The 70,335-nt window shown below is 56.5% G+C and overlaps 2 protein-coding genes and 1 long non-coding RNA gene across 3 annotated transcripts; 1 reads left to right on the top strand and 2 right to left on the bottom strand.

Annotated features, from left to right (window-relative positions):
* Positions 1–6,884: 6,884 nt before the first annotated feature.
* Positions 6,885–11,203, bottom strand: LOC146751488 (uncharacterized). Its single transcript, XR_014941507.1, has 2 exons — positions 11,145–11,203; positions 6,885–7,027 (listed from the first exon to the last, which is right to left on the bottom strand). It is a non-coding gene; the product is annotated as an uncharacterized LOC146751488 (long non-coding RNA).
* Positions 11,204–12,191: 988 nt separating this feature from the next.
* On the bottom strand, positions 12,192–27,911 carry LOC146751487 (small nuclear ribonucleoprotein Sm D2). Its single transcript, XM_085534547.1, has 3 exons — positions 27,836–27,911; positions 20,704–20,883; positions 12,192–12,394 (listed from the first exon to the last, which is right to left on the bottom strand). Coding segments are annotated over exons 1-3 (357 nt in total). The 5' UTR covers positions 27,838–27,911; the 3' UTR covers positions 12,192–12,219.
* Positions 27,912–39,532: 11,621 nt separating this feature from the next.
* On the top strand, positions 39,533–68,982 carry LOC107307757 (hypoxia-inducible factor 3-alpha-like). The gene is made up of 8 exons (XM_085534559.1): positions 39,533–39,673; positions 43,878–44,014; positions 45,193–45,277; positions 52,303–52,412; positions 55,025–55,203; positions 60,702–60,808; positions 63,577–63,724; positions 68,784–68,982. Exons 1-8 carry the CDS (start codon positions 39,541–39,543, stop codon positions 68,980–68,982), a joined length of 1,098 nt encoding a protein of 365 aa, XP_085390685.1. The 5' UTR covers positions 39,533–39,540.
* Positions 68,983–70,335: the final 1,353 nt, after the last annotated feature.

Below are 70,335 nucleotides of genomic sequence, written 5' to 3'. Positions count from 1 at the left end.
GGGGGGACATGGGGGGGTATAGGGGGTTATTAGGGTCAATTTGGGGTGGGGGTCTTGATGCCCCCCCCTCATACCGGCGGCTCCGGGTCCTTTCTGAGGGGGGGGGGGCGGCGCTGCCCTTGGTCGGCCTCATCTGTTCCATTATGGGGGGGGGGCTTATATCAGTGGCCCCCCCCCATATCCTATAGCCCCCCCCCCTCCCCTTTATTGTAATGGGGGGGGGGGGCACAATGGGGTTTTGTAAGGGGTCTTATGGGGGGGTCTAAAGGGGGGGGTCACTATGGACTTATAAAGGGGGGGGGTCTTTAGGTGGGACCCCCCCCCCACTACCATGGACCCTCTACATTGGGGTCCTTATGGGGGGGGGTTATGGGGGGGTCTAAGGGGGGGTAATAAAGGGGTCTAATGGGGGGGGGGTTATAAGGGGGGGTCGTAAGGGGGGGTCATAAGGGGGTCTTTGGGGGGGGGCATATGGGGGTCTAATGGGGGGGGTCATAAGGGGGTCTTTGGGGGGGGGCATATGGGGGTCCTGGGGGGGTTATAAGGGGGTCTAATGGGGGGGGGTTATAAGGGGGGATAATAAGGGGGTCTAAGGGGGGGGCATAAGGGGGTCTTTCGGGGGGGTCATATGGGGGTCCTGGGGGGGTCATAAGGGGGTTATGGGGGGGTCTAAGGGGGTCTTAAGGGGGTAATGAGGGGGTCTTTGGGGGGGTCATATGGGGGTCCTGGGGGGGTTATAAGGGGGTTATAGGGGGGTCTTGGGGGGGTCATAAGGGGGTAATGAGGGGGTCCTGGGGGGGTCATATGGGGGTCTAATGGGGGGGGGTCATATGGGGGTCCTGGGGGGGTTATAAGGGGGTTATAGGGGGGTCCTGGGGGGGTCATTAGGGGGTAATGAGGGGGTCCTGGGGGGGTAATAAGGGGGTCTAAGGGGGGGGGGGTCATGAGGGGGTCTTTGGGGGGGTCATATGGGGGTCCTGGGGGGGTTATAAGGGGGTCCAAGGGGGGGTAATAAGGGGGTCTAATGGGGGGGGGGCTATAAGGGGGGGTCGTAAGGGGGGGTAATAAGGGGGTCTTTGGGGGGGGGCATATGGGGGTCCTTATGGGGGGGGGGTTATGGGGGGGTCCAAGGGGGGGTCATAAGGGGGTCTAATGGGAGGTAATAAGGGGGGGTAATAAGGGGGTCTTTGGGGGGGGGTCATAAGGGGGTCTAATGGGGGTAATAAGGGGGTCTAAGGGGGGGGGTCATAAGGGGGTCTTTGGGGGGGGGGGGTCATAAGGGGGTCCAAGGGGGGGTATTAAGGGGGTCTTTGGGGTGGGTCATGTGGGGGTCCTGGGGGGGTTATAAGGGGGTCCAATGGGGGTTATGGGGGGGTCTTTGGGGGGGGTATTAAGGGGGTCCAATGGGGGTCCAAGGGGGGGTCATAAGGGGGTCTTTGGGGGGGGTCATAAGGGGGTTATAGGGGGGTCTTGGGGGGATCTTGAGGGGGTCCTGGGGGGGTCATAAATGGATCCAAGGGGGGGTCACAAGGGGGGTCCTGGGGGGTCATAAGGGGGTTCTAATGGGGTCCTTGGGGGGGGGGGGGGGGCATGAGGGGGTATAGGGGGGGGGTTATGGGGGTTCTTGGGGGGGGGGGGGGTCCTGGGGGGTCATAATGGGATTCTAATGGGGTCCTGGGGGGGGTCATGAGGGGGTATAGGGGGGGTTATGGGGGTTTTTGGGGTGGGGGGGGTCCTGGGGGGTCATAATGGGGTTTTAATGGGGTCCTGGGGGGGTCATGAGAGGGTATAGGGGGGGTTATGGGGGTTCTTGGGGTGGGGGGGGGTCCTGGGGGGTCATAAGGGGGTTCTAATGGGGTCCTGGGGGGGTCGTGAGGGGGTATAGGGGGGGTTATGGGGGTGGGGGGGGGTCCTGGGGGGTCATAAAGGGGTTTTAATGGGGTCCTGGGGGGGTCGTGAGGGGGTATAAGGGGGGTTATGGGGTTTCTTGGCGTGGGGGGGGGAATCCTGGGGGGTCATAATGGGGTTTTAATGGGGTCCTGGGGGGGTCGTGAGGGGGTATAGGGGGGGCTATGGGGGTTCTTGGGGGGGGGGGTCCTAAGGGGGTTTTAATGGGGTCCTGGGGGGTCGTGAGGGGGTATTTGGGGTGGGAGCAATAGGGGGGGGTGAATAAAGGGGTCACTGCGCCTTTAAATCTGGAAGCCGCACCTTTCCCGCGCTTCCTCGAGGGAATGGCGCGAAAACCCGGCGCGCGCGCGCGAACGTAGGGCGGGAAAAAGAGGGGGCGTGGTTAACTTTGGCCACGCCCACAAATGGAAAAGACGGGAGGATTTAAAGGGGAACGAACCCATTTTTATTAGGGGGGGGTCCCTTATAACCCCGGGTCTCCCATAGGATAAAAGGGGGGTTGGATGGGGGGGTCCATGTATTTCAATGGGGGGGATCCCATGTATTTAAATGGGGGGGGTCCATGTATTTAAATGGGGGGGGGATTCCCAGTATGAGCTCCTATGGGACTGGGGGGGGGGGTCCCTTTAAACCCTATATCTCCCATAGGATATAATGGGGTCTGGTGGGGGGTCCTCTCTCCCATAGGATAACATGGGGTCTGGTGGGGGTCTCCATGTATTTAAATGGGAGGGGGTCTCAAAGAGGGGCTCCTATGGGGTCCCAATATGAGACTGGGGGGGGGTCCCATATAACCCTGGGTTTCCCATAGGATATAATGGGGTCTGGTGGGGGGGGGGGTCCCAAAGAGGGGGGGTCCCATATAACCCTGGGTCTCCCATAGGATATAATGGGGTGTGGTGGGGGGGTCTCCATATATTTAAATGGGGGGGGTCCATGTATTTAAATGGGGGGGGGTCTCAAAGAGGGGCTCCTATGGGGTCCCAATATGAGACTGGGGGGGGGTCCCATATAACCCTATCTCTCCCATAGGATATAATGGGGTCTGGTGGGGGGTCTCCATGTATTTAAATGGGGGGGGTCCATATATTTAAATGGGGGGGGTCCATGTATTTAAATGGGGGGGGGTCTCAAAGAGGGGCTCCTATGGGGTCCCAATATGAGACTGGGGGGGGGTCCCATATAACCCTATCTCTCCCATAGGATATAATGGGGTCTGGTGGGGGGTCTCCATGTATTTAAATGGGGGGGGTCCATATATTTAAATGGGGGGGGGTCCCATTGTACAGGGCTCCCAATATGGGACTTGGGGGGGGGGGGGGGGTCCCTTTAAACCCTATATCACCCATAGGATATAATGGGGTCTGGTGGGGGGTCCTCTCTCCCATAGGATATAATGGGGTCGGATGGGAGAGTCCATTTACTTCAATGGAGGGGGGGGGTCTCCCCTTTATTTGCCCGCGATGAGGGGGTTCCTTAGGACCACGATGACCGAATCCCCCCTTAGGAACATCAAGAGGGGGGGGGTCCCATATAACCCTGGGTCTCCCATAGGATATAATGGGGTCTGGTGGGGGTCCATATATTTAAATAGGAGGGGGGGGGGGTCTCCATGTATTTAAATGGGGGGGGGTCTCAAAGAGGGGCTCCTATGGGGTCCCAATATGAGACTGGGGGGGGGTCCCATATAACCTGGGTCTCCCATAGGATATAATGGGGTCTGGTGGGGGTCTCTATGTATTTAAATGGGGGGGGGTCCCAAAGAGGGGGGGTCCCTTATAACCTGGGTCTCCCATAGGATATAATGGGGTCTGATGGGGGTCTCCATGTATTTAAATGGGGGGGGGTCCATATATTGAAATGGGGGGTGGTCCATGTATTTAAATGGGGGGGGGTTCCCAGTATGAGCTCCTATGGGACTGGGGGGAGGTCCCTTTAAACCCTATCTCTCCCATAGGATATAATGGGGTCTGGTGGGGGGGGTCCATATATTTAAATGGGGGGGGGTCCATGTATTTAAATGGGGGGGGGTCCCATGTATGAGCTCCTATGGGACTGGGGGGGGGGGGGTCCCATATAACCCTGGGTCTCCCATAGGATATAATGGGGTCTGGTGGGGGTGTCCATGTATTTAAATGGGGGGGGGGTCTCAAAGAGGGGCTCCTATGGGGTCCCAATATGAGACTGGGGGGGGGTCCCATATAACCTGGGTCTCCCATAGGATATAATGGGGTCTGATGGGGGTCTCCATGTATTTAAATGGGGGGGGGGGTCTCCATGTATTTAAATGGGGGGGGTCCATGTATTTAAATGGGGGGGGTCCCATTGTACAGGGCTCCCAATATGAGACTGGGGGGGGGGGGGGTCCCATATAACCCTATATCTCCCATAGGATATAATGGGGTCTGGTGGGGGTCCATATGTTTAAATGGGGGGGGGGTCCATATATTTAAATGGGGGGGGTCCCATATATTTAAATGGGGGGGGGTCTCAAAGAGAATCCTATTGGCTCCCAATGAGACTTGGGGGGGGGGTCCCATATAACCTGGGTCTCCCATAGGATATAATGGGGTCTGGTGGGGGTCCATATATTTAAATAGGGGGGGGGGGTCTCCATGTATTTAAATGGGGGGGGGTCTCAAAGAGGGGCTCCTATGGGGTCCCAATATGAGACTGGGGGGGGTCCCATATAACCCTGTGTCTCCCATAGGATATAATGGGGTCTGGTGGGGGTCCATATATTTAAATAGGGGGGGGGGGTCTCCATGTATTTAAATGGGGGGGGGTCTCAAAGAGGGGCTCCTATGGGGTCCCAATATGAGACTGGGGGGGGTCCCATATAACCCTGTGTCTCCCATAGGATATAATGGGGTCTGGTGGGGGGGGGGGGTCCCAAAGAGGGGGGGTCCCTTATAACCCTGGGTCTCCCATAGAATATAATGGGGTTGGATGGGAGGGCGTCCATATATTTAAATGGGGGGTGGTCCCATTGTACAGGGCTCCCAATATGAGACTGGGGGGGGTCCCATATAACCCTATATCTCCCATAGGATATAATGGGGTCTGGTGGTGGGGGGGGGGGGGTCCATATATTTAAATGGGGTGGGGTCCATGTATTTAAATGGGGGGGGGGGTCCATATGTTTAATGGGGGGGGTCTCAAAGAGAATCCTATGGGCCTATGGGCTCCCACTATGAGACTGGGGGGGGTCCCTTTAAACCCTATCTCTCCCATAGAATATAATGGGGTTGGATGGGAGAGTCCATGTATTTCAATGGGGGGGGTCTCCCCTTTATTTGCCCGCGATGAGGGGGTTCCTTAGGACCACGATGACCGAATCCCCCCTCAGGAACATCAAGAGGGGGGGGGTCCCATATAACCCTGGGTCTCCCATAGGATATAATGGGGTCTGGTGGGGGTCCATATATTTAAATGGGGGGGGGTCTCCACATGTTTAATGGGGGGGGGTCTCAAAGAGGGGCTCCTATGGGGTCCCAATATGAGACTGGGGGGGGGTCCCATATAACCTGGGTCTCCCATAGGATATAATGGGGTCTGGTGGGGGTCCATATATTTAAATGGGGGGGGGTCCCAAAGAGGGGGGGTCCCATATAACCCTGGGTCTCCCATAGGATATAATGGGGTCTGGTGGGGGTCCATATATTTAAATGGGGGGGGGTCCCAAAGAGGGGGGGTCCCATATAACCCTGGGTCTCCCATAGGATAAAATGGGGAGGGGGGTCCTATTGACTCCCAGTATGAGACTGGGGGGGGTCCCATATAACCCTATCTCTCCCATAGGATATAATGGGGTCTGGTGGGGGGTGGGTCCCTTTAAACCCTGGCTCTCCCATAGGATATAATGGGGTTGGATGGGAGAGTCCATGTACTTCAATGGAGGGGGGGGGTCTCCCCTTTATTTGCCCGCGATGAGGGGGTTCCTTAGGACCACGATGACCGAATCCCCCCTCAGGAACATCAAGAGGGGGGGGGTCCCATATAACCCTGGGTCTCCCATAGGATATAATGGGGTCTGGTGGGGGGGGTCTCCATATATTTAAATGGGGGGGGGTCTCAAAGAGGGGCTCCTATGGGGTCCCAATATGAGACTGGGGGGGGGGGGTCCCATATAACCTGGGTCTCCCATAGGATATAATGGGGTCTGGTGGGGGTCCATGTATTTAAATGGGGGGGGGGGGTCCACATGTTTAATGGGGGGGGTCTCAAAGAGGGGCTCCTATGGGGTCCCAATATGAGACTGGGGGGGGGGGTCCCATATAACCCTATCTCTCCCATAGGATATAATGGGGTCTGGTGGGGGGGGGGGTCCCAAAGAGGGGGGGTCCCTTATAACTCTGGGTCTCCCATAGGATATAATGGGGTCTGGTGGGGGTCCATATATCTAAATGGGGGGGGGGTCTCAGAGGGGCTTCTATTGACTCCCACTATGAGACTGGGGGTGGGTCCCTTATAACCCTGGGTCTCCCATAGGATATAATGGGGTCTGGTGGGGGTCCATATATTTAAATGGGGGGGTCTCCATTTATTTAAATGGGGGGGGGTCCCATGTATTTAAATGGGGGGGGGGGTCCATATGTTTAATGGGGGGGGGTCTCAAAGAGAATCCTATGGGCTCCCAATGAGTCCCTTATAACCCTGGGTCTCCCATAGGATAAAAGGGGGGGGGGGTCCTATTGACTCCCAGTATGAGACTGGGGGGGGTCCCATATAACCCTATATCTCCCATAGGATATAATGGGGTCTGGTGGGGGTCCATATGTTTAAATGGGGGGGGTCCATGTATTTAAATGGGGGGGGTCCATGTATTTAAATGGGGGGGGGGGTCCATGTATTTAAATGGGGGGGGGTTCCCAGTATGAGCTCCTATGGGACTGGGGGGGGGGGGTCCCTTTAAACCCTATCTCTCCCATAGGATATAATGGGGTCTGGTGGGGGGTCCTCTCTCCCATAGGATATAATGGGGTTGGATGGGAGAGTCCATTTACTTCAATGGGGGGGGGGGTCTCCCCTTTATTTGCCGGCGATGAGGGGGTTCCTTAGGACCACGATGACCGAATCCCCCCTTAGGAACATCAAGGGGGGGGGGTCCCATATAACCCTGGGTCTCCCATAGGATATAATGGGGTCTGATGGGGGTCCATATATTTAAATGGGGGGGGGGTCTCCATGTATTTAAATGGGGGGGGGTCTCAAAGAGGGGCTCCTATGGGGTCCCAATATGAGACTGGGGGGGGGGGTCCCATATAACTTGGGTCTCCCATAGGATATAATGGGGTCTGGTGGGGGTCCATATATTTAAATGGGGGGGGGTCCCAAAGAGGGGGGGTCCCTTATAACCCTGGGTCTCCCATAGGATATAATGGGGTCTGGTGGGGGTCTCCATATATTTAAATGGGGGGGGGGTCCATGTATTTAAATGGGGGGGTCTCCATGTATTTAAATGGGGGGGGGGTCCCATTGTACAGGGCTCCCAATATGAGACTGGGGGGGGTCCCATATAACCCTATATCTCCCATAGGATATAATGGGGTCTGGTGGGGGGGGTCCATGTATTTAAATGGGGGGGTCCATATATTTAAATGGGGGGGGGTCACATTGTACAGGGCTCCCAATATGGGACTTGGGGGGGGGGGTCCCTTTAAACCCTGGGTCTCCCATAGGATATAATGGGGTCTGGTGGGGGTCTCCATGTATTTAAATGGGGGGTGGGGGTCCATATATTTAAATGGGGGGGGGTCCATGTATTTAAATGGGGGGGGGGCTCCATGTATTTAAATGGGGGGGGGTCTCAGAGGGGCTCCTATGGGGTCCCAATATGAGACTTGGGGGGGGGGGGGGTCCCATATATCCCTATATCTCCCATAGGATATAATGGGGTCTGGTGGGGGGTCCTCTCTCCCATAGGATATAATGGGGTTGGATGGGAGAGTCCATGTATTTCAATGGAGGGGGGGGGTCTCCCCTTTATTTGCCGGCGATGAGGGGGTTCCTTAGGACCACGATGACCGAATCCCCCCTTAGGAACATCAAGAGGGGGGGGGTCCCATAGAACCCTGGGTCTCCCATAGGATATCATGGGGTCTGGTGGGGGTCCATATATTTAAATGGGGGGGGGGGGTCTCCATGTATTTAAATGGGGGGGGGGTCTCAAAGAGGGGCTCCTATGGGGTCCCAATATGAGACTGGGGGGGGGGTCCCATATAACCCTATATCTCCCATAGGATATAATGGGGTCTGGTGGGGGTCCATATATTTAAATGGGGGGGGGTCCATATATTTAAATGGGGGGTCTCCATGTATTTAAATGGGGGGGGGGTCTCAAAGAGGGGCTCCTATGGGGTCCCAATATGAGACTGGGGGGGGGTCCCATATAACCCTAGGTCTCCCATAGGATATAATGGGGTCTGGTGGGGGGGGGGGGGTCCCAAAGAGGGGGGGTCCCTTATAACTCTGGGTCTCCCATAGGATATAATGGGGTCTGGTGGGGGGGGTCTCCATATATTTAAATGGGGGGGGGGTCTCAAAGAGAATCCTATGGGCTCCCAATGAGACTTGGGGGGGGGGTCCCATATAACCCTATATCTCCCATAGGATATAATGGGGTTGGATGGGGGGTCTCCATGTATTTAAATGGGGGGGGGTCTCAAAGAGGGGCTCCTATGGGGTCCCAATATGAGACTGGGGGGGGGGTCCCTTATAACCCTGGGTCTCCCATAGGATATAATGGGGTCTGGTGGGGGTCCATATATTTAAATGGGGAGGGGGGTCCATATATTTAAATGGGGGGGTCCCATGTATTTAAATGGGGGGGGGTTCCCATGTATGAGCTCCTATGGGACTGGGGGGGGGGGGGTGTTCCTTTAAACCCTATATCTCCCATAGAATATAATGGGGTTGGATGGGGGTCTCCATGTATTTAAGTGGGGGGGGGTCCATATATTTAAATGGGGGGGGGTCCCATTGTACAGGGCTCCCAATATGAGACTTGGGGGGGGGGGGGGTCCCTTTAAACCCTGGCTCTCCCATAGGATAACATGGGGTTGGATGGGAGAGTCCATTTACTTCAATGGAGGGGGGGGGTCTCCCCTTTATTTGCCCGCGATGAGGGGGTTCCTTAGGACCACGATGACCGAATCCCCCCTTAGGAACATCAAGAGGGGGGGGGTCCCATATAACCCTGGGTCTCCCATAGGATATAATGGGGTCTGGTGGGGGTCCATATATTTAAATGGGGGGGGGGGGTCTCCATGTATTTAAATGGGGGGGGGGTCCCATGTATGAGCTCCTATGGGACTGGGGGGGGGGGGGTCCCTTATAACCCTGGGTCTCCCATAGGATATAATGGGGTCTGGTGGGGGTCCATATATTTAAATGGGGGGGGGGGGTCTCCATGTATTTAAATGGGGGGGGGATTCCCAGTATGAGCTCCAATGGGACTGGGGGGGGGGGGGGTCCCTTATAACCCTGGGTCTCCCATAGGATAAAAGGGGGGTTGGATGGGGGGGGATCTATGTATTTAAATGGGGGGGGGTCTCAAAGAGGGGCTCCTATGGTGTCCCAATATGAGACTGGGGGGGGGGGTCCCATATAACCCTATATCTCCCATAGGATATAATGGGGTCTGGTGGGGGTCCATATATTTAAATGGGGGGGGGGTCTCCATGTATTTAAATGGGGGGGGGGGTCCCATGTATGAGCTCCTATGGGACTGGGGGGGGGTCCCATATAACCCTATCTCTCCCATAGGATATAATGGGGTCTGGTGGGGGTCTCCATGTATTTAAATGGGGTGGGGGTCTCAAAGAGGGGCTACTATGGGGTCCCAATATGAGACTGGGGGGGGGGTCCCTTTAAACCCTATATCTCCCATAGGATATAATGGGGTCTGGTGGGGGTCTCCATATATTTAAATGGGGGGGGTCCATGTATTTAAATGGGGGGGGTCCATGTATTTAAATGGGGGGGGGTCCACATGTTTAATGGGGGGGGGTCTCAAAGAGAATCCTATGGGCCTATGGGCTCCCAATGAGACTTGGGGGGGGGGTCCCATATAACCATGGCTCTCCCATAGGATATAATGGGGTCTGGTGGGGGGTCTCCATGTATTTAAGTGGGGGGGGGTCCATATATTTAAATGGGGGGGGTCCCATATATTTAAATGGGTGGGGGGGTCTCAAAGACAATCCTATGGGCTCCCAATGAGACTTGGGGGGGGGGTCCCATATAACCCTATATCTCCCATAGGATATAATGGGGTTGGATGGGGGTCTCCATATATTTAAATGGGGGGGGTCCATGTATTTAAATGGGGGGGGGGTCCATATATTTAAATGGGGGGGGGGGGGTCCCAGTATGAGCTCCTATGGGACTGGGGGGGGGGGGGTCCCATATAACCCTATATCTCCCATAGGATATAATGGGGTCTGGTGGGGGGGTCCATGTATTTAAATGGGGGGGGGGGTCCATATATTTAAATGGGGGGGGGTCCATGTATTTAAATGGGGGGGGGTCCCATTGTACAGGGCTCCCAATATGAGACTGAGGGGGGGTCCCATATAACCCTATATCTCCCATAGGATATAATGGGGTCTGATGGGGGTGGGGTCCCTTTAAATCCTGGCTCTCCCATAGGATATAATGGGGTTGGATGGGAGAGTCCATTTACTTCAATGGAGGGGGGGGGGTCTCCCCTTTATTTGCCCGCGATGAGGGGGTTCCTTAGGACCACGATGACCGAATCCCCCCTTAGGAACATCAAGAGGGGGGGGGTCCCATAGAACCCTGGGTCTCCCATAGGATATAATGGGGTCTGGTGGGGGTCCATATATTTAAATGGGGGGGGGGGGTCTCCATGTATTTAAATGGGGGGGGGGTCCCATGTATGAGCTCCTATGGGACTGGGGGGGGGTCCCATATAACCCTATCTCTCCCATAGGATATAATGGGGTCTGGTGGGGGTCTCCATGTATTTAAATGGGGGGGGGGTCTCAAAGAGGGGCTCCTATGGGGTCCCAATATGAGACTGGGGGGGGGGTCCCATATAACCCTATATCTCCTATAGGATATAATGGGGTCTGGTGGGGGTCCATATATTTAAATGGGGGGGGGGGTCTCAAAGAGGGGGGGTCCCATATAACCCTGGGTCTCCCATAGGATAAAAGGGGGGGGGGGTCCTATTGACTCCCAGTATGAGACTGGGGGGGGTCCCATATAACCTGGGTCTCCCATAGGATATAATGGGGTCTGGTGGGGGTCTCCATGTATTTAAATGGGGGGGGGGGGTGTCCATGTATTTAAATGGGGGGGGTCCCATATATTTAAATGGGGGGGGTCCATGTATTTAAATGGGGGGGGGTCTCCATGTATTTAAATGGGGGGGGGTCCATGTATTTAAATGGGGGGGGGTCCATGTATTTAAATGGGGGGGTCCCATATATTTAAATGGGGGGGGTCCATGTATTTAAATGGGGGGGGGTCCATGTATTTAAATGGGGGGGTCCACATGTTTAATGGGGGGGGGTCTCAAAGAGAATCCTATGGGCCTATGGGCTCCCAATGAGACTTGGGGGGGGGGTCCCATATAACCATGGCTCTCCCATAGGATATAATGGGGTTGGATGGGAGAGTCCATGTATTTCAATGGAGGGGGGGGGTCTCCCCTTTATTTGCCCGCGATGAGGGGGTTCCTTAGGACCACGATGACCGAATCCCCCCTTAGGAACATCAAGAGGGGGGGTCCCATATAACCCTGGGTCTCCCATAGGATATAATGGGGTCTGGTGGGGGGGTCCTCTCTCCCATAGGATATAATGGGGTTGGATGGGGGGGTCTCCATGTATTTAAATGGGGGGGGGTCTCAAAGAGGGGCTCCTATGGGGTCCCAATATGAGACTGGGGGGGGTCCCTTTAAACCCTATATCTCCCATAGGATATAATGGGGTTGGATGGGGGTGTCCATGTATTTAAATGGGGGGGGGTCCCATGTATTTAAATGGGGGGGGGGTTCCCATGTATGAGCTCCTATGGGACTGGGGGGGGGGGTCCCATATAACCCTGGGTCTCCCATAGGATATAATGGGGTCTGGTGGGGGTCTCCATGTATTTAAATGGGGGGGGGGGTTCCATATATTTAAATGGGGGGGGTCCATGTATTTAAATGGGGGGGGTCCCATTGTACAGGGCTCCCAATATGAGACTTGGGGGGGGTCCCTTTAAACCCTGGCTCTCCCATAGGATAACATGGGGTCTGATGGGAGAGTCCATTTACTTCAATGGGGGGGGGTCTCCCCTTTATTTGCCGGCGATGAGGGGGTTCCTTAGGACCACGATGACCGAATCCCCCCTCAGGAACATCTTGGAAATGTAACGATCCTTATTGACGGGTTTGGATTTTTTTTTCCCTTTGCCGCTTTTAGGAACTTCCGTCCACATCTCCTTGACGTTCTCCAACACCATGTTACAGTGCCTGCAAATAACATGGGGAGGGGGCTTCAATATGGGGGGCTATGGGGGGGTTATGGGGGTCTATGGGGTCAGAAGGGGCTTCAATGGGGGGTATGGGGGGGTCTATGGGGTGGGAAGGGGCTTTAATGGGGGGCTATGGGGGTCTATGGGGTCAGAAGGGGCTTCAATGGGGGGCTATGGGGGGGTTATGGGGGTGTATGGGGTCAGAAGGGGCTTTAATGGGGGTTATGGGGGGGTTATGGGGTTATGGGGTCAGAAGGGGCTTTAATGGGGGTTATGGGGGGGTTATGGGGGTCTATGGGGTCAGAAGGGGCTTCAATGGGGGGTATAATGGGGTTATGGGGGGTTATGGGGTCAGAAGGGGCTTTAATGGGGGTTATGGGGGGGTTATGGGGGTCTATGGGGTCAGAAGGGGCTTTAATGGGGGTTATGGGGGGGTTATGGGGGTCTATGGGGTCAGAAGGGGCTTCAATGGGGGGCTATGGGGGGGTTATGGGGGTCTATGGGGTCAGAAGGGGCTTCAATAGGGGCTGTAGGGGCTTATGAGGGGCTTCAATGGGGGTTATGGGGTGGGAAGGGGCTTCAATGGGGGGTTATGGGGGGAAATGGGGGGGTTGAATGGGGGTTATGGGGTGGGAAGGGGCTTCAATGGGGGTTATAGGGGATTCAATGGGGTTATGGGGTCAGAAGGGGTTTCAATAGGGTTTAAATGGGGGGTTGAATGGGGGTTATGGGGTGGGAAGGGGCTTCAATGGGGGGTTATAGGGGGGGTTATGGGGGTTATGGGGGTCTATGGGGTCAGAAGGGGCTTTAATGGGGGTTATGGGGGGGTTGAATGGGGTTATGGGGTTTAATGGGGATTATGGGGTGGGAAGGGGCTTTAATGGGGGTTATGGGGTGGTATAATGGGGTTATGGGGTCAGAAGGGGCTTCAATAGGGGCTATGGGGGCGTATGAGGGGCTTCAATGGGGGTTATGGGGTGGTATAATGGGGTTATGGGGTCAGAACACCATGTTACAGTGCCTGCAAGGAATATGGGGAGGGGGCTTCAATATGGGGAGGGGGCTTCAATATGGGGGTTATAGGGGGGGTTATGGGGTCAGAAGGGGCTTAAATAGGGGCTATAGGGTCAGAAGGGGCTTCAATGGGGGTTATGGGAGGGTTATGGGGTGGGAAGGGGCTTCAATGGGGGTTATGGGGGGTCTATGGGGTGGTATAATGGGGTTATGGGGGATCTATGGGGGGTCTATGGGGTGGGAAGGGGTTTCTAATGGGGGTTATGGGGTGGGAAGGGGCTTCAATGGGGTTATGGGGGGGTTATGGGGAGGGGGCTTCAATATGGGGGTTATGGGGGATTCAATGGGGTTATGGGGGTCTATGGGGTGGGAAGGGGCTTCAATGGGGGTTATAGGGTTGGAAGGGGGCTTAAATGGGGGGTATGGGGGAGTTGAACGGGGTTATGGGGGGGCTATGGAGTGGTACAATGGGGTTATGGGGTGGGAAGGGGCTTTAATGGGGTTATGGGGTCAGAACACCATGTTACAGTGCCTGGAAGTAATATGGGGAGGGGGCTTCAATATGGGGGTTATAGGGGGGTTATGGGGTTATGGGGTCAGAAGGGGCTTTAATGGGGGTTATAGGGTGGGAAGGGGCTTCAATGGGGGGTTATTGGGGGGTTATGGGGTGGTACAATGGGGTTATGGGGTGGGAAGGGGCTTAAATAGGGGCTATAGGGGGGTTGAATGGGGGTTATGGGGGGTTTAATGGGGGTTATGGGGTGGTATAATGGGGTTATGGGGTGGTACAATGGGGTTATGGGGTGGGAAGGGGCTTCAATGGGGGGTTATAGGGGGGTTGAATGGGGGTTATGGGGGGGTTATGGGGTGGGAAGGGGCTTCAATGGGGCTTATAGGGTGGGAAGGGGCTTAAATAGGGGCTATAGGGGGTTGAATGGGGGGCTATAGGGTGGGAAGGGGCTTCAATGGGGTTATGGGGTCAGAACACCATGTTACAGTGCCTGCAATGAATATGGGGAGGGGGCTTCAATATGGGGGTTATAGGGGGGGTTATGGGGTCAGAAGGGGCTTTAATGGGGTTATAGGGGGTTTAATGGGGGGTTTAATGGGGGTTATGGGGTGGTACAATGGGGTTATGGGGTCAGAACACCATGTTACAGTGTCTGCAAGGAATATGGGGAGGGGGCTTCAATATGGGGGTTATAGGGGATTCAATGGGGTTATGGGGTGGGAAGGGGCTTCAATGGGGGTTATGGGGGGGATATGGGGTCAGAACACCATGTTACAGTGCCTGCAAATAACATGGGGAGGGGGCTTCAATGGGGGGCTATGGGGGATTCAATGGGGTTATGGGGGGTCTATGGGGTGGGAAGGGGTTTCTAATGGGGGTTATGGGGTGGGAAGGGGCTTAAATAGGGGCTATAGGGGGGTTAAAAGGGGCTTCAATGGGTGTTATGGGGTCGGAAGGGTCTTCAATAGTGTTTAAATGTGGGGTTTAATGTGTATATGGGGTTTAATAGGGTGTATGAGGAGTATATGGGGTTTAATGGGATGGATATGGGGGCTAAAGGCGGTTGGGGGTAGTTAATGGGGTGTATATGGGGGTATATAGGGTTATAGGGGGGGTATAGGGGGGTATATAGGGGGGTATATGGGGGTATATAGGGGGGTATAGGGGGGTATAGGGGGGTATAGGGGGGTATATAGGGGGGTATATGGGGTTAATGGGGTGGATAGGGGGATATATGGGGTTATAGGAGGGGTATATGGGGGTTAATGGGGGGTGTATGGGGTTTAATAGGGTGTATGAGGAGTATATGGGGGTATATGGGGTTTAATGGGATGGATATAGGGGGCTAATGGGGGTTGGGGGTGGTTATTGGGGTGTATAAGGTGTTATAGGGGGGGTATATGGGGGTATATGGGGGTATATAGGGTTATAGGGGGGGTATAGGGGGGTATATGGGGTTAATGGGGTGGATAGGGGGATATATGGGGTTATAGGAGGGGTATATGGGGGTTAATGGGATGGATATAGGGGGCTAATAGGGTTGGGGGTGGTTAATGGGGTGTATATGGGGGGTTTAATGGGGTTTTACCCCCCCCACATCCCAGACCTGTCGAAGGCTTTGACCCGTCCCTTGAATGGGGGTTATAGGGTGGGAAGGGTCTTCAATGGTGCTTATGGGGTTGGAAGGGGCTTATAGGGTCGGATGGGGCTTTAGTGGGGTTATGGGGTGGGAAGGGGCTTCAATGGGGTTTATGGGGTCGGAAGGGGCTTAAATAGGGGCTATAGGGTGGGAAGGGGATTCAATGGGGTTTATAGGGTTGGAAGGGGCTTCAATGGGGGGGGTTATGGGGGTTATGGGGGGGCTATGGGGTCAGAAGGGGCTTCAATGGGGGGTATGGGGGGGTTATAGGGTGAGAAGGGGCTTCAATGGGGGATATGGGGGGGGTTATAGGGTGAGAAGGGGCTTCAATGGGGGTTATGGGGGGGGTTATAGGGTGAGAAGGGGCTTCAATGGGGGTTATGGGGTGGTATAATGGGGGTTATGGGGGGGTTGAATGGGGTTATGGGGTGGGAAGGGGTTTCAATGGGGGGTTATAGGGGGGCTAATTGGGGGTTATAGGGTGGGAAGGGGCTTCAATGGGGATATGGGGGGTTTCAATGGGGATATGGGGGGTTTCAATGGGGATATGGGGGGTTTCAATGGGGTTATGGGGTCAGAAGGGACTTCAATGGTGATTATAGGGTAGGAAGGGGCTTCAATAGGGGTTATGGGGACAGAAGGGGCTTCAATGGGGGTTATGGGGGGGTTATGGGGGGGGATATGGGGGGTTGAATGGGGGTTATAGGGTCGGAAGGGTCTTCAATAGTGTTCAATAGTGTTTAATAGGGTTTAATAGGGTTTAATGGGGTTTTACCCCCCCCATATCCCAGACCTGTCGAAGGCTTTGACCTGTCCCTTGAATGGGGGTTATAGGGTGGGAAGGGGCTTCAATGGGGGGTTATAGGGTTGGAAGGGACTTCAATGGGGCTTATAGGGTGGGAAGGGGCTTCAATGGGGGTTATAGGGTGGGAAGGGGCTTCAGTGAGGGGTATGGGGGGGTAATGGGGGGCTGAATGGGGGTTATGGGGTTGGAAGGGGCTTCAATGGGGGTTATGGGGGGGTTATGGGGTAGGAAGGGGTTTAAATAGGGGCTATAGGGGGGTTGAATGGGGGTTATGGGGGTTGAATGGGGTTTAAAGGGGGTTATGGGGTGGGAAGGGGCTTCAATGGGGGTTATGGGGTGATATAATGGGGTTATGGTGTGGTACAATGGGGTTATGGGGTTGGAAGGGACTTCAATGGGGGATATGGGGGGTTTCAATGGGGTTGTGGGATTTGAAGGGGCTTCAATGGGGGATATGGGGGGTTATAGGGTGGGAAGGGTCTTCAATGGTGCTTATGGGGTTGGAAGGGGCTTATAGGGTCGGAAGGGGCTTCAGTGGGGTTATGGGGTGGGAAGGGGCTTCAATGGGGTTTATGGGGTCGGAAGGGGCTTAAATAGGGGCTATAGGGTGGGAAGGGGATTCAATGGGGTTTATAGGGTGGGAAGGGGCTTCAATGGGGGGCTATGGGGGGGGTTATGGGGGTTATGGGGGGGCTATGGGGTCAGAAGGGGCTTCAATGGGGGTTATGGGGGGGGTTATAGGGTGAGAAGGGGCTTCAATGGGGGTTATGGGGTGGTACAATGGGGTTATGGGGTGGGTAGGGTCTTCAATAGTGTTCAATAGTGTTTAATGGGGTTTTACCCCCCCCATATCCCAGACCTGTCGAAGGCTTTGACCCGTCCCTTGAATGGGGGTTATAGGGTAGGAAGGGGCTTCAATGGGGGTTATGGGGTGGTTCAATGGGGTTATGGGGGGGTTATGGGGTTATGGGGTGGGAAGGGGCTTCAATGGGGGTTATGCGGGGGCTAGGGGGGTTGAATGGGGGTTATAGGGTAGGAAGGGGCTTCAATGTGGTTATGGGGGAGTTATGGGGTGGGAAGGGGCTTCAATAGGGTTTATAGAGTGGGAAGGGGCTTCAATGGGGGTTATGGGGTGGGAAGGGGCTTCAATGGGGTTTATAGGGTGGGAAGGGGCTTCAATGGGGGTTATGGGGGGGTTATAGGGTGAGAAGGGGCTTCAATGGGGGTTATGGGGTGGTATAATGGGGGTTATGGGGGGGTTGAATGGGGTTATGGGGTGGGAAGGGGTTTCAATGGGGGGTTATAGGGGGGCTAATTGGGGGTTATAGGGTGGGAAGGGGCTTCAATGGGGATATGGGGGGTTTCAATGGGGATATGGGGGGTTTCAATGGGGTTATGGGGTCAGAAGGGACTTCAATGGTGATTATAGGGTAGGAAGGGGCTTCAATAGGGGTTATGGGGACAGAAGGGGCTTCAATGGGGGTTATGGGGGGGTTATGGGGGGGGATATGGGGGGTTGAATGGGGGTTATAGGGTCGGAAGGGTCTTCAATAGTGTTCAATAGTGTTTAATAGGGTTTAATAGGGTTTAATGGGGTTTTACCCCCCCCATATCCCAGACCTGTCGAAGGCTTTGACCCGTCCCTTGAATGGGGGTTATAGGGTGGGAAGGGGCTTCAATGGGGTTTATAGGATTTATAGGGTGGGAAGGGTCTTCAATAGGGTTTGAATGGGGGGGTTGAATGGGGGTTATGGGGTGGGAAGGGGCTTCAATGGGGGTTATAGGGTGGTTAATGGGGGTTATGGGGGTCTATGGGGTCAGAAGGGGCTTAAATAGGGGTTATGGGGTGGTATAATGGGGTTATAGGGTGGGAAGGGGCTTCAATGGGGGTTTATAGGGGGGGTTATGGGGTGGGAAGGGGCTCAAATGGAGGATATGGGGGGGTTGAATGGGGTTTATGGGGGGGTTATGGGGGTTATGGGGTTGGAAGGGGCTTCAATGGGGGTTATAGGGTGGGAATTCAATGGGGTTATGGGGGGGTTATGGGGTCGGAAAGGGCTTCAATGGGGGTTATGGGGGGGAAGGAGTTTCAATGGGGGTTATGGGGTGGTTATGGGGTTGGAAGGGGCTTCAATGGGGCTTATAGGGTTGGAAGGGGCTTAAATAGGGGCTATAGGGGGGTTGAATGGGGGTTATGGGGGATTCAATGGGGTTATGAGGAGGTTATGGGGTTGAATGGGCTTCAATGGGGGCTATGGGGTGGGAAGGGGCTTTAATGGGGGATATGGGGGCTTTCAATGGGGTTATTGGGGGGGTTATGGGGTGGGAAGGGGCTTCAATGGGGTTATGGGGGGGTTGAATGGGGGTTATGGGGTGGGAAGGGGCTTCAATTGGGGTTATAGGGTCGGAAGGGGCTTCAATGGGGGTTATGGGGGTTGAATGGGGGTTATGGGGTGGGAAGGGGCTTCAATGGGGGTTATGGGGTGATATAATGGGGTTATGGGGTGGTATAATGGGGTTATGGGGGGGTTATGGGGTTGGAAGGGGCTTAAATAGGGGTTATGGGGTGGTATAATGGGGTTATGGGGTGGGAAGGGGTTTCAATAGGGTTTAAATGGGGGGTTGAATGGGGGTTATGGGGTGGGAAGGGGCTTCAATGGGGTTATGGGAGGGATATGGGGGGTTGAATGGGGTTTATGGGGTGGTATAATGGGGTTATGGGGTTGGAAGGGGCTTCAATGGGGTTTATGGGGTGGTATAATGGGGTTATAGGGTGGGAAGGGGCTTAAATGGGGGTTTATAGGGTGGGAAGGGGCTTCAATGGGGTTATGGGGCTTCCATGGGGGTTATGGGGTAGGAAGGGTCTTCAATAGGGTTTAATGGTGTTTAATAGGGTTTAATGGGGTTTTAACCCCCCCATATCCCAGACCTGTCGAAGGCTTTGACCCGTCCCTTGAATGGGGGTTATGGGGTGGTACAATGGGGTTATGGGGTGGGAAGGGGCTTCAATAGGGTTTGAATGGGGGTTGAATAGGGGTTATGGGGGGCTGAATGGGGGTTATGGGGGGGTTGAATGGGGTTTAAAGGGGGTTATGGGGTGGGAAGGGGCTTCAATGGGGTTTATAGGGTGGGAATTCAATGGGGTTATGGGGGGGTTATGGGGTGGGAAGGGGCTTCAATGGGGGTTATGGGGTGGTATAATGGGGTTATGGGGTGGGAAGGGGCTTCAATGGGGGTTATGGGGTGGTATAATGGGGTTATGGGGTGGTATAATGGGGTTATGGGGTGGGAAGGGGCTTCAATGGGGGCTATAGGGGGGTTAAAAGGGGCTTCAATGGGGTTTATGGGGTGGGAAGGGGCTTCAATGGGGACTATGGGGGGTTGAATGGGGTTATGGGGTTGAATGGGGGTTATGGGGGGGGCTGAATGGGGTTATGGGGTGGGAAGGGGCTTCAATGGGGGTTATGGGGGGGGTCAGAGTTTTCAATAGGGGTTATGGGGGATTCAATGGGGTTATGGGGGACTTATGGGAGAGTACAATGGGGTTATGGGGTGGGAAGGGGCTTCAATAGGGTTTAATGGGGTTTAATGGGGTTTTAACCCCCCCCTATATCCAGACCTGTCGAAGGCTTTGACCCGTCCCTTGAATGGAGGTTATGGGGTGGGAAGGGGCTTCAATGGGGTTTATAGGATTTATAGGGTGGGAAGGGTCTTCAATAGGGTTTGAATGGGGGGGTTGAATGGGGGTTATGGGGTGGGAAGGGGCTTCAATGGGGATTATAGGGGGGCTGAATGGGGTTATGGGGTAGTATAATGGGGTTATGGGGTCGGAAGGGGCTTCAATGGGGGTTATGGAGGGTTATGGGGTGGGAAGGGTCTTCAATAGGGGTTATAGGGTTGGAAGGGGCTTCAATGGGGGTTATAGGGGGTTATGGGGGGGCTAGGGGGGTTGAATGGGGGTTATGGGGTGGGAAGGGGCTTCAATGGGGGTTATATGGTGGGAAGGGGCTTAAATAGGGGCTATAGGGGGGTTGAATGGGGTTATGGGGGATTCAATGGGGTTATGAGGAGGTTATGGGGTTGAATGGGCTTCAATGGGGGCTTTGGGGTGGGAAGGGGCTTCAATGGGGGGTATGGGGGGGTTGAATGGAAGTTATGGGGTTGGAAGGGGCTTATAGGGTTCGGAAGGGGCTTCAATGGAAGTTATAGGGGGGTTATGGGGTGGTATAATGGGGATATGGGGTTGGAAGGGGCTTCAATAGGGTTTAATGGGGTTTAATAGGGTTTAATGGGGTTTAATGGGGTTTAATGGGGTTTACCCCCCCCCACATCCCAGACCTGTCGAAGGCTTTGACCCGTCCCAGCAGCTTCTTGTTGTTCCTGCAGTTGATCAGAACCTGCGTGTTGTTCTTCACCGACTGCGTCAGCACCGACAGCGGCCCCGTGTTAAACTCCTCCTCCTCCCGCTTCTGCAGCTCCTCGGGGGTCATCTCGCTCTTGGGCTTGTTTAATAGGCTCCTATGGGGGGGTATATGGGGTTATATGGGGGTATATAGGGGTTAATGGGAGTGTATGGGGGGTATATGGGGGTATATGTGGTTATAGAGGGGGTATATGGGGGTATATGGGGGTGTATGGGGGTGTATGGGGGTGTATGGGGGGGTATATGGAGGTATAAGGGATTATAGGAGGGATATATAAGGGTTAATGGGGGGTGGAAATGGGGGAATATGGGGTTTAATGGGGTGATATGGAGTTATAGGGGGGGTATATGGGGTGTATATGGGGTTAATGGGGGGGTATATGGGGGTATAGGGGGGGTATATGGGGGTATATGGTGTTATAGGGGGGGGTATATGGGGGTTAATGGGGGGCATATGGGGTTATAGGGGGTAGATGGGGGTTAATGGGGGTATATGGGGGTATATAGGGTTATAAGGGGGGTTAATGGGGGTATATGGGGGTATATAGGGTTATAGGGGGGTTAATGGGGGTATATGGGGTTAATGGGAGGTTCTGCAGCTCCTCGGGGGTCATCTCGCTCTTGGGCTTGTTTAATAGGCTCCTATGGGGGGATATATGGGGTTATATGGGGTATATGGGGTGGATATGGGGTATAGGGGGGGTATATGGGGGTATATGGGGTGTATATGGGGTTATAGGGGGGGTATATGGGGCTTAATGGGGGTGGATGGGGTGTATATGGGGTTATAGGGGGGGTATATGGGGGTTAATGGGGGTATATGGGGGGTATATGGGGGTTAATGGGGTGGATATGGGGTTATAGGGGGGGTATATGGGGGTATATGGGGGTGTAAGAGGTTATAGGAGGGGTATTTGGGGTTATAGGGGGGGTATATGGGGTTATAGGGGGGGTATATGGGGGGTATATGGGGTTATAGGGGGGTTATAGGGGGGTATATAGGGTTATAAGGGGGGTATATGGGGGTGTATGGGGTTATATGGGGGGTATATGGGGGGTATATGGGGTTATATGGGGGGTATATGGGGGGTATATGGGGTTATATGGGGGGTGTATGGGATGTATATAGGGTTATAGTGGGGGTATATGGGGGGCTAATGAGGGTTGGGGGTGGTTAATGGGGTGTATAAGGTGTTATGGGGGGGTATATGGGGTTAATGGGGGATATATGGGGGTGTATGGGGTGGATAGGGGGTGTATATGGGGGTTGGGGGTGGTTAATGGGGTGTATATGGAGGTATATAGGGTTATGGGGGGGGGTATATGGGGGTGTATGGGGATTAATGGGGGATATATGGGGGGTATATGGGGGTTTATGGGGGTGTATGGGGTTATAGGGGGGTGTATGGGGGTATATGGGGTTAATGGGGGGTATATGTGGTTATAGAGGGGGTATATGGGGGTATATGGGGGTATATGGGGTTATAGGGGGGGTATATGGGGGTTAATGGGAGGTTCTGCAGCTCCTCGGGGGTCATCTCGCTCTTGGGCTTGTTTAATAGGCTCCTATGGGGGGTATGGGGTGGATATGGGGTTATAGGGGGGGAATAGGGTTATAAGGGGGGTTAATGGGGCTATAGGGGGGGTATATGGGGGTATATAGGGTTATAAGGGGGGTTAATGGGGGTATATGGGGGTTAATGGGGTTATAGGGGGGGTATATGGGGTATATGGGGTTAATGGGAGGTTCTGCAGCTCCTCGGGGGTCATCTCGCTCTTGGGCTTGTTTAATAGGCTCCTATGGGGCAGGATATGGGGTATATGGGGTTATGTGGGGTTATGGGGGGGTATATGGGGGGCTAATGGGGGTTGGGGGTGGTTAATGGGGTTATATGGGGTGGAAATGGGGGGTATATGGGGTGTATGGGGTGTATATGGGGGTATATGGGGGTATATGGGGTTATAGGGGGGGTATATGGGGTGTATATGGGGTATATGGGGGTATATAGGGGTTAATGGGGGTGGATATGGGGTGTATATGGGGTTATAGGGGGGGTATATGGGGTTATTGGGGGAGTAAATAGGGTTATAAGGGGTGTATATGGGGGTATATGGGGTGGTTATGGGGTTATAGGGGGGGTATATGGGGGTTAATGGGGGTATATGGGGTTATAGGGGGGGATATATGGGGGTATATAGGGGTTAATGGGGTGTATATGGGGTATAGGGGGGGTATATGGGGTGTATATGGGGTTATAGGGGGGGTATATGGGGGGTATATGGGGCTTAATGGGGTTATAGGGGGGTATATGGGGGGGTATATGGGGTGTATATGGGGGTTAATGAGGGGTATATGGGGGTTAATGGGAGGTTCTGCAGCTCCTCGGGGGTCATCTCGCTCTTGGGTTTGTTTAATAGGCTCCTATGGGGGGTTATATGGGGTATATGGGGTATATGGGGTGGATATGGGGTATAGGGGGGGTATATGGGGGTATATGGGGTGTATATGGGGTTATAGGGGGGGTATATGGGGCTTAATGGGGGTGGATGGGGTGTATATGGGGTTATAGGGGGGGTATATGGGGGTTAATGGGGGTATATGGGGGGTATATGGGGGTTAATGGGGTGGATATGGGGTTATAGGGGGGGTATATGGGGGTATATGGGGGTGTAAGAGGTTATAGGAGGGGTATTTGGGGTTATAGGGGGGGTATATAGGGTTATAGGGGGGGTATATGGGGGGTATATGGGGTTATAGGGGGGTTATAGGGGGGTATATAGGGTTATAAGGGGGGTATATGGGGGTGTATGGGGTTATATGGGGGGTATATGGGGGTATATGGGGTTATATGGGGGTTAATGGGGTGGATATGGGGTTATAGGGGGGGTATATGGGGGCTAATGGGGGTATATGGGGGGTATATGGGGGTTAATGGGGTGTGTATGGGGTTATAGGGGGGTTATAGGGGGGTATGTGGGGGTTAATGGGGTGGATATGGTGTTATGGGGGGGTATATGGGGGTTAATGGGAGGTTCTGCAGCTCCTCGGGGGTCATCTCGCTCTTGGGCTTGTTTAATAGGCTCCTATGGGGCAGGATATGGGGTGGATATAGGGTTACATGGGGGTAAATGGGGCTATAGGGGGGTATATGGGGGTATATGAGGTTATAGAGGTGGATATGAGGGGAATATGGGGGTATATGGGGGGATATGGGGTGTATGGGGTTGTAGAGAGGATATATGGGGGTTAATGAGGGGCTAATAGGGGTTGGGGGTGGTTAATGGGGTGTATAAGGTGTTATAGGGGGGGTATATGGGGGTATATGGGGTGTATATGGGGTTATGGGGGGGGTATATGGGGGTTAATGGGGTGGATGGGGGGGTATATGGGGGTTAAAGGGGTGGATATGGGGGTGTATGGGGTTATAGAGGGGGTGTATGGGGGTATATGGGGTTATAGGGGGGGTATATGGGGGTGTATGGGGGTTAATGGGGGTGTATGGGGTGTATATGGGGTATATGGGGGTATATGGGGGATATATGGGGGTTAATGGGGTGGAAATGGGGGGTATATGGGGGTATATAGGGTTATAGGGGGGTTAATGAGGGGTATATGGGGGTTAATGGGAGGTTCTGCAGCTCCTCGGGGGTCATCTCGCTCTTGGGTTTGTTTAATAGGCTCCTATGGGGGATTATATGGGGTTATAGGGGGGGTATATGGGGGTATATTGGGTTAATGGGGTGTGTATGGGGTTATAGGGGGGTTATAGGGGGGTATATGGGGGTTAATGGGAGGTTCTGCAGCTCCTTGGGGGTCATCTCACTCTTGGGCTTGTTTAATAGGCTCCTATGGGGCAGGATATGGGGTTATATGGGGCTATAGGGGGGGTGTATGGGGGGTATATGGGCCCCGTGTTAAACTCCTCCTCCTCCCGCTTCTGCAGCTCCTCGGGGGTCATCTCGCTCTTGGGCTTGTTTAATAGGCTCCTATGGGGGGTTATATGGGGTTATATGGGGGTATATGGGGTTAATGAGGGGTATATGGGGTTATATGGGTGGTGTATGGGATGTATATAGGGTTACAGGGGGGGTATATGGGGGTATATGTGGTCATAGAGTGGGTTATGGGGGTTAATGGGGGTGTATGGGGTGGATATAAGGGGTATATAGGGTTACATGGGGGTAAATGGGGCTATAGGGGGGTATATGGGGTTATGGGGGGGGTATATGGGGGTATATGGGGGTATATGGGGTTATATGGGGGGGGTATATGGGGGTATATGGGGGTATATGGGGTTATATGGGGGGTATATGGGGTTATATGGGGGGTGTATGGGATGTATATAGGGTTATAGTGGGGGTATATGGGGGGCTAATGAGGGTTGGGGGTGGTTAATGGGGTGTATAAGGTGTTATGGGGGGGTATATGGGGTTAATGGGGGATATATGGGGGTGTATGGGGTGGATAGGGGGTGTATATGGGGGTTGGGGGTGGTTACTGGGGTGTATATGGAGGTATATAGGGTTATGGGGGGGGGTATATGGGGGTGTATGGGGATTAATGGGGGATATATGGGGGGTATATGGGGGTTTATGGGGGTGTATGGGGTTATAGGGGGGTGTATGGGGGTATATGGGGTTAATGGGGGGTATATGTGGTTATAGAGGGGGTATATGGGGGTATATGGGGGTATAGGGGGGTATATGGGGGTTAATGGGAGGTTCTGCAGCTCCTCGGGGGTCATCTCGCTCTTGGGCTTGTTTAATAGGCTCCTATGGGGGGTATGGGGTGGATATGGGGTTATAGGGGGGGAATAGGGTTATAAGGGGGGTTAATGGGGCTATAGGGGGGGTATATGGGGGTATATAGGGTTATAAGGGGGGTTAATGGGGGTATATGGGGGTTAATGGGGTTATAGGGGGGGTATATGGGGTATATGGGGTTAATGGGAGGTTCTGCAGCTCCTCGGGGGTCATCTCGCTCTTGGGCTTGTTTAATAGGCTCCTATGGGGCAGGATATGGGGTATATGGGGTTATATGGGGGTATATGGGGTGTATATGGGGGTATATGTGGTTATAGAGGGGGTATATGTGGTTTAATGGGGAGTATATGGGGGTTAATGGGGGTGTATGGGGGTATAGGGGGGTATATGTGGTTATAGAGGGTGTATATGGGGTTTAATGGGGGTGTATGGGGGTATATGGGGGGTATATGGGGTTATACAGGTGGTGTATGGGGGGTATATGGGGTGGTTATGGGGTTATAGGGGGGGTATATGGGGGTTAATGGGGGTATATGGGGTTATAGGGGGGATATATGGGGGTACATAGGGGTTAATGGGGTGTATATGGGGTATAGGGGGGGTATAAGGGGGACAATGGGGGTGTATGGGGTGGATATAAGGGGTATATGGGGTTATAGGGGGGGTATATGGGGGGTGTATGGGGCTTAATGGGGTTATAGGGGGTATATGGGGGGTGTATGGGATGTATATAGGGTTATGGGGGGGTATATGGGGTTACAGGGAGGTTATATGGGGGTATATGGTGATATATGGGGGGTATATGGGGTTATAGGGGGGTTAATGGGGGTATATGGGGGTTAATGGGAGGTTCTGCAGCTCCTCGGGGGTCATCTCGCTCTTGGGTTTGTTTAATAGGCTCCTATGGGGGGTTATATGGGGTATATGGGGTTAATGGGGTTATAGGGGGGAGATATGGGGGTATATGGGGTTATAAGGGGGGGTATATGGAGGTATATGGGATTATAGAAGGGATATATGGGGGTTAATGGGGGTGTATGGGGGTATATAGGGGTTAATGGGGGTATATGGGGTTATAGGGGGGGTACATGGGGTTATACAGGTGGTATATGGGGGTATATAGGGGTATATGGGGGTATAGGGGGGGTATATGGGGGTGTATGGGGGTTAATGGGGTGGATATGGGGTTATAGGGGGAATATATGGGGTTATATGGGGTTATAAGGGGGGTTTATGGGGGTATATGGGGTGTATATTGGGGTATATGGGGTTATAGGGGTGGATATGAGGGGTATATGGGGGTTTATGGGGTGTATATAGGGGGTGTATGGGGGGTATATGGGTTTGGAGGGAGTATATGGGGGTTAATGGGGTGGATATGAGGGGTATATGGAGGTATATGGGGTTATAGGGGGGGTATATGGGGGTATATAGGGTTATAAGGGGGGTTAATGGGGGTGTATGGGGTTAATGGGAGGTTCTGCAGCTCCTCGGGGGTCATCTCGCTCTTGGGCTTGTTTAATAGGCTCCTATGGGGCAGGATATGGGGTTATATGGGGTATATGGGGTGGATATGGGGTATAGGGGGAGTATATGGGGGTATATGGGGTGTATATGGGGTTATAGGGGGGGTATATGGGGGGTATATGGGGGTTAATGGGGTGGATATGGGGTTATAGGGGGGGTATATGGGGGTTAATGGGGGTATATGGGGGGTATATGGGGGTTAATGGGGTGGATATGGGGTTATAGGGGGGGTATATGGGGGTATATGGGGGTGTAAGAGGTTATAGGAGGGGTATTTGGGGTTATAGGGGGGGTATATGGGGTTATAGGGGGGGTATATGGGGGGTATATGGGGTTATAGGGGGGTTATAGGGGGGTATATAGGGTTATAAGGGGGGTATATGGGGGTGTATGGGGTTATATGGGGGGTATATGGGGTTATATGGGGGTTAATGGGGTGGATATGGGGTTATAGGGGGGGTATATGGGGGCTAATGGGGGTATATGGGGGGTATATGGGGGTTAATGGGGTGTGTATGGGGTTATAGGGGGGTTATAGGGGGGTATGTGGGGGTTAATGGGGTGGATATGGTGTTATGGGGGGGTATATGGGGGTTAATGGGGTGTATATGGGGCTATATGGGGGTATATGGGGTTGGGTGGGGGGCACCTCCATCTCTATAGTCCTCCAAACCCCCCCAGTCCTCCAACTGGGTCCTCCAGCCCCCCAGTCCTCCAGTCCTCCAACTCTATGATCCCCCCGTTCCCCCCCATTACATGGCGGCTCCGTTCGGCTCCGCTCCTTCTCCTCTCACGCGCTCCTCTCTTTCTCTTCCCACTCACTTCCGCTTCCGGGTCACTCCTACCTAACGCTCAAAGGTCACAACTTCCGGCTCAGTGCGCGGGAAGGACATAAAGGGGGCGTGGCTTAGACCGGAAGTGGGCGTGGCTTAGCCCGGAAGTGGGCGTGGCTTAAGGGAGGCCACGGAGGCAGACGTGGGGAGGGGGGGGACCGGAAACGGAAGCGGATATTATGGGATGGAAACAGCCGTGGGAGGGGGAGCTACTTCCGGTGTGGGGAGGGGGAAGGGGCCGGAAATGAGGGGGGGAGGGGCCGGAAATGGAGGTGGGAGTATTATGGGATGGAAGGGGCGGGGCTTAAGGGAGAGTAGGCGGGGCTAAGGGAGGAGCGGAGGGGGCGTGGCTATGGGGAGGGTGGAGGCTTCCCATTGGCTGGATGCCGTGGGGGGGCGTGGCTTAGCGCGAAGGGGGCGGGGTTAAGGTGGAAGGTGGGGTCTGATTGGCTGGAGGTCATTGTGGGCGTGGCCAACGAGCGAGTGGGCGTGGTCAATGCGGAACAAGAAGCCTGATTGGCTGGATGCCCAGATGGGCGTGGCCAAAAGGGGGTGGGGGGTGGGGTGAGCTGATTGGCTGGAAGCCGAGTGGGCGTGGTTTAAGGGGGGGGGGGGGGGGGGGAAGAGTGGGCGTGGTTCGGGTGGAGGGTTTTGATTGGCTGGAAGCCAGGAAGTGGGCGTGGTTATAGCGGGGGGTGGGGCTGATTGGCTGAAGGCCAAGTGGGGGCGTGGTTTGTAAGTGGGGGCGGGGCTAAAGGAAGGGGGCGTGGCTTGAGGAAAGGGGCGTGGCTTAAGGGAGGGGGGAAGGGAGTGGGCGTGGTTCGGGTGGAGGGTCCTGATTGGCTGAAGGCCAAGTGGGGGCGTGGCTTGTGGGTGTGGGGGCGGGGCTAAAGAAGGGCGTGGCTTATGTGAATGGGTTAATGAAGGGGGCGTGGCTTAAAGGGAAGGGGGCGTGGCTTAAGGGAAGGGGGCGTGGCCTGGGAGGGGGCTCGGCTCGGTGGGTGCGGAGGGCGGCGGCGGCAGCCATGGAAGGGAGACACGGGACGAGGTAAATGGGGGGGTCCCGAGGGGTCCCAAGGGGGTCTTGAGGTTGGGGGGGGGGGTCTTGGGGTGGGGGGTGGGGTCGTTGGACCCCTTAATGGGGGCTGGTGTAGGATTAGAGGTGGGGTGGGGGGGGTTTGGAGGGGGTAGGGGGGTCCTAGGGGGTCCCAAGGGGGTCCTGGGGGGGGTCTTAGGGCTTTGGGGGGGGGGTTTGGGGGGGGCTTGGGATGGGGGTGGGGTCTTTGGACCCCTTAATGGGGGCTGGTGTAGGATTAGAGGTGGGGTGGGGGGGGGTTGGGAGGGGGTGGGGGGGGTGTCCTGGGGGGTCCCAAGGGGGTCTTGAGGTTGGGGGGGGGGTCTTGGGGTGGGGGGTGGGGTCGTTGGACCCCTTAATGGGGGCTGGTGTAGGATAGGGGGTGGGTGGGGGGGGGGGTCTTGAGGTCCGGGGGGGGGTCATAGAGTCAATGGGGGGGATCCCAGGGGGGTCTTGAGGTTGAGGGGGGGGGTCTTGAGAAGGGTGGGGGGGTCGTTGGACCCCTTAATGGGGGCTGGTGTAGGATAGGGGGTGGGTGGGGGGGGGTTGGGAGGTGGTGGGGGGTCCTGGGGGGTCCTAGGGGGGTCCCGGGGCTTGGGGGGGGGGGTTGGGGGGTCTTGGGACGGGGGTGGGGTCGTTGGACCCCTTAATGGGGGCTGGTGTAGGATTAGAGGTGGGTGGGGGGGGTTTGGAGGGGGTCGGGGGGGTCCTAGGGGGTCCCAAGGGGGTCCTGGGGGGGGTCTTAGGGCTTTGGGGGGGGGGGTTTGGGGGGGGCTTTGGAAGGGGGTGGGGTCGTTGGACCCCTTAATGGGGGCTGGTGTAGGATAGGGGGTGGGTGGGGGGGGGTCTAGGGTCTTAAAGGGGGGGGGGTCTTGAGGTTGGGGGGGGTCATAGAGTTAATGGGGGGGGGTCCCGGTGGGGTCTTGAGGTTGAGGGGGGGGTCTTGGGACAATGGGGGGGGGGTCATTGGACCCCTTAATGGGGGCTGGTGTAGGATAGGGGGTGGGGGGGGTGGGGGTGGGCGGGGTCTAGGGTCGTCATGGGGGGGTCTTGAGGTTGGGGGGGGGGGGTCATAGAGTCAATGGGGGGGGTCCCAGGGGGGTCTTGAGGTTGTGGGGGGGGGTCTTGGGGTGGGGGGGTGGGGTCGTTGGACCCCTTAATGGGGGCTGGTGTGGGATTAGAGGTGGGGGGGGGGGGTTTGGAGGGGGTAGGGGGGTCCTTGGGGGTCCCTGGGGGGTCCTGGGGGGGGTCTTAGGGCTTGGGGGGGGGGTTTGGGGGGGGCTTGGGAAGGGGGTGGGGTCTTTGGACCCCTTAATGGGGTCTGGTGTAAGATTAGAGGTGGGTTGGGGGGTGTTGGGAGGGGGTGGGGGGAGTCCTGGGGGGTCCTGGGGGGGGTCTTGAGGTTGAGGGGGGGGGTCTTGAAGTCCGGGGGGGGGGTCTTGGGGTGGGGGGTGGGGTCGTTGGACCCCTTAATGGGGGCTGGTGTAGGATAGGGGGTGGGGTGAGGGGGGTTTGGAGGGGGTAGGGGGGTCCTAGGGGGTCCCAAGGGGGTCCTGGGGGGTCTTGAGGTTGGGGGGGGGGGGTCTTGAGAAGGGGGGGGTCGTTGAACCCTTTAATGGGGTCTGGTGTAGGATAGGGGGTGGGTGGTTGGGTGGGGGGGGGGTCTTGAGGTCCGGGGGGGGGTCATAGAGTCAATGGGGGGGATCCCAGGGGGGTCTTGAGGTTGAGGGGGGGGGTCTTGAGAAGGGTGGGGGGGTCGTTGGACCCCTTAATGGGGTCCGGTGTAGGATAGGGGGTGGGTGGGGGGGGGTCTAGGGTCTTAAAGGGGGGAGGTCTTGAGGTTGGGGGTGTCATAGAGCGAATGGGGAGGGGGGTGTGTACTTGAGGGGGGGTCTTGGGACGGGGGGGGGGGTCGTTGGACCCCTTAATAGGGTCTGGTGTAGAATAGGGGGTGGGTGGGGGGGGGGTCTTGAGGTCCGGGGGGGGGTCATAGAGTCAATGGGGGGGGGTCCTGGGGGGTCCCGGGGCTTGGGGGGGGCTTAGGGTGGGTGGGGGTCGTTGGACCCCTTAATGGGGTCCGGTGTAGGATACGGGGTGGGTGGGGTGGGAGTGGGCGGGGTCTATTGTCGTCAAGTGGGGGGGCTTGAGGTTGGGGGGGGTCATAGAGTGAATAGGGGGGAAGGGGGTGTGTACTTGGGGGGGGTCTTGGGACGGGGGGGGGGGGGTCGTTGGACCCTTTAATGGGGGCTGGTATAGGATAGGGGGTGGGTGGGGGGGGTCTAGGGTCTTCAAGGGGGGGTATTGAGGTCCGGGGGGGGGGGTGGTAGGGGGTCCGGAAGGGAAATGGGGGGGGGTCGTTTTAGGGGGAGGGGGGAGCAAGTTAAGTTGTTGCTTAACACCCCCCCCCAGCCCCATAGAAGGGATCCGGGGGGGGGGGGGGGGGGGGTCACATATAAGTTTAATAGGGGGATCCGCCCCCTTTAGGTTGGTTGGCACTTTACCCCCCCCCCCCCCCCCCCACACTTTGGGACCCTCCCCCCAACCCCCATTGGGTTTAATTGGGACCCCCCCCCCCTCCATTGGGTTTAATTGGGACCCCCCCCTCCATTGGGTTTAATTGGGACCCCCCCCTCCATTGGGTTTAATTGGGACCATTGGGTTTAATTGGGGACCCCCCCCCTCCATTGGGTTTAATTGGGGACCCCCCCCTCCATTGGGTTTAATTGGGACCCCCCCCCCCCTTCCATTGGGTTTAATTGGCACCATTGGGTTTAATTGGGACCCCCCCCCCCTCCATTGGGTTTAATTGGGACCATTGGGTTTAATTGGGTTTAATTGGGTGTGTATCCCTTTAAATGGGGGGGGATCCTCGTGTCCTCGTGCAAGAACATGAGGGTGTCGTGGTGTGTCCCGTGTCCTCGTGCAAGAGGCGTGAGACCACGTGTGCAACCATGTGCAAGGCTGGTGTGGCCTTGTGTGGTCTATGGGTGTCCTGGTGAATCCTTGTGCAAGATAGGGGTGCACTAGTGTGTCCTAGTGTGAGCTGAGTGTACTTTGATGTGGTCTATGGGCATCCTCGTGCATCCTCGTGCAAGGTGTGAGTGTCCTTGTGCACACTCGTGTGAGCTGGGTCTATTGCAGTGTGGCCTATGAGTGTCCTCGTGCAAGGTCTATGAGTCCTAGTGCACACTAGTGTGAGCTGGGTGTATTGCAGTGTGGTCTATGGGTGTCCTCGTGCATCCTCGTGCAAGATAGGGGTGCACTAGTGCACACTAGTGTGAGCTGGGTGTATGTGGATGTATTATATGGGTGTCCTAGTGCACCCTCGTGCAAGATAGGGGTGCACTAGTGTGTCCTAGTGTGAGCTGGGTGTATTGCAGTGTGGTCTATGGGCGTCCTCGTGCATACTCGTGCAAGGTGTGGGTGTCCTGGTGCACACTCGTGTGAGCTGGGTGTATTGCAGTGTGGTCTATGGGTGTCCTCGTGCATCCTCGTGCAAGATACGTGTGTCCTTGTGCACCCTTGTGTGAGCTGGATGTGGTCTATGGACATCCTCGTGCATCCTCGTGCAAGGTGTGCAAGTCCTAGTGTGTCCTAGTGTGAGCTGGGTGTATTGCAGTGTGGTCTATGGGTGTCCTAGTGCATCCTTGTGCAAGATACGTGTGCCCTAGTGTGTCCTAGTGTGAGCTGGGTGTATCTGGATGTGGTCTATGGGCATCCTCGTGCATCCTCGTGCAAGGTGTGCGAGTCCTCGTGCACACTAGTGTGAGGTGGGTCTATTGCAGTGTGGCCTATGGGCGTCCTCGTGCATCCTTGTGCAAGCCCAGTGTGTCCTTGTGCACACTAGTGTGAGCTGGGTCTATTGCAGTGTGGCCTATGGGCGTCCTCGTGCATCCTCGTGCAAGCCCAGTGTGTCCTCGTGCACACTAGTGTGAGCTGGGTGTATTGCAATGTGGTCTATGGGTGTCCTCGTGCATCCTCGTGCAAGATACGTGTGTCCTCATGCACACTAGTGTGAGCTGAATGTAGTCTATGGGCGTCCTAGTGCACCCTCGTGCAAGATAGGGGTGCACTAGTGTGTACTAGTGTGAGCTGGGTGTATTGCAGTGTGGTCTATGGGTGTCCTCGTGCATCCGCGTGCAAGATACGTGTGTCCTTGTGCACCCTCGTGTGAGCTGGATGTGGTCTATGGGTGTCCTAGTGCATCCTCGTGCAAGATAGGGGTGCACTAGTGTGTCCTAGTGTGAGCTGGGTGTATTGCAGTGTGGTCTATGGGCGTCCTCGTGCATACTCGTGCAAGGTGTGGGTGTCCTTGTGCACACTAGTGTGAGCTGGTTGTATTGCAGTGTGGTCTATGTGCATCCTCGTGCAAGCCCAGTGTGTCCTCGTGCACACTAGTGTGAGCTGAGTGTACTTGGATGTGGTCTATGGGCATCCTCGTGCATCCACGTGCAAGATAGGGGTGCACTAGTGTGTCCTAGTGTGTACTTGGATGTGGTCTATGGACGTTCTTGTGCATCCTCGTGCAAGGCGTGAGTGTCCTCGTGCACACTAGTGTGAGCTGGGTGTATTGCAGTGTGGTCTATGGGCGTCCTCGTGCATCCTCGTGCAAGGTGTGCAAATCCTTGTGCCCAGCGACATTGAGCTCTGGGTGTCCTCGTGCAAGGTGTGAGTGTATTTGTGCACACTCGTGTGAGCTGGGTGTATTGGAGTGTGGTCTATGGGCGTCCTCGTGCATCCTCGTGCAAGGTGTGCAAATCCTTGTGCACTATAATAATGATCTCTGGGTTTCCTCGTGCATCCTCGTGCAAGGAGTGCACACTGTGTCGTGCTTTAAACCTCATATAACGGGCTGGGTGTGATACAGGGGTGTGTGTGTGTGACCCACGTGCAAAACGAGCGTGCAAAAGTGCAAAACCACGAGCAAAAAACCCAGCCTGGATCCTATTCACAACGCTTGTGCAACGCTTGTGATCCAAGGGGAGGGGGGGGGGGGATCCTCGTGCTCTCCTCGTGCCATTAGCATAAATTAAGCCTCATTTGCATAACTCCACCCTCATTGGCTCGCACACTCACCCCCCCCCTCCCCCCCCTCGTGTCCCGTCCCCGTGCGAGGGGCCCCAATTGGGCTCAAGGCCAAGGAACAGGAACAGCTCGTCCCGCACGTAGCAACAGCGGCCGCTCGCACGCTCACAACCACTGACACACTCACACCCACCCCCAATAATAGGGGCTCATTGAGACCCTTGCACGCTCACCCCTTGCACACTCATCCCTTGCACACCCACAGACCCTCACACCCACCCCATTCCCAGCCCCACTTCCCCCTTTATGGCTCTTCCTTGCACGCTCACCGGCCCTGCACACTCACACCCACCCCCAATAATAGGGGCTGATCGTGCCCCTTGCACGCTCATCCCTTGCACACTCATCCCTTGCACACCCATAGACCCCCACACACCCCCATTCCCAGCCCCCTTCCCCCCCTTTCAGGCTCTTTCTCGCACGCTCACAACCACTGACACACTCACACCCACCCCCAATGGGGGCTGATTGAGCCCCTTGCACGCTCATCTCTTGCACACTCATCCCTTGCACACCCACAGACCCTCATACCCCCCCCCTCCCTTCTCCCCTTTCTGGCTCTTCCTTGCACGCTCAGCAGCCCTGCACGCTCACACCCACCCCCCAACGGTGGCTGATTGAGCCCCTTGCACACTCATCCCTTGCACACACACAGACCCTCACACCCCCCCCATTCCCAGCCCCCCTTCCCCTTTTCAGCCTCCTCTTGCACACTTAGTCCTTCCTCACACCCACCCCCAACTGGGGCTGATTGAGCCCCTTGCACACTCACCTCTTGCACACTTACCCCTTGCACACCCACAGACCCTCATACCCCCCCCCTCTCTCTCCTTCTGGCTCTTCATTGCACTCTTAGACCCTTCCTTGAACGCTCACAACCACTGACACACTCACATCCACCCCCCAACAGGAGCTGATTGAGCCCCTTGCACGCTCATCCTTTGCACACTCATCCCTTGCACACCCATAGACCCTCACACCCCCCCCCATTCCCAGCCCCACTTCCCCCCTTTCTGGCTCTTTCTTGCACGCTCACAACCACTGACACACTCACACCCACCCCCAATAATAGGGGCTCATTGAGCCCCTTGCACGCTCATCCCTTGCACACTCACCTCTTGCACACCCACAGACCCTCATACACCCCTATCCCCCCTTTCTGGCTCTTCCTTGCACGCTCACAACCACTGACACACTCACACCCACCCCCAATGGGGGCTGATCGAGCCCCTTGCACGCTCACCTCTTGCACACTCAGGCACACCCACTTACATTCCAACCCCATACTGTCCACCCAACCCTATATCGACCCTATTTACCCCCCCGACCCTATATCACCCATCCAACCCCATTAACCACCCCATAGACCCCCATAGACCCCCACGTACCCTACAACCCCTCCACCCAACCCCATATCAACCCTATATCCCCCCTACCCCCTTCCCGACCCTATAACCCGTCCACCCAACCCCATATCCCCCCTATATCCCCTCCTGACCCTATAACCCCTCCACCCAACCCCATATCGACCCTATATCCCCCCTACCCCCCTTCTGACCCTACAACCCCTCCACCCAACCCCATATCGACCCTATATCCCTCTCCAACCCCACTGACCACCCCTTAGACCCCCATAGACCCCCATAGACCCCCATAGACCCCCACTGACCCTACAACCCCTCCACCCAACCCCATATCGACTCTATATCCCCCCTACCTTCTTCCCGACCCTATATCCCCTCCACCCAACCCCATATCAACCCTATATCCCCTTCCCAACCCCATATCCCCCATCCAACCCCATTAACCACCCCATAGACCCCCATTGTCCACCCCACACCCTCCACCCAACCCCATATCGACCCTATATCACCCCACCGACCCCATATCCCCCATCCAACCCCATTGACCACCCCATAGACACCCACTGACCCTATAACCCCTCCACCCAACCCTATATCTCCCCTATATCCCTTCCTGACCCCATATCCCCCATCCAACCCCATTGACCACCCCAATCCCCCCCACCGACCCCATATCCCCCATCCAACCCCATTAACCACCCCATAGACCCCCATAGACCCCCACTGACCCTATAACCCCTCCACCCAACCCCATATCGACCCTATATCCCCCCCAGTGACCCTACAACCCCTCCACCCAACCCCATATCAACCCTATATCCCCCCCAGCAACCCTATAACGCCTCCAACCAACCCCATATCGACCCTATATCCCCCCTACCCCCCTTCCCGAGCCTATAACCCCTCCACCCAACCCCATATCCGCCATCCAACCCCATTAACCACCCCATTGACCCCCATAGACCCCCATAGACCCCCACTGACCCTACAACCCCTCCACCCAACCCCATATCGACCCTATATCCCCCCTACCCCCTTCCCGACCCTATAACCCCTCCACCCAACCCCATATCCCCCATCCAACCCCATTGACCACCCCATAGACTCCCATTGACCTCCATAGACCCCCACTGACCCTACAACCCCTCCACCCAACCCCATATCGACCCTATATCCCCCCTATATCCCCTCCCGACCCTATAACCCTTCAACCCAACCTTATATCGACCCCATATCCCCCCTATATCCCCTCCTGACCCTACAACCCCTCCACCCAACCCCATATCGACCCTATATCCCCCCTACCCCCTTCCCAACCCTATAACCCCTCCACCCAACCCCATATCGACCCCATAGCCCCCATCCAACCCCATTGACCACCCCATTGACCCCCATAGACCCCCATAGACCCCCATAGACCCCCACAGACCCTACAACCCCTCCACCCAACCCCATATCAACCCTATATCACCCATCCAACCCACTGACCTCCATAGACCCCCACTGACCCTATAACCCCTCCAACCAACCCCATATCCCCCATCCAACCCCACTGACCACCCCATAGACCCCCATAGACCCCCATAGACCCCCATAGACCCCCACTGACCCTACAACCCCTCCACCTAACCCCATATCGACCCTATATCCCCCCTACCCCCTTCCCAACCCTATAACCCCTCCACCCAACCCCATATCGACCCTATATCCCTCTCCAACCCCATTAACCACCCCTTAGACCCCCATTAACCCCCATAGACCCCCATTAACCACCCCATAGACCCCCACTGACCCTACAACCCCTCCACCCAACCCCATATCCCCCCTATATCCCTTCCTGACCCCATATCCCCCATCCAACCCCATTGACCACCCCATAGACCCCCATAGACCCCCACTGACCACCCCACGGACCCTACAACCCCTCCACCCAACCCCATATCGACCCTATATCCCCTTCCCGACCCCATATCCCCCATCCAACCCCATTGACCACCCCATAGACCCCCATTGGCCCCCATAGACCCCCATTAACCACCCCATAGACCCCCACTGACCCTATAACCCCTCCACCCAACCCCATATTGACCCTATATCCCCCTTACCTCCCCCTGACCCTATAACCCCTCCACCCAACCCCATATCGACCCCATAGCCCCCATCCAACCCCATTAACCACCCCATAGACCCCCATAGACCCCTACTGACCCTATAACCCCTCCACCCAACCCCATATCGACCCTATATCCCCTTCCCGACCCCATATCCCCCATCCAACCCCATTGACCACCCCATAGACCCCCATTGGCCCCCATAGACCCCCATTAACCACCCCATAGACCCCCTCTGACCCTACAACCCCTCCACCCAACCCCATATCGACCCTATATCACCCATCCAACCCCATTAACCACCCCATAGACCCCCATAGACCCCCATTGACCACCCCACTGACCCTACAACCCCTCCACCCAACCCCATATCCCCCCTATACCCCCTATACATATACACTGACCCTATAACTTTCCCCTATAACCCTTTTCAGATCCACCCCGGAGCTGAGGAAGGAACGATCCCGCGACGCCGCTCGATGTCGCCGTAGTCGTGAGACCGAAGTGTTTTACCAGCTCGCGCACACGCTGCCCTTCGCACGAGGGGTCAGCGCACACTTGGACAAGGCCTCCATCATGAGACTCACCATCAGCTACCTCAGGGTGCACCGCCTGCTGGCCGCCGGTGAGAACCTATAAAGGATTGGGGGGGTCTTATGGGGTCTATGGGGTCTATGGGGTCGATAGAGGGTCTATGGGGTCAATGGAGGGTGTACGTGGGTCTATGGGGTCAGTGGAGTCAATGGGAGGTCTATGGGGTCAATGGACGGTGAGACCCCAAAAGGTCGACCCTATAAAGGATAGGGGGGGTCTTATGGGGTCTATGGGGTCTATGGGGTCGATAGAGGGTCTATGGGGTCAATAGAGGGTGTACGTGGGTCTATGGGGTCAATGGAGGGGCTATGGGGTCAATGGAGGGTCTATGGGGTCAATGGAAGGTCTATGGGGTCAGTGGACGGGCTATGGGGTCAATGGAGTCAATGGAAGGTCTTATGGGGTCTATGGGGTCAATGGAAGGTCTATGGGATCAATGGAGGGTCTGTTTGGGGCTGTAGGGTCTATGGGGTCTATGGAGGGGCTATGGGGTCAGTAGAGGGTCTATGGGGTCAATGGGGTCAATAGAGAGTCTATGGGGTCAATGGAGTGGCTATGGGGTCTATGGAGTCTATGGGGTCAATGGAGGGTCTGTTTGGGTCTGTTTGGGTCAGTGGAGTCAATGGAAGGTCTATAGGGTCAATGGAGGGGCGATGGGGTCAATAGAGGGTGTACGTGGGTCTATGGGGTCAATGGAGGGGCTATAGGGTCAATGGAGTCAATAGAGAGTCTATGGGGTCAGTGGATGGGCTATGGGGTCAATGAGGCGTCTATGGGGTCAGTGGAAGTTCTATGGGGTCTATGGAGGGTCTATGGGGTCAATGGATGGGCTATAGGGTCAATGGAAGGTCTATAGGGTCAATGGAGGGTCTATGGGGTCAATGGAGGGGCTATGGGGTCAATGGAGGGTCTATGGGCTGCCCTTCGCACGAGGGGTCAGCGCACACTTGGACAAGGCCTCCATCATGAGACTCACCATCAGCTACCTCAGGGTGCACCGCCTGCTGGCCGCCGGTGAGACGTGGGGTCTATGGGGTCAATGGAAGGTCTATGGGGTCAATGGAAGGTCTATGGGGTCAATGGAAGGTCTATGGGGTCAATGGAGGGGCTATGGGGTCAATGGAAGGTCTATGGGGTCAATGGAAGGTCTATGGGGTCAATGGAGGGTCTATGGGGTCAATGGAGGGTCTATGGGGTCAATGGAAGGTCTATGGGGTCAATGGAAGGTCTATAGGGTCAATGGAAGGTCTATGGGGTCAATGGAGGGTCTATGGGGTCTATGGAGGGTCTATGGGGTCTATGGAGGGTCTATGGGGTCAATGGAGGGTCTATGGGGTCAATGGAAGGTCTATGGGGTCTATGGAGGGGCTATGGGGTCAATGGAAGGTCTATGGGGTCTATGGAGGGTCTATGGGGTCAATGGAGGGTCTATGGGCTGCCCTTCGCACGAGGGGTCAGCGCACACTTGGACAAGGCCTCCATCATGAGACTCACCATCAGCTACCTCAGGGTGCACCGCCTGCTGGCCGCCGGTGAGATGTGGGGTCTATGGGGTCTATGGGGTCAATGGAGGGCCTATGGGGTCTATGGAGGGTCTATGGGGTCTATGGAGGGTCTATGGGGTCGATAGAGGGGCTATGGGGTCAATGGATGGGCTATGGGGTCAATGAGGCGTCTATGGGGTCAATGGAGGGTCTATGGGGTCAATGAGGCGTCTATGGGGTCAATGGGGTCAATGGATGGGCTATGGGGTCGATAGAGGGGCTATGGGGTCAATAGAGGGTGTACATAGGTCTATGGGGTCAATGGAGGGGCTATGGAGTCAGTAGAGGGTCTATGGGGTCAATGGAGGGGCTATGGGGTCAATGGAGGGGCTATGGGGTCAATGGAGGGGCTATGGGGTCGATAGAGGGGCTATGGGGTCGATAGAGGGGCTATGGGGTCAATGGAAGGTCTATGGGGTCAATGGAAGGTCTATGGGGTCAATAGAGGGTGTACGTGGGTCTATGGGGTCAATAGAGGGGCTATGGGATCAGTGGAGGGTCTGTTTGGGGCTGTAGGGTCTATGGGGTCAATAGAGGGTCTTATGGGGTCAATGGAGGGGCTATGGGGTCGATAGAGGGGCTATAGGGTCAATGGAGGGTCTATGGGGTCAATGGAGGGGCTATGGGGTCAATAGGGGGTGTACGTGGGTCTATGGGGTCAATGGAGGGGCTATGGGGTCAATAGAGGGTGTACGTGGGTCTATGGGGTCAATGGATGGGCTATGGGGTCAATAGAGAGTATATGGGGTCGATAGAGGGGCTATGGGGTCAATGGAGGGTGTACGTGGGTCTATGGGGTCAATGGAGGGGCTATGGGGTCAATGGAGGGTCTATGGGGTCAATGGAAGGTCTGTAGGGTCAATGGAGGGGCTATGGGGTCAATAGAGGGGCTATGGGGTCAATGGAGGGGCTATGGGGTCGATAGAGGGCCTATGGGGTCAATGGAAGGTCGGTATGGTCAATGGAGGGGCTATGGGGTCAGTGGAGGGGCTATGGGGTCAATAGAGGGTCTTATGGGGTCAGTGGAGTCAATGGAAGGTCTTATGGGGTCTATGGGGTCAATGGAAGGTCTGTGGGGTCAATGGAAGGTCTATAGGGTCAATGGATGGGCTATGGGGTCAGTAGAGTCAATGGAGGGTCTATGGGGTCAATGGAAGGTCTATGGGGTCGATAGAGGGGCTATGGGGTCAATGGAGGGGCTATGGGGTCAGTGGAGGGGCTATAGGGTCAGTGGAGGGGCTATGGGGTCGATAGAGGGTCTGTGAGATCAATGGACGGTGAGACCCCAAAAGGGCGACCCTATAAGGGATAAGGGGGGTTTTATGGGGTCAGTGGGGTCTATGGGGTCGATAGAGGGTCTATGGGGTCAATAGAGGGTGTACGTGGGTCTATGGGGTCAATGGAAGGGTTATGGGGTCAGTAGATTCAATGGAGGGGCTATGGGGTCAATAGACGGTGAGACCCCAAAAGGTCGACCCTATAAAGGATAAGGGGGGTTTTATGGGGTCTATGGAGTCAATAGAGTCAATGGAGGGGCTATGGGGTCAATAGACGGTGTACGTGGGTCTATGGGGTCAATGGAGTCAATGGAGGGTCTATGAGGTCAATGGACGGTGAGACCCCAAAAGGTCGACCCTATAAAGGATAAGGGGGGGTCTTATGGGGTCTATGGGGTCTATGGGGTCAATAGAGGGTCTTATAGGGTCAATGGAGTCAATGGAAGGTCTATGGGGTCAATGGAGGGTCTGTTAGGGGCTGTGGGGTCTATGGGGTCAGTAGAGGGTCTTATGGGGTCAATGGATGGGCTATGGGGTCAATGGAAGGTCTATAGGGTCAATGGAGGGGCTATGGGGTCAATGGAAGGTCTGTAGGGTCAATGGAGGGGCTATGGGGTCAGTGGAGGGGCTATGGGGTCAATGGGATCCATAGAGGGTCTTACGGGGTCAATGGAGTCAATGGAAGGTCTTATGGAGTCTATGGGGTCAATGGAAGGTCTATGGGGTCAATGGAGGGTCTATGGGGTCAATGGGAGGCCTATGGGGTCAATGGACGGTGAGACCCCAAAAGGGCGACCCTATAAAGGATAAGGGGGGTTTTATGGGGTCAGTGGGGTCTATGGGGTCAATGGAAGGTCTATGGGGTCAATAGGGGGTGTACGTGGATCCATGGGGTCAATGGAGGGGCTATGGGGTCAATAGAGGGTCTTATGGGGTCAATGGGATCAATAGAGAGTCTATGGAGTCAATGGAAGGTCTATGGGGTCAATGGAGGGGCTATGGGGTCAATAGGGGTTGTACGTGGGTCTATGGGGTCAATGGATGGGCTATGGGGTCAGTAGAGTCAATGGAGGGACTATGGGGTCAGTGGAGGGGCTATGGGGTTCAATGGGGTCAATGGAAGGTCTATGGGGTCAATAGAGGGTGTACGTGGGTCTATGGGGTCAATGGAGGGGCTATGGGGTCAATGGGATCAATAGAGAGTCTATGGGGTCAATGGAAGGTCTATGGGGTCAATGGAAGGTCTATGGGGTCAATGGAGGGGCTATGGGGTCAATAGAGGGTGTACGTGGGTCTATGGGGTCAATGGAGGGGCTATGGGGTCAATGGGATCAATAGAGAGTCTATGGGGTCAATGGAGGGACTATGGGGTCAGTGGAGGGGCTATGGGGTTCAATGGGGTCAATGGAAGGTCTATGGGGTCAATAGAGGGTGTACGTGGGTCTATGGGGTCAGTGGAGTCAATGGAAGGTCTATGGGGTCAATGGAGGGGCTATGGGGTCAATAGAGGGGTTTATGGGGTCAATGGAGGGGCTATGGGGTCAGTAGGGGGTCTGTTTGGGTCTATGTGGGTCTATGGGGTCAGTGGAGGGGCTATGGGGTCAATGGAGAGTGTACGTGGGTCTTATGGGGTCTATGGAGTCTATGGGGTCTATGGAGTCAATGGAAGGTCTATGGGGTCAATGGAAGGTCTATGGGGTCAATGGAGGGTCTATGGGGTCAATGGAGGGGCTATGGGGTCAATGGGGTCAATAGAGGGTCTGTAGGGTCAATGTAAGGTCTATGGGGTCAATGGAAGGGCTATGGAGTCAATGGAAGGTCTATGGGGTCAATGGATGGGCTATGGGGTCAATGGGGGTCTATAGGGGTCTATAGGGGTCTATAGGGGTCTATACGGGTCTATAGGGGTCTATGGGGGTCAGTGATGTTCTATAGGGGTCTATAGGGGTCTATAGGGGTCTATAGGGCTCTATGGGGGTCTATAGGGCTCTATAGGGCTCTATAGGGCTCTATGGGGTCTATGGGGTCAGTGCAGGTCTATGGGGTCAATGTAGGTCTATAGGGGTCTATGGGGGTCCCATTGGGGTCTATGGGGGTCTATGGGGGTCCTATTGGGGTCTATGGTTGTCTACAGGGGTCTATAGGGGTCTATAGGGGTCTATGGGGGTCTATAGGGGTCTATGGGGGTCAATGGGGGTCTATAGGGGTCTATAGGGGTCAGTGGGGTTCTATAGGGGTCTATAGGGGTCTATGGGGGTCTATAGGGGTCTATAGGGCTCTATGGGGTCAATGGGGTCAATGGAGAGTCTATGGGGTCAATGGATGGGCTATGGGGTCAATGGGTGTCTATAGGGGTCTATAGGGGTCTATGGGGGTCTATAGGGCTCTATGGGGTCTATGGGGGTCTATAGGGGTCTATAGGGGTCAATGGGGGTCTATGGGGGTCTATAGGGGTCTATAGGGGTCTATGGGGGTCTATAGGGGTCAGTGGGGGTCTATAGGGCTCTATAGGGCTCTATGGGGTCTATGGGGTCAGTGCGGGTCTATGGGGTCAATGTAGGTCTATAGGGGTCTATGGGGGTCCCATTGGGGGTCCCTATAAGGGTCTCTATGGGGGTCCCATTGGGGTCTATGGGGGTCTATAGGGGTCTATAGGGATCTATGGGGGTCTATAGGGCTCTATGGGGGTCTATAAGGGTCTATGGGGGTCTATAGGGCTCTATAGGGCTCTATAGGGCTCTATGGGGTCTATGGGGTCAGTGCGTCAATGTAGATCTATAAGGGTCAATGCAGGTCTATGGGGTCAATGTGTGTCTATGGGGCCAGTGGGGGATCTATGGAGGCTCTATGGGGCTCTATGGGGTCTATGGGGCCATTAGTGCCCCATAACCCACCCCATAACCCATCTCTTAAAGGGACATGGGCGGCCGCAGCGGAGGATGTGGACGTGTGTTACGCACGCGCGCTCAGCGGGTTCCTGATGGTGCTCAGTGATGGGGGGGACATGATCTTCCTGTCTGAGAACGTCAGCAGGCTGCTGGGGCTGGGCCAGGTGAGTGTGCAAGGGGGGATGAGTGTGCAAGGGGTGGGTGTGCAAGGGGTGACCCCCATGGAGACCCCCAATAGGACAAGGGGCTCTTGTGCAAGGTGGGGGGGTGTTGTGATAGGGGGTGGGAGAGTGAGTGTGCAAGGGGTGGGTGTGCAAGGGGGGGATGAGTGTGCAAGGGTTGAGTGTGCAAGGGGTGGGTGTGCAAAGGGGGAGTGTGAAAGGGGTCCTTGTGTAAAGGGGGGAGTGTGCAAGGGGTGTGTGTGCAAGGGGTGGGTGTGCAAAGGGGGGTGAGTGTGCAAGGGCTGGGTGTGCAAGGGGTGGGTGTGCAAGGGGTCCTTGTGTAAAGGGGGGAGTGTGCAAGGGGGTGTGTGCAAAGGGGGGATGAGTGTGCAAGGGGTGAGTGTGCAAGGGGTCCTTGTGCAAAGGGTGGATGTGCAAGGGGTCCTTGTGTAAAGGGGGGAGTGTGCAAGGGGGTGTGTGCAAAGGGGGGAGAGTGCAAAGGGAGGAGTGTGCAAGGGGTGGGTGTGTAAGGGGTGACCCCCATAGAGACCCCCAATGGGACCCCCAATAGGACAAGGGGCTCTTGTGCAAGGTGAGGGGGTGTTGTGATACGGTGAGTGTGCAAGGGGTCCTCGTGGAAAGGGTGGGGGTGCAAAGGGGGGAGTGTTTGTGTTGTGAAATGGGAGGGGGTGAGTATGCAAGGGGTGGGTGTGCAAAGGGGTGAGTGTGCAAGGGGTGAGTGTGTAAAGGGTCCTCGTGCAAGGGGTGGGTGTGCAAGGGGTGGGTGTGCAAGGGGTCCTTGTGTAAAGGGGGGAGTGTGTGTGTTGTGAAATGGGAGGGGGGAGTTGTGATAGAGCGAGTGTGCAAGGGGTGAGTGTGCAAAGGGTGGGTGTGCAAAGGGTCCTCGTGCAAGGGGTGGGTGTGCAAGGGGGTGAGTGAGCAAGGGGTGAGTGTGCAAAGGGATGAGTGTGCAAGGGGTGGGTGTGCTAGGGGTCCTTGTGCAAGGGGTGTGCGTGCAAGGGGTGGGTGTGCAAGGGGGTGAGTGTGCAAGGAGTGAGTGTGCAAAGGGATGAGTGTGCAAGGGGTGGGTGTGCAAGGGTTCCTCGTGCAAAGGGTGGGTGTGCAAGGGGTGGGTGTGCAAGGGCTCCTCGTGCAAGGCCTTGCACACTCACCCCCCCCAGCTGGAGCTGATCGGTCACAGCGTGTTCGACTTCGTGCACCCGTGTGACCACGAGGAGCTGCACGACGCCCTGAGCCCCCGACACGGTCAGGCCCCATAGAGCCCCATTGAAACCCCATAGAGCCCCATTGAGCCCCATAGAGCCCCATAGACACCCCATAGAGCCCCATTGAAACCCCATAGAAACCCCATAGAGCCCCATTGACACCCCATAGAGCCCCATAGAGCCCCATTGAAACCCCATAGAGCCCCATTGAAACCCCATAGATCCCTATAACCACCCTATAGCCACCCCATAGACCCCTATAGAACCCCATAGACCCCTATAGATCCTTATAGACCCCATAGAGCCCATAGAGCCCCATTGACACCCCATAGAGCCCCATTGACACCCCATAGAGCCCCATTGACACCCCATAGAGCCCTATAGCCACCCCATAGACCCCTATAGACCCCCATTGACACCCCATTGACACCCCATAGAGCCCCATTGCCACCCCATAGATCCCTATAGACCCCATAGACCCCATAGACCCCCATTGAAACCCTATAGACCCCCTATAGCCACCCCATAGACCCCTATAGAACCCCATAGACCCCCATTGAAACCCCATAGACCCCATAGACCCATAAACCCCATAGACCATTGACACCCCATAGATCCCTATAGAGCCCCATTGAAACCCCATAGAGCCCCATAGAGCCCCATTGAAACCCCATAGAGCCCCATTGAAACCCCATAGAGCCCCATAGAGCCCCATTGAAACCCCATAGAGCCCCATAGAGCCCCATAGAGCCCCATTGAAACCCCATAGAGCCCCATAGAGCCCCATTGAAACCCCATAGAGCCCCATAGAGCCCCATTGAAACCCCATAGAGCCCCATAGAGCCCCATAGAGCCCCATTGACACCCCATAGAGCCCCATAGAGCCCCATAGAGCCCCATTGACACCCCATAGAGCCCCATTGAAACCCCATAGAGCCCCATTGAAACCCCATAGAGCCCCATAGAGCCCCATTGAAACCCCATAGAGCCCCATTGAAACCCCATAGAGCCCCATAGAGCCCCATTGAAACCCCATAGAGCCCCATTGACACCCCATAGAGCCCCATTGAAACCCCATAGAGCCCCATAGAGCCCCATTGAAACCCCATAGAGCCCCATTGACACCCCATAGAGCCCCATTGAAACCCCATAGAGCCCCATAGAGCCCCATTGACACCCCATAGAGCCCCATTGACACCCCATAGAGCCCCATAGAGCCCCATTGACACCCCATAGAGCCCCATTGACACCCCATAGAGCCCTATAGCCACCCCATAGACCCCTATAGACCCCCATTGACACCCCATTGACACCCCATAGAGCCCCATTGCCACCCCATAGATCCCTATAGACCCCATAGACCCCATAGACCCCCATTGAAACCCTATAGACCCCCTATAGCCACCCCATAGACCCCTATAGAACCCCATAGACCCCCATTGAAACCCCATAGACCCCATAGACCCATAAACCCCATAGACCATTGACACCCCATAGATCCCTATAGAGCCCCATTGAAACCCCATAGAGCCCCATAGAGCCCCATTGAAACCCCATAAAGCCCCATAGAGCCCCATTGAAACCCCATAGAGCCCCATAGAGCCCCATAGAGCCCCATAGAGCCCCATTGAAACCCCATAGAGCCCCATAGAGCCCCATTGACACCCCATAGACCCCATAGAGCCCCATTGACACCCCATAGAGCCCCATTGAAACCCCATAGAGCCCCATTGAAACCCCATAGAGCCCCATAGAGCCCCATTGAAACCCCATAGAGCCCCATTGACACCCCATAGAGCCCCATTGACACCCCATAGAGCCCTATAGCCACCCCATAGACCCCTATAGACCCCCATTGACACCCCATTGACACCCCATAGAGCCCCATTGCCACCCCATAGATCCCTATAGACCCCATAGACCCCTAGACCCCCATTGAAACCCTATAGACCCCCTATAGCCACCCCATAGACCCCTATAGAACCCCATAGACCCCCATTGAAACCCCATAGACCCCATAGACCCATAAACCCCATAGACCATTGACACCCCATAGATCCCTATAGAGCCCCATTGAAACCCCATAGAGCCCCATAGAGCCCCATTGAAACCCCATAGAGCCCCATTGAAACCCCATAAAGCCCCATAGAGCCCCATTGAAACCCCATAGAGCCCCATAGAGCCCCATAGAGCCCCATAGAGCCCCATTGAAACCCCATAGAGCCCCATAGAGCCCCATTGACACCCCATAGACCCCATAGAGCCCCATTGACACCCTATAGAACCCCATAGATCCCTATAACCACCCCATAGACCCCTATAGACCCCATGGACCCCTATTGACACCCCATAGATCCCTATAGACCCCTATAGACCCCATAGACCCCCATTGACACCCCATAGACCCCTATAACCACCCTATAGCCACCCCATAGACCCCTATAGCCCCCCTATAGACCCCTATAGACCCCTATAGACCCCATAGACCCCCATAGGACCCCATAGACCCCCATATGCCCCCCATATGCCCCCCATAGGACCCCATAGGACCCCCCTAAGACCCCATAGACCCCCATAGACCCCCCCTAAGACCCCATAGAACCCCATAGACCCCACAGACCCCCATAACCCCACCCTAGGACCCCATAGGACCCCCCTAGGACCCCATAGACCCCCATAGCCCCATCCTAGGACCCCATAGGACCCCATAGACCCCCATAGGACCCCCCTAAGACCCCATAGACCCCCATAGACCCCCAAGAACCCCATAGCCCCACCCCAGGACCCCATAGGACCCCCCATAGACCCCCATAGACCTCCCTTATGCCCCCCATAGCACCCCATAGACCCCCATAGACCCCATAGGACCCCCCTAAGACCCCACAGACCCCCATAACCCCACTCTAGGACCCCATAGGACCCCATAGCCCCCCATAACCCCACTGTAGGACCCCATAGGACCCCCCTAAGACCCCATAGGACCCCATAGGACCCCATAGACCCCCCTAAGACCCCATACCCCCACCCTAGGACCCCATAGGACCCCATAGGACCCCCATAAGACCCCATAGACCTCCATAACCCCATAGACCCCCATAACCCCACCCTAGGACCCCATAGACCCCCATAGGACCCCATAGACCCCCATAACCCCACCCTAGGACCCCCCTAAGACCCCATAGACCCCCCTAAGACCCCATAGCACCCCATAGACCCCCATAGCCCCACCCTAGGACCCCATAGGACCCCATAGACCCCCATAACCCCACTGTAGGACCCCATAGGACCCCATAGACCCCCATAGCCCCCCATAACCCCACCCTAGGACCCCATAGGACCCCCCATAGACCCCCATAGGACCCCCCTAAGACCCCATAGACCCCATAGGACCCCCCTAATACCCCATAGACCCCCATAGGACCCCCCTAATACCCCATAGGACCCCATAGACCCCATAGACCCCCATAGACCCCCATAGACCCCCATAGACCCCATAGACCCCCATTGCCACCCCATAGACCCCATAGGACCCCCCTAATACCCCATAGGACCCCATAGACCCCCATAGACCCCATAGGACCCCCCCTAAGACCCCATAGACCCCCATAGACCCCCATAGACCCCCATAGACCCCATAGACCCCCATAGACCCCCATAGACCCCATAGACCCCCATAACCCCACCCTAGGACCCCATAGACCCCCATAGACCCCATAGACCCCCATAGACCCCCATAGCCCCATCCTAGGACCCCATAGACCCCCATAGACCCCCATAGGACCCCCCTAAGACCTCATAGTCCCCATAGACCCCCATAGGACCCCCCCTAAGACCCCATAGACCCCCATAGACCCCCATAACCCCACTGTAGGACCCCATAGGACCCCCCTAAGACCCCATAGAACCCCATAGAACCCCATAGACCCCCATAGGACCCCATAGGACCCCATAGACCCCCATAGACCCCATAGCCCCCTAGCACCCCATAGACCCCCATAACCCCACCCTAGGACCCCCCTAAGACCCCATAGGACCCCATAGACCCCCATAGAACCCCATAGGACCCCATAGGACCCCCCCTAAGACCCCATAGACCCCCATATGCCCCCTATAGTACCCCATAGACCCTCATAGGACCCCATAGTCCCCATAGACCCCCATAACCCCATCCTAGGACCCCATAGACCCCCATAGCCCCACCCTAGAACCCCATAGGACCCCATAGACCCCCATTTCCCCCCTTCCAGCACCCCATAGAACCCCATAGAACCCCATAGCCACCCCATAGACCCATATAGACCCCTATAGACCCTATAGACCCCTATAGACCCCATAGACCCCCATTGCCACCCCATAGCCACCCCATAGACCCATATAGACCCCTATAGACCCCATAGACCCCCATTGACACCCCATAGACCCCTATAACCACCCTATAGCCACCCCATAGACCCCTATAGCCCCCCTATAGACCTCTATAGACCCCTATAGACCCCATAGACCCCTATAACCACCCTATAGCCACCCCATAGACCCCTATAGCCCCCCTATAGACCTCTATAGACCCCTATAGACCCCATAGACCCCTATAACCACCCCATAGACCCCTATAGACCCCATAGACCCCCATTGACACCCCATAGATCCCTATAGAACCCCATAGACGCCTATAGACCCCTATAGACCCCATAGACCCCCATTGACACCCCATAGACCCCTATAACCAACCCATATCCACCCTATAGCCCCCCATTACCACCCCATAGACCCTATAGCCCCCCATTGCCACCCTATAGACCCCATAGACCCCTATAGACCCCCATTGCCACCCCATAGACCCCTATAGACACCCACTGACAACCCATAGACCCCTATAGCTCCCCATAGACCCCTATAGACCATCATTGCCACCCCATAGACCCCTATAGACCCCATAGACCCCTATAGCCCCCCATTGCCACCCCATAGACCCTATAGCCCCCCATAGGACCCCATAGACCCCATAGACCCCCATAGGACCCCATAAGACCCCATAGACCCCCATAGGACCCCCTTAAGACCCCATAGACCCCCATAACCTCACTGTAGGACCCAATAGGACCCCATAGGACCCCCATAGGACCCCCATAGACCCCCATAGACCCCCATAGACCCCATAGACCCCCATATGACCCCCCTAAAACCCCATAGACCCCCATAGACCCACCCTAGGACCCCATTGGACCCCCCTAAGACCCCATAGACCTCCATATTCCCCATAGGACCCCCCCTAAGACCCCATAGACCCCCATAACCCCACCCTAGGACCCCATAGACCCCCATAGGACCCTCCCTAGACCCCATAGACCCCCATAGACCCCCATAGACCCTATAGACCCCCATAGACCCCCTTAGACCCCATAAGACCCCAATCCCCCCCCTCACCACCCTATAGACCCCCATAGCCCCACTCTAGGACCCCATAGGACACCCATAAGACCCTATAGCCCCCCCCCAGGACCCCATAGGACCCCATAGGACCCCCCTAAGACCCCATAGTCCCCCTAGGACCCCATACACCCCCATAACCCCACCCTAGGACCCCATAGACATTCATAGGACCCCATAGACCCCCATAGGACCCCATAGACCCCCATAACCCCACCCCAGGACCCCATAGCCCCCCATAGACCCCATAGACCCCATAGGACCCCCCTAATACCCCATAGGACCCCATAGGACCCCCCCTAAGACCCCATAGACCCCATAGGACCCCATAGACCCCCATAGACCCCCATAGACCCCATAGACCCCCATAGCCCCCCATAGGACCCCCCTAAGACCCCATAGACCCCCATAGGACCCCATAGACCCCCCTAAGACCCCATAGGACCCCCCTAAGACCTCATTGCCCCCCTAGGACCCCCTAGGACCCCCATAGACCCCCATAACCCCACCCTAGGACCCCATAGGACCCCCCTAAGACCCCATAGAACCCCATAGTCCCCATAGAACCCCCTTAAGACCCCCATATGCCCCCCCAGGACCCCATAGACCCCCATAACCTCACTCTAGGACCCCATAGCCCCACCCTAGGACCCCATAGGACCCCATAGGACCCCATAGGACCCCCCTAAGACCCCATAGACCCCCATAGACCCCCATAGACCCCCATAGACCCCCATTGCCACCCCATAGAACCCATAGGACCCCCCTAATACCCCATAGGACCCCATAGGACCCCCATAGACCCCCATAGGACCCCCATAGACCCCCATAACCCCACTGTAGGACCCCATAGGACCCCATAGACCCCCATAGACCCCATAGGACCCCATAAACCCCCATAGAACCCCATAAACCCCCATAACCCCACTCTAGGGCCCCATAGACCCCCATAGACCCCCATAGACCCCCATAGACCCCATAGACCCCCATAGGACCCCATAGACCCCCATAGACCCCCATAGGACCCCCCCTAAGACCCCATAGACCCCCATAGACCCCCATAACCCCACTGTAGGACCCCATAGACCCCCATAGACCCCATAGACCCCCATATGCCCCCCATAGGACCCCATAGAACCCCATAGACCCCCATAGCCCCCCATAGACCCCATAGACCCCCATAGACCCCCATAGACCCCCATAGACCCCATAGACCCCCATAGGACCCCATAGACCCCCATAGACCCCCATAGGACCCCCCTAAGACCCCATAGCCCCACCCCAGGACCCCATAGGACCCCCCATAGACCCCCATAGACCCCATAGCCCCCCATAGACCCCCATAGACCCCATAGCCCCCTAGCACCCCATAGACCCCCATAACCCCACCCTAGGACCCCATAGACCCCCATAGACCCCCATAGCCCCCCATAACCCCACTGTAGGACCCCATAGGACCCCCCTAGGACCCCATAGACCCCCATAGCCCTCCCCAGGATCCCATAGGACCCCATAGGACCCCATAGGACCCCCCTAAGACCCCATAGCCCCCCATAGCCCCCCATAGCCCCCCATAGACCCCCATAGACCCCCATAGCCCCCCATAGACCCCCCCTCACTGACCTCCCCCCCCCACAGCGGGGTCCCGTCGCCGCGGTGACCGCTCGGGCCGGAGCTTCTCATTGAGGATGAAGAGCACGTTGAGCGGCAGGGGGCGCTGCCTCAACCTCAAGGCGGCAGCGTGGAAGGCGAGGGGGGCGGGGCTAAAGGGGGGGAAACGACCAATAGGGAGGGGGTAGGGGTGGGACTAAAGGGGGAAACGGCCAATCGGGTGGGGTTATGGGGGAAGGGGGCGGGGCTTCAGGGAGGGGGCGGGGCTTCGGAAGGGGGCGGGGTTAGAGGCGGGTCTACGACCAATCGGGTGGGGTTATGGGGGAAGGGGGTGGGGCTGAGGGCGAGGGGGCGGGGCTAAAGGAAAGGGGGCGTGGCTAAATGGAAGGGGGCGGGGATAAAGGGGGGTTACGACCAATCGGGTGGGGTTATGGGGGAAGGGGGTGGGGCTAAGAGGAAGTGGGCGGGGTTAAGGGGAGGGGCGGGGCTTAGGGGCGGGGGGCGGGGCTAAGGGCTGGGATGCGACCAATCGGGAGGGGTTAGGGGCGGGGCTAAGGGGAAGGGGAAGGGGCTAAAGGAAAGGGGGCGTGGCTAAATGGAAGGGGGCGGGGATAAAGGGGAGTTACGACCAATCGGGTGGGGTTATTGGGGAAGGGGGCGGGGCTAAGAGGAAGTGGGCGGGGTTAAGGGGAGGGGAGGGGCTTAGGGGAGGGGGGCGGGGCTAAGGGCTGGGATGCGACCAATCGGGAGGGGTTAGGGGCGGGGCTAAGGGGAAAGGGGCGGGGTTAAGGGGAGGGGTGGGGCTTAGGGGAGGGGGGCGGGGCTAAGGGCTGGGATGCGACCAATAGGGACGGGGTAGGGGCGGGGCTAAAGGGGGAAACGGCCAATCGGGTGGGGTTATGGGGGAAGGGGGCGGGGCTAAGGGCGAGGAGCGGGGCTAAAGGAAAGGGGGCGGGGTTAAGGGCGGGGATGCGACCAATCGGGAGGGGTTAAGTGGGAAGGGGGCGGGGCTAAGGGCGAGGGGACGGGGCTAAAGGAAAGGGGGCGTGGCTAAATGGAAGGGGGCGGGGTTAAAGGGGGGTTATGACCAATCGGGTGGGGTTATGGGGGAAGGGGGCGGGGCTAAGAGGAAGTAGGCGGGGTTAAGGGGAGGGGCGGGGCTTAGGGGAGGGGGGCGGGGCTAAGGGCTGGGATGCGACCAATCGGGAGGGGTTAGGGGCGGGGATAAAGGGAAGGGGGCGGGGCTAAAGGGGATGCGACCAATCGGGAGGGGTTATGGGAGAGGGGGCGGGGCTAAGGGCGAGGGGACGGGGCTAAAGGAAAGGGGGCTAAAGGGAAGGGGGCGGGGCTAACGGGGAGGGGGCGGGGCTTCGGGGAGGGGCGTGGCTAAGAGCGGGGATGCAACCAATCGGGAGGAGTTAGGGGCGGGGCTAAGGGCGAGGGGGCGGGGTTAGGGGGATGGGGGCGGGGCTAAGGGCGGGGATGCAACCAATCGGGAGGGGTTAGGGGCGGGGCTAAGAGAAAGGGGGCGGGGTTAAGGGGTGGGGGCGGGGCTAAGGGCAGGGATAGACCAATCGGGAGGGGTTAGGGGCGGGGCTAATGGAAAAGGGGCGGGGTTACATGGATGGGGGCGGGGCTAAGGGCTGGGATGCGACCAATCGGGAGGGGTTATGAGGGAAGGGGGCGGGGCTAAAGGGATGGTGGCTGGGCTAAGGGTGAGGGGGCGTGGCTAAAGGGGATACGACCAATCGGGATGGGTTAGGGGCGGGGCTAAGGGGGTGGGGGTGGGGCTAAAGGGAAGGGGCGGGGCTAAAGGGGATACAACCAATCGGGAGGGCTTATGGGGAAGGGGGCGGGGCTAAAGGGAAAGGGGCGGGGTTAAGGGGATGGGCGGGGTTAAGGGGAGGGGCGGGGCTTAGGGGAGGGGGGCGGGGCTAAGGGCTGGGATACGACCAATTAGGCGGAGCTAAGGGGGGAGGGGGCGGGGCTAAAGGGAATAGGGCGGGGCTAATGGCTGGGATGCGACCAATCGGGAGGGTTTAGGGGCGGGGCTAAGGGCGAGGGGGCGGGGCTAAGGGAGAAGCTATGACCAATCGGGAGGGGTTAGGGGCGGGGCTAAGGGTATGGGGGCGTGGCTAAAGGGAAAGGGGGCGTGGCTAAGGGCTGGCCTATTGTGTCTATGGGTCCCCCCCTCTCCTGCCTTGACCCCACACTTATGGGTCCCAATTATGGGATCCCCCCCCCAGACCCCACACTTATGGGTCCCACTTATGGGATCCCCCACCCCCCAGACCCCACACTTATGGGTCCCATTTATGGGATCCCCCACCCCATTGACCCCACACTTATGGGTCCCACTTATGGGATCCCCCCCCAGACCCCACACTTATGGGTCCCATTTATGGGATCCCCCCCCAGACCCCACACTTATGGGTCCCACTTATGGGGTCCCCCACCCCATTGACCCCACACTTATGGGATCCCCCACCCCATTGACCCCACACTTATGGGTCCCACTTATGGGATCCCCCCCCCAGACCCCACACTTATGGGATCCCCCAGCCCATTGACCCCACACTTATGGGTCCCACTTATGGGATCCCCCACCCCCCCCTGACCCCACACTTATGGGTCCCACTTATAGGGCAGGGTTATGGGATCCCCCACCCCATTGACCCCACACTTATGGGTCCCACTTATGGGATCCCCCACCCCATTGACCCCACACTTATGGGTCCCTGCCCCACAGGTCCTTCATTGTGCCGGTCACCTCCGTTCCTATAGTGCCGGGGGCGGCTCCTCGTTGCGTTGCTTAGTGTTGATCTGTGAACCCATCGCTCACCCCGCGGCCATTGACGCCCCGTTGGGATCCGGGGCCGTGCTCAGCCGACACTCCATGGATATGAAGTTCACCTACTGTGATGAGAGGTGGGAGCCCCATAGATCCCTATGGGAGCCCCATAGATCCCTATAGACCCCAATGGGACCCCCATAGACCCCATAGACCCCTATAGACCCCAGACCCCTATAGACCCCAATGGGAGCCCCATAGACACCCATAGACCCCAGACCCCCATAGACCCCAATAGGACACCCATAGACTGCCATAGACCCCTATAGGACCCCCATAGACCCCAATGGGACCCCCTATAGGACCCCCATAGACCCCCATAGACCCCTATAAACCCCTATACACCCCCATAGACCCCAATGGGGGCCCTATAGGAGCCCCATAGACCCCAATGGGGCCCCTATAGGACCCCCATAGACCCCAGACCCCTATAGACCCCAATAGGACCCCCATAGACCCCTATAGACACCCATAGACCCCAATGGGACCCCATAGACCCCAATAGGACCCCAATGGGAGCCCCATAAACCCACATAGACCCCAGACCCCCATAGACCCCAATGGGACCCCCATAGACCCCATAGACCCCAGACCACCATAGACCCCAATAGGACCCCCATAGACCCCCATAGACCCCCATAGACCCCTATAGACCCAGGGCCGTGCTCAGCCGCCACTCCATGGATATGAAGTTCACGTATTGTGATGAGAGGTGGGAGCCCCATAGACCCCATAGACCCCCAATGGGAGCCCCCCATAGACCCCAATGGGAGACCCATAGACCCCCATAGACCCCTATAGACCCTCAGAACCCCAATGGGATCCCATAGACCCCTATAGACCCTCATAGACCCCCAATAGGGCACCCATAGACCCCCATAGATCCCTATGGGAGCCCCATAGGCCCCCCCATAGACCCCCATAAACCCCCATAGACCCCAGACCCCCATAGACCCCTATAGACCCTTATAGATCCCCATAGACCCAATAGGACCCCTATAGACCCCCATATACCCCTATAGACCCCCATAGACCCCCATGGGACACCCATAGACCCCTATAGACCCTCAGAACCCCAATAGGACCCCCATAGACCCCAATAGGATCCTCATAGACCCCAATAGGATCCCCATAGACCCCCATAGACCCCTATAAACCCCTATACACCCCCATAGACCCCAATGGGGGCCCTATAGGAGCCCCATAGACCCCAATGGGGGCCCTATAGGAGCCCCATAGACCCCAGACCCCTATAGACCCCAATAGGACCCCCATAGACCCCCATAGACCCCAGACCCCAATGGGAGCCCCATAGAGACCCTTATAGGGACCCCCAATGGGACCCCAATGGGAGCCCCATAGACCCCCATAGACCCCAGACCCCCATAGACCCCAATGGGAGCCCCACAGACCCCCAGAGACCCCAGACCCACATAGACCCCAATGGGACCCCCATAGACCCCCATAGACCCCTATAGACCCGGGGCCGTGCTCAGCCGACACTCCATGGATATGAAGTTCACCTACTGCGATGAGAGGTGGGAGCCCCCCATAGACCCCCAGAGACCCCAGACCCACATAGACCCCAATGGGAGCCCCATAGATCCCTATAGACCCTCATAGACCCCCAATAGGGCATGGGAGCCCCCCATAGACCCCAATGGGAGCCCCATAGAGACCCTTATAGGGACCCCCAATGGGACCCCCCTATAGGACTCCCATAGACCCCTATAGACCCCAATGGGACCCCATAGACCCCCATAGACCCCCATAGACCCCTATAGACCCGGGGCCGTGCTCAGCCGACACTCCATGGATATGAAGTTCACCTACTGCGATGAGAGGTGGGAGCCCCCCATAGACCCCCAGAGACCCCCAATGGGAGCCCCATAGACCCCATAGACCCCAATGGGAGCCCCCCATAGACCCCCATAGACCTCAGACCCCTATAGACCCCCATAGATCCCCATAGACCCCAGACCCCCATAGACCCCAATGGGAGCCTTCCATAGACCCCATAGACCCCAGACCCACATAGACCCCATAGACCCCCATAGACCCACATAGACCCACATAGACCCATAGACCCCATAGAACCCCATAGACCCCTGTAGACCCCCATAGACCCCCATAGACCCCTATAAACTCCTATACACCCCCATAGACCCCAATGGGGGCCCTATAGGAGCCCCATAGACCCCAATGGGGGCCCTATAGGAGCCCCATAGACCCCAGACCCCTATAGACCCCAATAGGACCCCCATAGACCCCCATAGGATCCCCATAGACCCCTATAGACCCCAATGGGACCCCATAGACCCCTATAGACCCCAATGGGAGCCCCCCATAGACCCCATAGACCCCAATGGGAGCCCCATAAACCCCCATAGAGACCCATAGACCCCAATGGGAGCCCCATAGACCCCCAATAGGATCCCCATAGACCCCTATAGACACCCATAGACCCCAATAGGACCCCCATAGACCCCTATAGGACCCCCATAGACCCCCATAGACCCCAATAGGACCCCCATAGACCCCTATAGACCCCAGACCCCCATAGACCCCAATGGGAGCCCATAGACCCTCATAGAACCCCTATAGACCCCAATAGGACCCCCATAGACCCCTATAGACCCCAATGGGACCCCATAGACCCCTATAGACCCTCAGAACCCCAATAGGACCCCCATAGACCCCAATAGGATCCCCATAGACCCCCATATACCCCTATAGACCCCCATAGACCCCCATAGACCCCAGACCCACATAGACCCCAATGGGACCCCCATAAAACCCCATAGACCCCAATGGGAGCCCCATAGACCCCCATAGGCCTCCATAGAACCCCAATAGGACCCCCATATACCCCTATAGACCCCCATAGACCCCTATAAACCCCTATACACCCCCAGAGACCCCAATGGGGGCCCTATAGGAGCCCCATAGACCCCAATGGGGGCCCTATAGGAGCCCCATAGACCCCAGACCCCTATAGACCCCAATGGGACCCCCATAGACCCCCATAGACCCCAGACCCCAATGGGAGCCCCATAGAGACCCTTATAGGGACCCCCAATGGGACCCCAATGGGAGCCCCATAAACCCCCATAGACCCCAGACCCCCATAGACCCCAATGGGAGCCCCATAGACACCCATAGACCCCAATGGGAGCCCCATAGACCCCCATAGACACCCATAGACCCCAATAGGATCCCCATAGACCCTCATAGACCCCTATAGACCCGGGGCCGTGCTCAGCCGACACTCCATGGATATGAAGTTCACCTACTGCGATGAGAGGTGGGAGCCCCATAGACCACAATGGGAGCCCAATAGATCCCTATAGACACCCATAGACCCCCATAGACCCCTATAGACCCCAATAGGAGCCCCATAGACCCCATAGACCCCAATGGGAGCCCCATAGATCCCTATAGACACCCATAGACCCCAATGGGACCCCATAGACCCCCATAGACCCCAGACCCCCATAGACCCCAATGGGAGCCCCATAAACCCCCATAGACACCCATAGACCCCAATGGGAGCCCTATAGATCCCTATAGACACCCATAGACCCCAATGGGAGCCCCATAGATCCCTATAGACACCCATAGACCCCAATGGGAGCCCTATAGATCCCTATAGACACCCATAGACCCCCATAGACCCCTATAGATCCCAGACCCCCATAGACCCCAATGGGAGCCCACCATAGACCCCATAGACCCCAATGGGACCCCCTATAGGACCCCCATAGACCCCCATAGACCCCTATAAACCCCTATACACCCCCATAGACCCCAATGGGGGCCCTATAGGAGCCCCATAGACCCCAATGGGGGCCCTATAGGAGCCCCATAGACCCCAGACCCCTATAGACCCCAATAGGACCCCCATAGACCCCCATAGACCCCAGACCCCAATGGGAGCCCCATAGAGACCCTTATAGGGACCCCCAATGGGACCCCAATGGGAGCCCCATAAACCCACATAGACCCCAGACCCCCATAGACCCCAATGGGAGCCCCATAGACACCCATAGACCCCCATAGACTCCTATAGACCCCCATAGACCCCCATAGACCCCCATAGACCCCCATAGACCCCCATAGACCCCTATAGACCCGGGGCCGTGCTCAGCCGACACTCCATGGATATGAAGTTCACGTATTGTGATGAGAGGTGGGAGCCCCATAGATCCCTATAGACACCCATAGACCCCAATGGGACCCCAATGGGACCCCCATAGACCCTCATAGACCCTTATAGACACCCATGGGACACCCATAGACCCCAGACCCCAATAGGATCCCCATAGACCCCCATAGACCTCAGACCCCTATAGGACCCCCATAGAGACCCCCAATTGAACCCAATGGGAGCCCCATAGACCCCCATAGACCCCAGACCCCTATAGACCCCAATAGGACCCCCCCAGAGACCCCCAGAGACCCCCAGAGACCCCAATGGGAGCCCCATAACCCCCCTAGGACTCCATAGACCCCCATAGACCCCAGACCCCCATAGACCCCAATGGGAGCCCCATAGATCCCTATAGACACTCATAGACCCCAATAGACCCCAGACCCCCATAGACCCCAATGGGACCCCATAGACTCCTATAGACCCTCAGAACCCCAATAGGACCCCCATAGACCCCAATAGGATCCCCATAGACCCCAGACCCCCATAGACCCCAGACCCCCATACACCCCAATGGGACCCCCAGAGACCCCCATAGACCCCCATAGACCCCAATGGGAGCCCCATAGACCCCCATAGACCCCAATAGGACCCCCATAGACCCCCATAGACCCCTATAGACCCGGGGCCGTGCTCAGCCGACACTCCATGGATATGAAGTTCACCTACTGCGATGAGAGGTGGGAGCCCCATAGACCCCCATAGAGACCCATAGATCCCTATAGACACCCATAGATCCCAATGGGAGCCCCATAGATCCCTATAGACACCCATAGACCCCAATGGGAGCCCCATAGACCCCAATGGGAGCCCCATAAACCCCCATAGAGACCCATAGACCCCAATGGGGGTCCCATAGATCCCTATAGACACCCATAGACCCCAATGGGAGCCCCATAAACCCCCATAGACCCCTATAGACCCCAGACCCCCATAGACCCCAATAGGACCCCCATAGACCCCTATAGACCCCAGACCCCCATAGACCCCAATGGGACCCCCCTATAGGACTCCCATAGACCCCAATGGGAGCCCCATAGATCCCAATGGGAGCCCCATAGATCCCTATAGACACCCATAGACCCCAATGGGAGCCCCATAGATCCCTATAGACACCCATAGACCCCTATAGACCCCCATAGACCCCAATGGGAGCCCTATAGGAGACCCCCATAGACCCCTATAGACCCTCAGAACCCCAATAGGACCCCACCATAGACCCCAATAGGACACCCATAGACTGCCATAGACCCCCATAGGACCCCCATAGACCCCCATAGACCCCCATAGACCCCCATAGCCACCCCATAGCCCCCCATAGACCCCCATAACCCCCCTTGTCTGACTTGGGGGGGGGTCTTTTAGGATCGGGGAGGTGGCTGGTTACGCCCCCGAAGACCTTTTGGGTTGTTCCCTATATGAATACGTCCACGCTCTCGACTCCGATACCCTCAGCAGGAGCGTCCATACCCGTAAGACCCCCCCCCAATTAACCCTATATCCCCCCATTAACCCTATAACCCCCCCATTAACCCTATATCCCCCCATTAACCCTATTACCCCCCCCATTAACCCTATATCCCCCCATATCCCCCCTTATAGATCCCCATATCCCCCCATATCCCCCTATATCCCCCCTTATAGTCCCTTATATCCCCCCATTAACCCTATAACCCCCCCATTAACCCTATAATCCCCCCCATTAACCCTATATCCCCCCATATCCCCCCCTATATCCCCCCATATTCCCCTTTTAGCCCCCCATATCCCCCCTTATAGTCCCTTATATCCCCCCATTAACCCTATTACCCCCCCCATACCCCCTATATCCCCCCTTATAGCCCCCCATAGACTCCCCATAAACCCCCATATCCCCCCATATCCCCCTTATAGTCCCTTATAGCCCCCCATTAACCCTATATCCCCCCTTATAGCCCCCCATACCCCCCTTATCCCCCCATATCCCTCCATATCCCCCCATATCCCCCCTTATAGACCCCCATATCCCCCCATATCCCCCCCATATCCCCCCATATCCCCCTTATAGTCCCTTATATCCCCCCATTAACCCTATTACCCCCCATATCCTCCTATATCCCCCCTTATATCCCCCCATATCCCCCTTATAGCCCCCCATAGACCCCCATATCCCCCTATATCCCCCCTTATAGACCCCCATAGACCCCCCATTAACCCTATTACCCCCCATTTAATCCTATATCCCCCCATTAACCCTATTACCCCCCCCATAGACCCCCATATCCCCCCTTATAGACTCCCATAGACCCCCCCATTAACCCTATTACCCCCCATTTAACCCCATTACCCCCCCCATTAACCCTATATCCCCCCATATCCCCACATATCCCCCCATATCCCCCCTTATAGTCCCCTATAGCCCCCCTTAGACTCTCATAGACCCCCATATCCCCCCATATCCCCCTTATAGTCCCTTATATCCCCCCATTTAACCCCATTACCCCCCCATTAACCCTATAACCCCCCCCATTAACCCTATAACCCCCCCCATTAACCCTATATCCCCCCATATTCCCCCTTATATCCCCCCATACCCCCCTTATAGCCCCCCATATCCCCCCATACCCCCCATATCCCCCCATACCCCCTTTATAGCCCCCCATACCCCCCATATCCCCCTATACCCCCCTTATAGTCCCCTATAGCCCCCCTTAGACTCTCATAGCCCCCCATATCCCCCATTAACCCTATATCCCCCCTTATATCCCCCCATAGACCCCCATACCCCCCATATCCCCCCTTATATCCCCCCATATCCCCCTTATAGACCCCCATAGACCCCCCATATCCCCCCATATCCCCCTTATATCCCCCCATATCCCCCCATACCCCCCATATCCCCCCATGTCCCCCCTTATATCCCCCCTTATAGTCCCCTATAGCCCCCCTTAGACTCTCATATCCCCCCTTATACCCCCCCATATCCCCCCATATCCCCCTTATAGCCCCCCATAGACCCCCATACCTCCTATATCCCCCCTTATAGCCCCCCATATCCCCCCATACCCCCCATATCCCCCTATATCCCCCCTTATAGACCCCTATATCCCCCCATACTCCCCATATCCCCCTATATCCCCCCTTATAGACCCCCATATCCCCCCATATCCCCCTTATAGTCCCTTATAGCCCCCCATTAACCCTATTACCCCCCATATCCCCCTATATTCCCCCTTATAGACCCCCATATCCCCTCATATCCCTTCATACCCCCCATATCCCCCCATATCCCCCTATGTCCCCCCTTATAGCCCCCCTTAGACCCCCCATTAACCCTATATCCCCCCATTAACCCTATAACCCCCCCATTAACCCCATTACCCCCCTTATAGCCCCCCATACCCCCCATATCCCCCTATACCCCCCTTATAGACCCCCATATCCCCCTTATAGACCCCCATATCCCCCTTATAGACCCCCATAAACCCCCATTAACCCTATATCCCCCCTTATATCCCCCCATATCCCCCCATATTCCCCATATCCCCCATTATATCTCCCCATATCCCCCCATATCCCCCCATATCCCCCCTTATATACCCCAAATCCCCCATATCCCCCCATATCCCCCCATACCCCCCTTATAGTCCCCCATATCCCCCATATCCCCCCATATCCCCCCTTATATTCCCCCATAGCCCCCCATATCCCCCCTTATAGCCCCCCATATACCCCATATCCCCCCTTATAGCCCCCCATAGACCCCCATATCCCCCCATACCTCCCTTATCCCCCCATATCCCCCCTTATAGACCCCCATAGACCCCCCATATCCCCCTATATCCCCCCATATCCCCCCTTATAGACCCCCATATCCCCCCATACCCCCTATATCCCCCTATATTCCCCCTTATACCCCCCATAGACCCCCATATCCCCCCATATCCCCCCATACCCCCCATATCCCCTCTATATCCCCCCATACCCCCCTTATAGCCCCCCATAGACCCCCATATCCCCCTATATCCCCCCTTATAGACCCCCATACCCCCCATATCCCCCATATCCCCCTATATTCCCCCTTATACCCCCCATAGACCCCCATATCCCCCCATATCCCCCTATATCCTCCCATACCCCCCTTATAGACCCCCATATCCCCCTTAGACCCCCCCATTAACCCTATTACCCCCCATTTAACCCCATTACCCCCCCATTAACCCTATTACCCCCCATTAACCCCTATTATATCCCCCTATAGTGCTCAGTAAGGGCCAGGCAGTGACGAGCCATTACCGGTTCCTGGCTAAACGTGGTGGGTTCTTATGGGCTCAGACTCAGGCCACGGTCATCGCCAACAGCCGCAGCTCCCAGCCAGAGGGGATCGTGTGCCTGCACTTTGTATTGAGGTATAAGGGGGGTCTATGGGGGATATAGGGGTCCTATTGGGGTCTATGGGGGGGTATATGGGGGATATGGGGGGCTATGAGGGTCAATAAGGGGGGATATGGGGGATATGGGGGGGTATAAGGGGGGATATGGGGGTCTATGGGGCTATAAGGGGGGATATGGGGGTCTATGGGGGGCTATAAGGGGGGATATGGGGGAAATGGGGGGGATATGGGGGTGTATAGGGGGAGATATGGGGGTATATGGGGGTCCTATTGGGGTCTATAGGGGTCCTATTGGGGTCTATGGGGGGATATGGGGTCTATGGGGGGATATAAGGGGGATATGGGGGTCTATGGGGGGATATGGGGGGATATAAGGGGGGATATGGGGGTCCTATTGGGGTCTATGGGGGGATATAAGGGGGTATGGGGGTATAAGGAGGGATATGGGGGTCCTATTGGGGTCTATGGGGGGATATAAGGGACTATAAGGGGTCTATGGGGGTCTATGAGGGGCTATGAGGGTCTAAGGGGGGCTATAGGGGTCCTATTGGGGTCAATGGGGGCTATGGGGGGATATGAGGGTCTATAAGGGGGGATATGGGGGGATATGGGGGTCTATGGGGGGCTATAAGGGGGAATATGGGGGGATAAGGGGGTATATGGAGGTCTAAGGGGGTATATGGGGGGCTATAAGGGGGGTAAGGGGGGGATATGGGGGGATATGGGGGGGTATATGGGGGGGTATAAGGGGTTATAAGGGGGGATATGGGGGTCTATGGGGGGATATGGGGGGCTATAAGGGGGGATATGGAGGGATATGGGGGGGATATGGGGGGATATGGGGGGTATAAGGGGGGTATAAGGGGGGATATGGGGGGTATAAGGGGGGATATGGGGGGATAAGGGGGGTATAAGGGCATCTATGGGGGTCTAAGGGGGGATATGGGGGGATATAGGGGGGATATGGGGGGATATAGGGGTCTATGGGGGTCTAAGGGGGGATATGGGGGGGTATAGGGGGGGATATGGGGGGGTATAAGGGGGATATGGGGGTCTATGAGAGTCTAAGGGGGGCTATAGGAGACTATAAGGGGGGTATGGGGGGATATGGGGGTCTATGGGGGGCTATAAGGGGGGATATGGGGGGGGTATAGGGGTCTACAGGGGGGATATGGGGGTATATAGGGGGGATATGGGGGGATATGGGGGTCTGTGGGGGGATATGGGGGGGTATAGGGGGGATATGGGGCTATAAGGGGGTATAAGGGGGGATATGGGGGGATATGGGGGAGTATAGGGGGGGATATGGGGGGTATAAGGGGGGATATGGGGGGTATAAGGGGCTATAAGGGCGTCTATGGGGCTATAAGGGGGTATGGGGGGGATATGGGGGGATATGGGTGGCTATGGGGGGCTATGGGGGGATATAAGGGGGTCTATGGGGGTCTAAGGGGGGTATAAGGGGGGATATGGGGGGATAAGGGGGTATAAGGGGGGATATGGGGGGATATAGGGGTCCTATTGGGGTCTATGGGGGGATATGGGGGGGTATGGGGGGATATGGGGCTATAAGGGGGGATATGGGGGTCTATGGGGGGATATGGGGGGATATGAGGGTCTATGGGGGTCTAAGGGGGGATATGGGGGGATATGGGGGGCTATAAGGGGGGATATGGGGGGGTATAGGGGGGATATGGGTGGCTGTGGGGGGCTATGGGGGTCTAAGGGGGGGTATGGGGGGATATGGGGGCTATAAGGGGGGATATGAGGGGATATAGGGGTCCTATTGGGGTCTATGGGGGGATATGGGGGGCTATAGGGGGGGATATGGGGCTATAAGGGGGAATATGGGGGTCTAAGGGGGGATATGGGGGGCTATAAGGGGGATATGGGGGGATATGGGGGGGTATGGGGGGATATGGGGGTCTATAAGGTAAGATATGGGGGGCTATAGGGGGGATATGGGGGTCTATGGGGGTCCTATTGGGGTCTATGGGGGTTTATGGGGGGGATATGGGGTCTATAAGGGGGGATATGGGGGTCTATGGGGGGCTATAAGGGGGTATAAGGGGGGATATGGAGGGATATGGGGGGGATATGGGGGTCTATGGGGGTCTAAGGGGGGATATGGGGGGCTATAAGGGGGGATATGGGGGATATGGGGGGGATATGGGGGTCTAAGGGGGATAAGGGGGGATATGGGGGGCTATAAGGGGGGATATGGGAGGATATAGGGGGCTATAAGGGGGGATATGGGGGTCTATGGGGGGATATGGGGGGCTATAAGGGGGGTATGGGGGTCTAAGGGGGGATATGAAGCTATAAGGGGGGATATGGGGGGATATGGGGGTCTATGGCGGGATATGGGGTCTATAAGGGGGGATATGGGGGTCCTATTGGGGTCTATGGGGCTATAAGGGGGGATATGGGGGATATGGGGGTCTATAAGGGGGGATATGGGGGGCTATGGGGGGATATAACGGGGATAATGGGGGGATATAAGGGGGGTATGGGGGGCTATAAGGGGGGATATGGGGGTCTATGGGGCTATAAGGGGGGGATATGGGGGTCTATGGGGGGCTATGGGGGGCTATAAGGGCGTCTATGGGGGTCTAAGGGGGGATATGGGGGGGTATAAGGGGGGATGTGGGGGATATGGGGGGGATATAAGGGGGATATGGGGGGATATGGGGGGTATGGGGGGATATGGGGGCTATAAGGGGGGATATGGGGGGATATAGGGGGTTATAAGGGGGATATGGGGGGATATGGGGGTCCTATTGGGGTCTATGGGGGTCCTATTGGGGTCTATGGGGTCTATGGGGGGTATAGGGGGGGATATGGGGGTATATGGGGGGATATAAAGGGGTCTATGGGGGTCTAAGGGGGGATATGGGGGGTATAGGGGGGGATATGGGGGTCTAAGTGGGGCTATAGGGGACTATAAGGGGAGTATGGGGGGATATGGGGGTCTATGGGGGGCTATAAGGGGGGATATGGGGGGGTATAGGGGTCTATAGGGGGGATATGGGGGTCTATGGGGTTCTGTGGGGGGATATGGGGGGGTATAGGGGGGATATAAGGGGGATATGGGGGTCTATGGGGGGATATAGGAGACTATATAGGGGATATGAGGGTCTAAGGGGGGCTATAAGGGCGTCTATGGGGGTCTAAGGGGGGATATGGGGAGCTAAGGGGGGCTATAAGGGGGGTAAGGGGGGGATATGGGGGGATATGGGGGGGTATATGGGGGTCTATGGGGGTCCTATTGGGTCTATGGGGGTCTATGGGGGGGCATAGGGGGGGATATGGGGGGATATGGGGGGATATGGGGGTCCTATTGGGGTCTATGGGGGGGTATAGGGGGGGATATGGGGGTCTAAGGGGGGATATGGGGGATATGGGGTCTATGGGGGGATATAAGGGACTATAAGGGGTCTATGGGGGTCTATGAGGGTTTATGGGGGATATGGGGGTCTATAAGGGGGGATATGGGGGATATAAGGGGGGATATGGGGGATATGGGGGGTTATAAGGGGGATATGGGGGTCTATGGGGGTCTAAGGGGGATATGGGGGGATATGAGGGGGGTATGGGGGGCTAGGGGGGTCTATGGGGGATCGTGTGCCTGCACTTTGTATTGAGGTGGGGGGGCATAAGGGGGGTCTATGGGGGGATATGGGGGTCTATGAGGGTCTAAGGGGGGCTATAGGGGTCCTATTGGGGTCAATGGGGGGATATGGAGGGCTATAGGGGGGGATATGGGGTTATAAGGGGGAGTATGGGGGTCTAAGGGGGGACATGGGGGGATATGGGGGGCTATGGGGGGATATGGGGGTCTAAGTGGGGCTATAAGGGGGGATATGGGGTTATATGGGAAGATATGGGGGGTATGGGGGCTCTGGGGGGGATATGGGGGTCTATGAGGGTCTAAGGGGGGCTATAGGGGGCTATAAGGGGGATATGGGGGGATATGGGGGGTTATAAGGGGGATATGGGGGTCTATGAGAGTCTAAGGGGGGCTATAGGGGACTATAAGGGGGGTATGGGGGTCTAAGGGGGGATATATGGGGGGATATGGGGCTATAAGGGGGCTATGGGGGCTATGGGGGGTCTATGGGGGGATATGGGGGTCTATGAGGGTCTAAGGGGGGCTATAGAGGGCTATAAGGGGGGTATGGGGGGCTATAAGGGGGAATATGGGGGTCTATGGGGGGGATATAGGGGGTTATGGGGGCTATAAGGGGGGATATGGGGGTCTAAGGGGGGATATGGGGTGGTATGGGGGTCTATGGGGGGCTATAAGGGGGGTAAGGGGTCTATGGGGGTCTATGAGAGTCTATGGGGGGATATGGGGGGCTATAAGGGGGGATATGGGGGCTTTGGGGGGATATGGGGGTCTATAGGGGGGATATGGGGGTATATAGGGGGGATATGGGGGTCTATGGGGGTCTAAGGGGGGATATGGGGGTATAGGGGGGGATATGGGGGTCTATGGAGCATCGTGTGCCTGCACTTTGTATTGAGGTGGGGGGGTATAAGGGGGGTCTATGGGGGGATATGGGGGGCTATAAGGGGGGATATGGGGGGCTATAAGGGGGGATATGGGGGGCTATGGGGGTCTAAGGGGGGATATAGGGGGGATATGGGGGGTATGGGGGTCTATAAGGGAGGATATGGGGGTCTATGGGGGGCTATAAGGGGGTATAGGGGGGGTATGGGGGTCTATGAGAGTCTAAGGGGGGCTATAGGGGACTATAAGGGGGGTATGGGGGGCTATGGGGGGGGATATAAGGGGATATGGGGGGTATGGGGGTCTATGGGGGTCTATAAGGGGGGATATGGGGGGATATGGGGAGATATAAGGGGGGATATGGGGGTCTAAGGGGGGATATGGGGGGGTATAGGGGGGATATAAGGGGGGATATGGGGGATATAAGGGACTATAAGGGGTCTATGGGGGTCTATGAGGGTCTATGGGGGGATATGGGGGGCTATAAGGGAGGATATGGTGGGACATGGTGGTGGGGGGGGGTCCCCCTAACGACCCCCCCCCCCCCCATTTATTTCCCAGCCGTGTCGAACAACGTGGCCTGGTTTTATCCTTGGAACAAACCCAACGTCGTCGGGGGGGGGGGGGTCGGTTGCCCCCCCCCCCAAATTCAAGCCTGGAATCTGACGCCCCCCCCCCCCACCACCAACATGAGACCGTCCTCAACCTGAGCCTCGGTGGGGTATTAAATGGGGTGGGGGGTCGTTATGGGGGGGTATAAGGGGGGCTATGGGGGGATATGGGGGTCTATGGGGGGATATGGGGGATATGGGGGTCTATGGGGGGATATGGGGGGATATAAGGGGGGATATGGGGGTCTATGGGGGGGTATGGGGGTTATAAGGGGGGTATGGGGGGCCATAAGGGGGGTATGGGGGGGTATGGGGGTCTATGGGGGGATATAAGAGGGGATATGGGGGGATATAAGGGGGGATATGGGGGTCTATGGGGGGATATGGGGGGATATAAGGGGGTATGGGGGGTTATGGGGGGGTATAAGCGGGGATATGGGGGTATGGGGGTCTATGGGGGGATATATGGGGGGATATGGGGGTCTAGGGGGGTATGGGGGGTTATAAGGGGGGATATGTGGGGGTATGGGGGTCTATGAGGGCCTATGGGGGGATATAAGGGGGATATGGGGGGATATGGGGGTCTATGGGGTATATGGGGGCTATAAGGGGGGGTATGGGGGGATATGGGGGGGGTATGGGGGTCTATGGGGTATATGGGGGGCTATAAGGGGGGATATGGGGGTTGTTATGGGGGGGTATAAGGGGATATGGGGGTCTATGGGGGGTTATAAGGGGGGATATGGGGTTCTATGGGGGGGTATGGGGGGTTATAAGGGGGGATATGGGGGTCTATGGGGGGGTATGGGGGTTATAAGGGGGGATATGGGGGTCTATGGGGGGGTATGGGGCTATAAGGGGGTCTATGGGGCTATATGTGGGTCTATGGGGGTCTATGGGGCTATAAGGGGGTCTATGGGGCTATATGGGGGTCTATGGGGACCTATAAGGGGGGATATAGGGGTCTATGGGTGTCTATGGGGGTCTATGGGGGTCTATGGGGTTCTATGGGGGGTCTATGGGGGTCTATGGGGCTATAAGGGGGTCTATGGGGCTATATGGGGGTCTATGGGGGACTATGGGGGGATATGGGGTCCTATAAGGTGGTCTATGGGGGTCTATGGAGGTCTATGGGGTATATGGGGTTCTATAGGGGACTATGGGGGGATATGGGGTCCTATAAGGTGGTCTATGGGGGTCTATGGGGCTATATGGGAGTCTATGGGGGGCTATGGGGGTCTATGTGGGGTTATAAGGGGGGTATGGGGGTCTATGGGGACCTATAAGGGGTCTATGGGTTCTATGGGGTGTCTATGGGGTTCTATGTGGGTCTATGGGGTTCTATGGGTTCTATGGGGGGCTATGGGGGTCTATGGGGGTTCTATAGGGGTCTATAGGGGTCTATGGGGTCTATGTGGGTCTATGTGGGTCTATGGGGGGTCTATGGGGGTCTATGGGGGTATATGTGGGTCTATGGGGGTCTATGGGTCTATGGGGGGGTC

The sequence above is a fragment of the Coturnix japonica genome, unplaced genomic scaffold (genome assembly GCF_054131305.1).
Source record: "Coturnix japonica strain WE unplaced genomic scaffold, WE-NBRP24 Scf085, whole genome shotgun sequence".
Classification (NCBI taxonomy): domain Eukaryota; kingdom Metazoa; phylum Chordata; class Aves; order Galliformes; family Phasianidae; genus Coturnix; species Coturnix japonica.
This window is presented reverse-complemented; position numbering and strand designations above follow the sequence as displayed.

What these genes read in the sequence shown, in the direction of transcription:
- LOC146751487 (XM_085534547.1), bottom strand. An exon ending in CGGGTCAAAGCCTTCGACAG is followed by an intron (nt 12,395 to 20,703) that starts GTCTGGGATGTG and finishes TGTTATTTGCAG; the next exon opens with GCACTGTAACATGGTGTTGG.
- LOC107307757 (XM_085534559.1), top strand. Translation starts at nt 39,541, where the DNA reads ATGGAGGGTCTATGGGGTCAATGGAGGGTCTATGGGCTGCCCTTCGCA. An exon ending in CAGCAGGAGCGTCCATACCC is followed by an intron (nt 60,809 to 63,576) that starts GTAAGACCCCCC and finishes ATCCCCCTATAG; the next exon opens with TGCTCAGTAAGGGCCAGGCA. An exon ending in TGCCTGCACTTTGTATTGAG is followed by an intron (nt 63,725 to 68,783) that starts GTATAAGGGGGG and finishes TTTATTTCCCAG; the next exon opens with CCGTGTCGAACAACGTGGCC.